Here is a 71,207-nt window from a genome sequence, read left to right as displayed (position 1 = left end):
AAAATATCTATAAAAGGAGTTTTATTGTTTGATTCAAAAATAATAGCATCGTTAAAAGAAGCAACTTCAATACAACATTTGAACAATAAAATAACAATTTAGTAAATACTTACAAGTTACATCATTTGAACAATAAAGTAGTGATTTAGTAACAAACATAGTACACAAACTATTTTATCAGAATTGGTAAGAAAAGGAAAAAAAATAAAAAATAAACAACACTATGCAAGTTTAGTTTTATAAATTACACTAATATATGAAATACAATTTACATAGTTAAAAAAATATAAATAGCAATTTGTCCTCTTAATTTGCAGTTAATAAAAAATAAGCACATAAATTAATTTTATGGACAAATTAGTCTTACTATTAGTGGTTATAGTCAATTAACTGCATTTTTATAATTTGACCACTAAGTTTGTATGCTAATTGACTCTTCTACTTGTAAGTTAGTTTATAAAAATGGAGTTAATTGGTTATAACCATCAATTTTGAGACTCACTTGTCCAGAAAATAAATAAATATGGTAATTGTTTTTATTTACAAGTTGCATGAAAAAATTGCTGCTTAAATCTAGTTTAAAATTATAACATTTAATTATTATTGATAAGTAGAAGATAAAATTGTAGAAAATGTATTTTTTTATTTTTTTTAGCTGGATTGTTTATAAAAATGAAAAATTTCATTTTATTTAATATGAATTGATTTAGCAAATGTATTCTACTGTGGTCCTAATGACAAACAGTATGAAAATTATGGAGATATTTATAATGAATTCAAAAAAATTCCATTTTAGAAGTAAAGTTAAGGTAATGCTATAAGTAGCTAGAGATGTGATGATGATAGATTAGCCCATTTTTATGCAAAAACCCCAATTATTTCAACTCTCAGTATTATTATTACCAGCAGCAGCACCAATTAAGACCATGTACATGCACAAGACGACACACGTGACCGCATTTTATTGGTTCAACTTACATAATTTTCAAATCTTTGGGTCCCACGGGATCACGGCGCTACAGAAACTCCAAGATTTCATTTAATACGACAAAACAAAATACACCACCTAGAGCCGATCTGAGCCGAGCCGACTGAATGCTGAAGCAATTATCCAAAAACTAGACGCAGAACCCAACGTTAACAATTTCGAAAAGAGGAATAATTTCCATTCAGTACCCTAACTTTTATCTATTTCCACCAAAGTCTTTTTTATTACTACAATTTATAACTGTAAGATCCCTAATTTTAACTTATACTCCCTCCGGTCCATAATATTTGTCGCATTTGACTTTGACACAAGAACTAAGAAAACAATTAATATGTCTTAATTTATAAACACTTTTACTAAATTAACCCTACATTGAAACTTGATTACATTTATTACTACCATTTTTATTTGTTTGTTGTATTCTTTCAATAAATTAATGGAGGGCAAACATGGAAAAATAGCAATTAATGCTCTCTTAATATTATAACATGACAAATATTATGAACCAAAAAAATTTATCAAATGCGACAAATATTATGGACCGGAGGGAGTACTATAATGAACAAAATATTTACCGTTTATTTTTAACCTCAATTGGATAAATATAGTCAAAATTGGATTTATACAAATATTTAAAAATATGATTAAATTACTTGAAATTGATTATATTTAATTAACTTTCTGTTCCACCCTTAGTTTAATTATCTTATATATACTCAATATACCATTAACCATTTTTATTGTAATAATACTGATATTATTAGAAGATATAATATACGAAGAAAAAATACAGTGTTGAGAAATAATAATCATTATTAATTTTTAATGCTAAGAATAAAAATATTAAAAAGATGTTTTTTTTTTATGAATTCTAAGTGATTGTTAATTAAAAAAAATTATTTGATTAATCTGGTTGAAATTTCGGTCTATTCTTTTCCAACAAATATTCACTAACAAATTTATTTTATCAAACATTAATAGACTATATAAATAGACGGCAATGAATTTTCGTATTATCCATTTAAAAGAAAAAGGGTTTATAACCTACTATTTTAACATACTTTTTATAATTTTTCTTATGTGGCAGTATTTCATTCGTCCAATTTTTATTCAAAAAATATAAAAGCATTACTCCATGTAAAAACCATGATTTGTATAAAACAAAATAAAAGGACTTGAATGGAGAAGATATATATAAAAGTGAAAGGAGAGTGGGAAAAATATTTCAAAAAGGAGGGAAGAAAATATGTGACCGGTAGAACCAGTGAAGCCGGTGGAAAATCCGTCCGTACGGCACATGGGAAGCCGTTTCAAATGGCAGTTGGTAAGCATTAAGTGTGTGTCTTTCTTCTTCCTCTTTTCTCTCTCTATTTTATCTGCTTTTTTATTTTTCACTTCCAACTTTCAAATTTCTCTCAGTTCTGCACAACAAAAGAAAAAATTCTATCAGATAGATCCCATAAATCTGTTTATCCTCCGAAACTCAATTTATAATTTGATTCAATATCTTCTAATTAGTTGCATTACAGGTATTTTAAGTTTTAAATTTTTTTTTTTTTGTATTGTTTACTCTTCTTCTTCTTCTTCTGGTTCTGTTATTTGGTTCTTGACATGAAATAAGCTGTTTTTATTTTGTGATTGAGTTCAGTTTCAGCTGCTATAGAGTCTGTTTGTTTTACAGTAATGGCTAATTATAACATGCAGCTTAACTCAACTTAATTTTGCCTTTTTCAATTGTATTCTTTGGATTAATTTGTCTAAATTTGATTGTTTTTAATTGTGGCTATTCTGCTTAGAACTGTCAAATTATTAATAAAATGGGGGTTTTTTTGAATTAAAAGATCGCAGTGATTGATCATAGTGGAATTGAATTTTTTTTTTTTTAATTTAAAGGGTATAATTTGATTTGATTGATGAGCAACACTTATTTTGATCTGATACAAATTGTGGTTTCATTTATTGAGCTCAATTTTAGTCCGTGACTCAGAATTTGTATTTTTATTAGCACATTTAAAGCTCCCTTATCATCTCTCTCTCTTTGAATTATAGTAAATTTTTAAAAAATTCTGACCCTGTTTTTTTTTTGGTTTTTATCCAGTTCTGTTCATCAGGAGCTGGAATCTGCTATTCAATTGGTTAATCTGGGCAAAGAAAAACAACATTTTGTCACCGTTTGTACCAAATTCTATGGGTTTTTTTCCCGGAAAATTCTGTGGGTTTGGGGTGGTGGGTGGGTTGGTTTCTTGATCTTGATCAGGGTTAAATATATTCTGGGTTTAAAAGATGCTAGAGACTGAATTATTTTCTTCGAGATTACTGTCACCTTTTAGAGATGAAAGTGGTGATGAAGAGCTCTCTGTTCTTCCTAGACATACCAAAGTTATAGTCACAGGTAATAACAGAACTAAATCTGTATTGGTTGGTCTGCAAGGTGTTGTCAAGAAGGCTGTGGGTCTTGGAGGCTGGCATTGGCTGGTAAATTCTTATTACTTGTACGCTATTTTTGTTTGTTTTTATGTTTTTATGTTTTTTGTGATTGTCTTTTGTTAGATGTAAATCAATAGGTTAGATAAGTACACGGTGCATCCCATTAGAATATAAATGCAGATTTTGTCTGAGAAGAAATAATCTTTGCATGCAAAATCAAAGATCGTAAATTTCTCTAATTTTATAGAAGGTTTTGTTGCCTTTTGTTTCAAGTTCTTTCCTCTTTGATTGTTTGAAGCTGAGAATTTCCTGTTTGGTGGGTGAGAAAATATGTAGTGAATTCCTTATTTATATCACCTTACTTAATTCTCAATTGGAAAAGTTGTATTTAGGCAGGACTTAACATCTATAACTTAGACCAGCTTTTTTCGTATGAAGCTAAATCATAGTCTCTATGTGATAGTATAAATTACCATTGTCTGGAACGATTAAATAAAGGCTGACGTTTTGTGGGAGCTCGAATTAATTCTTTTTCCTATCTGTAATTGGTTTGTTGAATCATGTCTGACAAGGTACTGCAGCTTTTACAAACTGATATGAAATTGTGAATGACCTGAGATTTATACATCCTACTAAATTGTCTGACTTTTCATGTACTAAAGCTGGACACTTTTGTGACTATAGAGAGTTCAGCTTCAAAAATATTGTGAAAGTTGGGGGCATAAGCTGTGGACTGTGTGGAGTATTTATGTGATTTATTACTTAAAGACCACATGGCTTAATATACTATGAAAGTTGGGTGCTTTAGTTATTGATTATGCGAAGTATTTATTAATTCAATTGGGAGTCTTTGATAAATTTATTGACACAAGAACAGTATAATCTTTGCCAATTTGTTCAGGTTTTGGCTAGCTTCGGATGATGGAAAACTTAATATACTAGGAAAGTTGGGTACTTTAGTTATTGGTTATAACCTGTGAGAAGTGTTTATTTGATTAGATTTGGGAGTTTTCAATAAATTAATTTACAGAAGTCTAATAATAATAATCTTTGCCAATTTGTTCAAATTGTAGCATGTTTCCGATGATTGAAGGCTTACTACATTACGAAAGTTGGGTGCTTTAGATGTTGTCTATGACTGGCGAGCAGCATTTTTATTGATTAGTCTTCAATAAATTTATCAACTAAAGATTAATATTTTCTGCACTTTGCTCAAGTTTTAGCATGTTCAGATGCTTGAATCTTTTTCTTTCTACAAAGAACATTAGATTATGACTCTAAAACTTGTTGGACAAAAGATGCTTTTTTTTTACTCGTTTACTTTTGTTATGTAGTGTCATGGAAGCTGTACTTATGGGTGCTTTATACTTTCATATGTAAGGTTTTGAAAAATGGCGTCGAAGTCAAGTTGCAAAGGAATGCGTTGAGTGTGCTAGAACATCCAACGGGGAATGAAGTAGATGAAGATAACGACTTTGATACAAGTAGTGGATCCGACGTGGGTGAAAAGGACCATGAGTTTTGTATGCATACTGCTCACTTAATGTTTAGTTTGACCATGCTTGGCTAGTTTTTTCAAATTTTGTCTTATGCTAATATTAATAAACCTTTCATAGCTAGTGGCGGTGAGTTCCATAAGATAAGCAAGCAAAGAGTTCGGACGATGAGACCATGTATATCGGCAGCAAAGTCAATAAGTCGTAACAGTTTCAGAGATGTTCACTCGATTATTCAGCCTCCAGAACCGGTAAGCTTATGATGTTAAGTTTATAGAGGGTCCTCATTTGAAAATATTTGTTTTATGGAAGTGGAAATTATAGTTACTTTTACGACGGAAAAAGCAGTTACTTTTACGGCAAAAAAAAAGTAGTTACATTTACATTGAAAAGAAGCAGTTATTTTTACAATGCAAAAAAATAGTCTGGGTTTGGGTTTGTATGATTATACTTACAATATAGAGCTTAAACCCCTGAACTGCATTTTGCTAATTTTCTTTACATGATATTTTTCCATGTTAGTCACTGATGCTTCATTTACAGATTACTAAACAGATTATGATATTTTTAGTTTTACAACTAATGACATTAATATGCTCTTTTATTACATTCAGAAGGTTAACTTGGCAATATTAGGAACAGAATCACTACAAAGATACTGCAGGCGATTTAACCTTGTGAGTGTATTACTTAGCCATATTCTCCTGTTTTATTTTTTCAGTATTCACAATTTCTTGAATAATTTCACCAATTCTGTGTTATTGAAAATCGATAGGCGATTCATCCCGGTTCATCAAGGGAACAAATGCTTAATGCGGTGCAGAAACATTTTGTTTCACAGGTATCTCTCTTTCTCATATACATTGTCAATCACTAATTGATCATCGCCTGTTACTGTCCCGTAAACCTGAATTGTGTAATTGTTGCAGCCGCCACTGGATGAGATGCATGTGATCGAAGAATTCGCTCGTGCAGTAAAGAGACGAAAACCAGGGGTCAAAATAGAGCGAGATTGATGATTGTCAAAGACATTGTATGTGTATATTAATGAAATCTAACATCTAGACTAGATTTCTAACAGTTAACAGTTAGTAGCTGAAGATTAGTCGATTTCTAGCTGTCTTTTGTTATAATTAATATCCATTATTTGTAATCGTAGCATCTATTAGATTTAGATTTAGAGTAAAAAAACATACATACTATTTAAATGCTATTTTCTTCATTTTTTTTTTAATAATCTAAATATTAAATCTGAAGGGGAGAAATCTAAGTAGCAAGAAAAGGGAAAATAGAAATGAGACATTAAAAAAATAGTATTTTTTGAAAGCAAAGGACATGAAATGTGGAGAAACAATTTAATAGTAAAGTATTAAATACATTTATAAATATTTAAAATCAGAAAATTATTTAATATATTATATTAAATTGAATTTCTATAAATATTGTTGAAATTTAAATTTAAAAAATATAACATAGTCCAATAAAAATAACAAGATAAAATTTATAATACGTAATTAAAACCGACCAAATTAATTAAATTTTGAAAAAAGAAAAAATTTAAAAGTATACGTGCTTCCTAGAAAGAAACAAATGGAAACAAGTTTGTGTAATATAATGGCGACAGGAAAATGACAAAAGGGAAGGTGTCGCGGAAAGTATTCTAAAACGACATTATAGTGTCGCTAAAAAGGCCAGGCTGGAATTTGGTGTCACGGGAAGAAATTTCTGTCAATGAACAAGTTTTGGTGATGGGAGACCTGTGGAATACGACATTTCTACTCTTTATCTTTTTTACTTGCCGTAGTCAAGTGTCCAAAATTTCAAATCAAACCAAAAGTACATTTGCTAGGATTTTCAGTGTTTTACTAATACTTTAATTATAAAAAAACTTAACCTGATTGAACAGTTTAACTTATTTAGGTCTTTAAAATGTGATTAATTAGTTTAATTTTAATCTTTTTATAGTATATAATTGGAGGAAGAGAGTGCTTGTGCAGAAATTAAACTCACGACTCAATAGTTTATTCTCCGGCAGTTATACAACTTGAACTATAATTCATTGGTAGTTTATTTTTTAATTGCTAAATATGTGTTTAAATTTTTTTATATACATTACATATATATTATTTATTTTATTTATGGAATGGATGACCACACCAATTCTTTACTTTCTTTTTATTATTATTATCAGTACTTGTTTTAGGCAGCTGCTAAAAAGTCAATGCTTTTTGGTCACTTTTTTTGGCTTTTCTTTTTATTGAATTCTATAATTAAGAAGCGTCATTTTAGCTCATTATTTTTTTTTTTCCAAGATAGATTCATAGATGAGATTTAAGTACAAGATGAAAGTTATACACAACCAACCATATAAACTTTCAAAACTCTAATCTACCAACAAAATACATATGGAGCTATAAAAAAACAAGTAAAAGATTAATCGAAAAGGAGTAAATCAAGCCGAATTCCGCAAAACTTAAACACGGCGCTTTGTCCGAGACACGGGGTCTTAATTCATCAAACCCATTCGATTATACCGTGAAACCGCTTGCTCCTTAGCCTCCATCCGCATCTTCAATATGAATCAAACAAGATAGATCTAAAAATAACATTAGAAAGCACCCACACATAATTTAAATCAAAGACAAACAAGAAAAAGACTTCTAATTAAGACCTCAATTTTAGAATTTGAAAAAACCACTAGATAAAATTAGAAAGTTGTTTTCAACCCCAAAAAAACCACTTTCTCTAAGATAATAGTTTTTTCAAAAGATCAAAATTAAAGATTTTATTTTTCTTCCTTTTAAGTTGAAGATCTTAAAACCGCTTAAGGAACCCAACAACCTTAATTGGGTTAAAGATCATTCCAACCATTTAAGAGGAAAGAAACTCATAACTCTAGATATTTGAAGAAAGCACAAGTAAAAACTAGAAGGTGGTTTTCCATCCCCTAAAAAACCACTTTCTTTAAAGAATTGTTCCTTCAAATCACTAGATTATGAAAGATCTACAAATAAGAAGACTTGTTGTAAAATAAACTAACTAAATTTTATTAAGAAGTGAAGGTGAAAAAAGAAAAAGGAGTGGAGGAGGTGGTTTTCCGGCCAAAAGCCAAAACCACCTCCTCAAAACAATGGTTTTTAGTTTTGTGTTTTTAGAGAGAAGGGAGATAATTTTTTTTGAGAGAGAAGGAAACTAATAACTATAACTAATTTTTTGATAATATTTTAGCTCATTATTGGCTACTGCAAGAATATGAATCAAAGGGCCTTCTTTTACCTTTTCCTTTGTTTTGCTTCATTCCATTCCCTTTCCTTTTCTCAAAGTGTTCCATTCCATTTCTTAAAAAAAACAATTTGGCTGAGACCGGAATTTTTTTCCGATATTTTTGTAATTTTAATCGACTTTATATATTTTCAGCTCAATTTTTAAATATTCACATTGATTTTAGTTAGTTTGTCCCGATCGATTTAATAACTTGTGGTAAACCTTAAAATTATCATATACTAATTGGAAAACTAAGCCGAGGTGGCGAGGCCTATTGAACCAGAAAATCCAAACAATTTGAATCTCTTACGATTATAACTAAAATGTTAAAACATTTGCAATTTTAGTTAAATTTCTTATCAACAATTGTCGTGCCGATATAATTTTTAATAGGGTGAAGTCACATGAGATTGGATATACACTATTAAATCAATTTAAGTGAATTTACTAAACTCGATGTAAATGTTTAAATTTTAGGTAAAATATTAAAAAAATTGTTAAAAATACAAAAAGGAAGTTTGAATATTTTAACCACTAACCCCAATTTCATCTTTATCTAAAAAGTAATAATAATTTCACTTTTTAAGCTTTTAATTTTACATACAAAGTATACATTGCATATACATATTAGATACTTTAAAGATGTATCATTGATATAGTATACAAAATGAACTTTTTAAAAATATTAAGTTAAAATATGGAGCATAAGAAAATTTAAAAATTAAAAAAAACTATTTTGAAGAAATTGAACGATTTTAAGTTCTTTTTTATATCTTCTCTAATTTCAAGATCTATCTTGGCCCATTTTTCGCAACCCATTTTTCCTTTGGCCTGGACTGAACGTCTGTCCCATTAGTAGCAGCATGTCTACTGGTCTAGCCTCTGCAGATGCTGGATACTGAATAAGCCCAACAACATTGGATATGGCTGTATCTGATAGAACACAATTTAAATATAAATTTATAAATAACTCATCTATTATGTAAAAGAAAAATTACAGTTTTAGAATAGTACTTAATTTAACAGTACACCCACCGATGAGATATAGCTCAAATGGTAAAAGCGCTGAATATCAAACTGTTAGATCATGTTTTTTCTAAAGGAAAAATGGTAATAATAAATCGGGTGATTACAGTTTTAGAATAGTATTTAATTTAACAGTACACCCATCGATGAGATATAGCTTAAATGGTAGAAGCGCCGAATATCAAACTGTTAGATCGTGTGTTTATATTATTCCACAAACTCTTCCTTCTTTCTAATTATCAAAAAAAAATACACTCAATAATTAGATTAATCAGATTATAAAATTTTAAATATTTTTCTATAGACTCTAATTTAAGCTTGTTATTCTAACATTACCGATTTAAACGACATAATAAAAATCAAATAAGTCAAACTTATTTAGATCATAAATAAATCGATCCATATGAAAAAATACATAAAGGTGGATTAATCAATTTTAACTTGCCGTTTGAAAAGATGTTAAAATCAATTTAATTAATTGTATCAGTGGATTAACTTGTTATATAATATTAACGAGTTATAACTCAAATGCTATATTATTGAACAAAATATTATATAATATTAAAAAAATATTATATAATAAATATATAAAATTAATTAATATTTTAAATTATATGTAAATTTATATCTTAATTTATCATGTAATAGATTTAATAATTCATTATAATATATTTTTACTCTATACAATACATTAAAATATCATATAGAATATAATCTATATGACATGTTTTTTCTGAAAAAAAATTATGACATATTTAATTAGTCAACCAATTTTAAAAAATTATAAAGTGTTAATCCGTTAAATGAACGTGTTGTTTTTAAATTTTAATTTTAATAAAACTATACAACAGTCGTGTTCATATTATTATATTATATTTAAATAGATTAACTAACCTATATTGTCATTTTTTACACTAATTCAAATAATACGAGTTCAGGATGTAATGTAAAAAAAAGATCCTAATGCAATTTTGATTTTGATTTTTAAAACATAAAAAAAGTCTAAACTATTTATTAACAAATCGACACCAGTCGTGTGTTTGTGTTGTATTGTATGTAATGTACAATTTTCAATTTTAGAAATTTGAAAATTAAAAATTGAAAATTAGGTGTACAACTCTAACCAACTTCGTAATTATTTCCTGTATTTTATTATCTTTAGGAATTTCTTCATTTATCCAATGTTTTATTGACGTAAACAACCTATCAAATATATCACATTACTCACAAAAAAACAGTGCATTAACACAAACTTATGCTAAAAATAAATATCATTAACCAAATAAAAATCAATTAAATTTACAAATTTAGCTGAATTTAGAAAGATAATTAGTAGTCATGATTAGTAAAAGATTAAAATTAAGTACTTAAATTAAAAACTGAATAATTAACAAAATAGAGTCTTCCTTTTTCAGTTAAAGTCATTCTCTTTGCACGCAATACAACGCCTCCTCTCTCTTTATTTTGTTCTCTCAAAGAGAATTGAAACGTTTTTTTCAGCTTGAAATTGAAATTATTCATCAATCAATTTTATTTTTATTCATTTGAATTCAGTTTAGTCCAGTTCAAATTCTTCATCATATTTCAATCAAATCAGGTATTGTTGCAGCTTTGATTATTTATTTATGAGCTTAAGCAGATAAGATTTTATGTTAAGTTTTTTTAATCAGTTTTTAGTTTTGATTGATTGCTTGTGATTTTGCACTAGGGTTTGTGTAATCTTTAATGGTTTTTTTATTGGATTATGCTAATTGAGTTGTTTAATTTTGATTGTTTTTAATTGTAATTTACAGGTAGTTGTTTATGATGCAGAGACAAGAATGAGTTACTGGAGATAAAGTAGAAAGAAAATAATGGGAGGTTGCTGTTGCTGTTCTTCTAAGGGAACTGAGATTAATAGTGCACCTGCTTATTATTATGTTAGTATAAACCCTATTGTGTAAATGCTTGTGTTTTTTAGTTTTGTCACGCAGCACGGACACGGATACCGAAAAACGGGACACTCGTGTTAATTTAAGGTCCTGTTGTTAAAATTGAAGTTTGGTGTCCGAAACGGAAGTTTATGACATGTTGTTTGAATGAAGTGTTTGTGCTGCTTAGTTTATAGCATGTGTTTATTATAGAGAAGTATCTTTCTGGGGTTATTTATTGTTTATTTCCTTTGATTATTTGTATTACTGTGTTGAGCTAGTTGGTGGTGATTGGAGAGCTATGATCAAACTAATTGAGCATATATGTTTGTTTAGTCTATTAGATTTAAAGGTAATGTGGCTGATTAAGTTCTATGTAGACAATTAGACTTGGTGAGTTGATGATCAATTTCATGCAAGGAAAGCTATGGCATGCTTGTTAGTCGGTCCGCTGTCTATGTTTTTATTAAATTATTTTGGTTATATGGTTTGTCCATTACGTGTTATGCTCTGTACCATGTGTTCAATTGCTTACAATCGCCCTCCGATGGGTAATTAATTATTATTTTTATTGTAATCGTCACTTATGGAACCCGCTACTCTTTCTGCAGTATCCCAGAGCGGCAGAAGAACATCTCCCGCTATCATCTCGCCAGAGTGCTGTCGGCTTCCTGTCGAGAGGACTCTTGGTTGATACAAATCTCGACACTTCAGTCCCTGATGCATATAGGCCACCACCTCCTCCTATCCCATTTGATGTGGTTATAGGACATCCCCAGATTCCGCAAGGGGATCAGGAAAGTTCCAGTCTAAAAAATGATCGAACAGCGGAAACAACAAATTCTGGTTCTGTTCAAGAAACAGCTGACATCAATACTCGAGTAACTTCAGTTAAGTGTGAGGATATGAAGGAGTCAGACACCAAGGCACAAACTAAGTTAGAACTTTATTCAGAAAAGGAGCTAGGAGTTGAGGTCTCAAAGCCGGTTGAATCTCTTGTTTCTGCAACAGAGGAGGAGGATTGCTGTCCCACCTGTCTGGAAGGTAAGGTTACCATTTTCTTTCCTCCATTGCAATTTGTGCGCATCTTAGGTAAATAATCTCTTCATGTTTGTGCGTCTGCAGAATATGATGCAGAGAATCCAAAAATTACCACATTATGCGAGCACCATTTTCACCTATCATGCATTCTTGAATGGATGGAAAGAAGTGACAATTGTCCCGTTTGTGATAAGGTTTGCCTCATAAAACTCTTTCACGTGTCATCTGTTTTGTTTAAGATCTTCCATTGACATTGACGGTAACAGCATTGTATGCTTTTTGATGATGCAGGAAATGATAATTGACCCTCCCATTTAGCGGTTAAGCAGAAACGTCAACCTTGGTCAAGTTCTTAGCTGTTTGAATTTAAGTATGAGATGCAAAATTTAGAAATCCACCGTCTTTTAAGTTCTTTTGCATACACAGTTCTGTGGTCGCCACAGATTTAGCTGCAGTTTCTTTTACTTTTTGAAGAGTCGGTGCCGTGTCAATGCATGATGTCTATGTGCCTTCAGCCTGCAAATACAAGAAGAAACAAACTAGGAAAAAAAATATCGGAATGGGATTCTTGTCCGCTGGTTCCGATGTTTGTTTCAACATAGTGCAGGTGATATAATACCTATATATTCATGCTAATCACGTTCCTTTGTCTCTCTTAGCGTACTTTTTCTGCAATCTGCAAATCAAATACCTTTGATAGTTTTTCTTTTTTCTTTTATCTTTTTAAGTAGCTGTGTAAATCACATATGCCTGGTGATTGCTGTTTTTATTTGTTAGCTTGGCCGCTTATGCGGTCAATGTAAGCAAGGGTGAAAAGAACGGAATTTTTTGGATGGTTATGTAAATAATACTCGTCGAATTTTTACATTTAAGTTTGTTTTTGTTGATACTCGTTTTGGTTATATGGTCCCTATTCTTTTTCCGATCCTCAACTTTGTGTTTTTCTTCAATCGAGTTCTTTTTTTCAAGGGTTTAGCCTATTTTCTTTTGTTTTTTTTATGTGATTCCCACTTTTTTAGAGGCCTTTGGTTTTGTGTGGCAGTGACTTGATTTCCAATTTATCTTGAAACTCAGACTGTTCGTATCTGAAAAAGTAAATTTTGCTGGAGCTGTCCATGGAATCAGTTAGGCCTGTCTGTTCCTAAGCTTAGCAAGGGTTGTAATTGTAAATGAATTATTGTGAGTTATTTGAAATTCGGTGCAAATGAAGTTCGAGTTATTTTCGTGGCTAAACTTTTAAACTCTGCGAGTAAGAATATGCCCAATATTATTTTGGAGATCATATAATAAAGGCTTAATGGCAAAAAAAACCCAAACCTTTACGACTTGTTGCAATTATATCCAAACCTTTTAATTTTTGCAATAATATCCAAATTGTATTATTTTGTTGCAATAATATCCAAATTGCACTTTTTATGTGATTTTTTTTGAGTTTTTTGCCATTTTTTGGGACTTTTACTATATTATTATACATCAAAACATAATAATAGCCTAATATCTTAATTGAAAACAACAAGTTTAGCCATCAATTTGACTATTATTGCTATAAAAAATGCAATTTGGATATTATTGCAATAAAAAAAATACAATTTGGATAGTATTGCAAAAATTAAAAGGTTTGGATATAATTGCAACAAGTCGTAAAGGTTTGGGTTTTTTTTACCATTAGGCCTATAATAAATCTAAAACTAAAAATTACATATTTGCTTTGTTAGAATTTTACAGTCGATTCAATCCCTTCTATATTTATAAAATAAAATTTTAGGGAGGACAAAATAAATTTATATTAAGAAAGATAAAAATAAAGAATGTAATACTTAATCAATGAACTATTAAAGAAAATAAAGCTAAAGCAAAAAGTTATATTATATATTTTTTTTATCAAATAATTTTATTTTTAATGTTAAAGCATCATATTTAATGTTGAAACGTATAATATTGATATCCTTACTAAAATATGGAGTCTTAATTTTATAATGATTAGTAAAATAAGAAAAAACATTAAACAAAAAGTAATAAAATTGAGGTTGTCTACTGTCAACGGTAGAAATAATAATTAAAAATAATTTATTTACTGTTGATGGTAGCCATAAAAATAAAAAGAAATGGTAAAACTTTAGATGGCTAGGATTATTTTATGAGCAAAAGCACATGTAGGAATCCGTAAAAATCAAACAACCAAGCTGCATTGAACAAGATAGCAAGGAAAATTATATAACACAACCGTTGCGTTATGTTATTCGTGCAACAAACAAATAATGTGTTAGTCATGTTAAAAATTGAATGATAGAAGCAATAAGTAATAATTAAAAATATTTCTATCGCAAATGCTCATTAATTTGTTGTAAAAATGACATGGCGCAACAGTTATATGGGATAAACACTCGAATAACAATAATAGGTCAATCATTAGAAGAAAATAGTTTAGTTCGGTTTGGATATTTTTTAAACTAAAAAACCAAATCAATAATTAAAATATTACTATAAATACTTCGAAAAAAAGAATACTATAAATACATGCATATATACTTTTGTTAATAATATATATATAAAAATAGGTTACCATATAGATAGAGTATCGTTTAATAATAAAAAAATTATAAATAATAATTATAATGTTTTATTCATAACAATCTATAATCTATAACATATATAAAAGTGTATTAGCGGGGGGAACACTTCCATTTATGACAAAAATATCCTCATCCATGGACAAAAATACCGTCTATACATTTTCCTAATCCTAATCGTGGATTGAGTTGTTGATGCACTTTCCATATTTACTACTCTAAGAAGACCTAAACATACAAGAACACTTATACTTAACAAATGCAAAGTTGATATTCCTAATTCTATAAAGATTATATATTAAAAAAAAGTCGAACTAGATAGTATTTCTAATACATATTAGTATTCCTAATCATGATAGGATTGCACAAATACACCATTGTGGCTATAAAAGTATAATGAATTTCATTAAACATTGAGTAATCATGTTATAAATAATATTCATGTCAAAGCTCTGATATTTTCTTTCCTTTGCTGCTTTATTCCAATTCTATTTTCATATTTTGTCTTTTAAACTAAAACTCGAAAACCAATAAATTTTTATATATTTATTAGTTAATTACTTTAAAAAATAATATGGGTTTGCTTCAACAATATCAAAAGAAGTAGTCTATCAACACTGTGATAGCTCGAATCGAGTCGATATTAGTTAATATTAAAGAGCCCATAATACAATCTGTTTTTTTTATTAAAAAATGCAAAGATTAGTTTGAAAGAGGCAAAACTTAAACGATTACTAATGGATGGCTAAAGCAAAATTTACATATGTAAATAGAACAATTATAACCACCAAATATTACATTTCGGAAATAATGCATGTTAATAAATGAGAAATCTAATAACATCAAATCACAAAAAAAAAATATAACATGATAGCTTATTAGCTATAATAGGGTGTTTTTATATAGGCGTAATGACCTAATAGGGCCAAACGTTTAGCGAAAGTTTCCATTATATCCAAACGTTTTAATCGTCTCGATAATGTACAAACCTATATGATAACGTTTTAAAACTGTCTAACCCTCAAAATTGATGATATGTTGCTTAGGTGGCAATGTCGTGCGTGCCACGTCATAATATAATTTTGGACATTATGGAGATTTTTACAAAACGTTTAGACATTATGGAGATTTTTACTAAACGTTTAGTCTTGCTAAGGTTTAATTTTTATCAATTTGGCAACCATCGACACGTTACCTAAGTGACACATCAGCACAAGCACACTCCATTTAGGAGTTAGACATTTTTAAAACGTTATCATATATGTTTCGATATTATCGAGACGATTTAAACGTTTGAACTTAATGGAGATTTTTCCTAAACGTTTGTAAATAGAACAATTGAAATCATCAAATATTTACATTTCGGAAACAATGCATGTTAATAGATGAGAGATTTAATAACATCAAAATCACAATAAAAATAAAAATAACATGATAGCTTATTAGCTAATAGGGCATTTTTTTATATATTAGCTTATTTATATTTAAATATTAATATAAAATAAAAATATATAATTAAGTGATGTTTAATGTAAAATTTAAAAACCACGTACAGCGCACGTGTTGAAAAAAACTAGTTTTTTAAAAAATGTAATAACCTTCATATTTAATGTAGGCTAAATCATTGAAACACGATTTATTTTTTTATTTTTTTTATTTATGGCCGAAACTTTAAAAATTGTCAATTTCAGCCAATTACTCAATTTGCAGTTTCAATAACTATTTGTTTTAATTGGAGCGAAAAATATTCAAATATGCTTTCCATGTTTGAGATTTTTGATGGTAAAAGAGCATATTGGAATAATATAAAGGGTATATTAAAATTTTTTCTCCACTCTAATATGAACGAATGACTATAATTGAAACTTTTGGCTCAAATTGACGATTTTTTCAATACTCTTTCTTTTAAAAAATACGAGTAGATAGATATACAATAATTATTGTGTTAATTATAAATTAATTCACGAATTTTAGTGTGATTTGCAGTATAATATAAATTTTAAAATTTGGTAATGTCGTTCATCAACTTTCATTTTTTGGAAAATCAGAACACTAGGCTAAAAAAATGCATCCATGTCAATATTTTTATTGTTGTATGATTGGTCGGTGTTCCAATTTATCAAAACATGAAAGCTGGTAATTAATATTGTGAATTTCAAAGTTCATGATGTAATTATAAATCACATTAAAAATTGTAATCTAATTTGCAATTAATCCATAATGATTAGTAATTCAGGTAGAGAGGACATTCGTACTAAAAATAAAGAGTAGAATATGAAATGGATGCCTTAACAAATGAGCAATTAAACTTGTTAATCTAAAAGGAACACAATAATGTATTAATATGAATATCTGACCTGTGAGTTATAGTTTAAACAGAATTAGTGCTGAATATCATTCACTCAAGATTATAAGTTTAATAAACGTTTCCTGATAATCAAAAACTATAATATCTAATACTAAGAGATTGCATGAATTAAATTTAATAGGAGAAGAACAAAAGATCATTTTACCTCCTCATGTTGCTCAAAGTATCAAAAGAAGTCAATATTAGCAAAGCCACGTCTTGACAAAACCAGATCAAAAACCCCCTTCTGACAAAAACCAGTGAGCGAGTTTCATAGTAAATCATAATTTACTATAATTAATCATAATTAAATACTAATTAATCATAAGTAAACCAAATTAATTAAGGACGACCTTTTCTAAATTAAACATATACTAAATTCTATTTTTTTTCTCCGTCTCAACTGTCACTATCTCCAACCAAAACGACTGCCCTAAACCAAAAAACCCATTGTTTTTGTTCTTTTGCACGGTCACCACCCAACACTTTTCGCCGCCGCCCGCCGCCGGCAGATATGCTCCTCGGGCGAGGAGCAGATTTGCTACTCCTCCTCGCCCGAGGAGCAAATCTGCTGCTTTTCCTCGCCCGAGGGGCTGTTGCTCCTGAAAATTGAAAACAAAATACAAAAACGTTGCCGAAATTGTTGTCGGAGTAGAGGTTGATATTTAAACTGTAAAAATTATGAGGATATAATTAAATTTAAACAATATCAAATATCAATTTATTAAATGAAAAAAAAAATATCAAAGACCATTATATACTTTTTTCTATGCAAAAGTGGAGAGCGTGTTACGTTTTATTAGTTATATATTTTTTGCTAATTTTAACTTTTTTTATATTTCAATGCACATTGAGGGATTGGGGTGGTAAAATGATCCTTGTTTCAATAGAAGATAAAGGGAAGGTAACACGACGGAAGTTGATTTTTTTTGTTTAGATAATATAATTAATAAGAAGAAAAATAAAAAAACAAGGTGAATCATTTACATGAGTTGAAATTAATTACACGCTATATTTTATAATGTAGATATATTCAACTCCAATTAAATAAATATTTTTTATTCTTATTAAATTTTAATAATGTCAAAACATACCCTTAAAAATGTGATATGATGTTTTTTTTTATGAACAAATTATTTAGAGATCCCTGAGGTATATTATAATTAACAGATTGGTACCACTTGTTTCAAAGTCTATTTAATGATCCTTCTGTTTTAATTCTGTTAACTGAGAGATCCTTCTGTTAATTTGAGGGATCAAATCGTTTAAGGGATTGAAACTCGGGTATTAAATTGTTTAAAAGTGAGGGACCAAATCGTTTAAAAGTAAGTATCGAAATTAATGGAGGGATCCAATAATTAATAAAATTAAAATTAAAAAACTATTAAATAGACTTTTAAAATAAGAGGTACCAAATTATTAGTTATGATATACTTCACAAATGTTAGTGTAATTTGTTCTTTCTTTATTGAGGAAATCTTCTCTCCACGTAAGGGCACCAAGTAGCAATAGTTGCCTCGCTTGTTGATAAGTATGAATCTAAATAATTGGAGTTAAGTTCAATCTCGGAGTAGTCGAGTTGTCCCTCTTTTATTTTTTTAAATTCTTCAATTCAACCTTAAATCAAATTCGAAACAGTTGCATTTATAAAAAATATAAAAATTAAAAAATTAAACCCGATGATCTAACATACAACAGACTATTATATTAATATACATTATCTGATTTGCAAATCTATCTAAAAAACAAAAATTAAATTATAATTTTTTTTTCTAATCAAGTTCCGCCTTTGATCAAATTTCTTCAACACCCGCTATCTGATTTTTGAAAATAAAAACTACCGCCATAACGAGTTGTCTCTCATGCTTGAGCTTATTTGAATCATTTTAAAAATATTGAAAATACCGATTATTATGTTTTTGTACATTAGAATATCTCTAACCCAAAAATTCAAGATAGTGTAAAATTCACACTATCTTAGATTTTCTACAGTATACTTCCTATAACCCATTATCTCATCTGTCACACAAAAAAATATTTTTTATATATTTTTTTTATTCGTTAGACTGTTTTTTTAAGTTTGAGGAGTATATAACACATCAACTTTTCATTAAACTCATCTTTATTATACAATTTCTATTAATGGTTGGATTTTAAAAAGTAAACTAACAAGAGATGCACTTACATACTAGTACTTTTATTCATAAAAAATAACATACTAGTACTTTTGTTTTTATAAAAAACATATTATATTCATATTTGATTCTTTTTAAATTACATATAAATAATTACATATTAATTATAAATTATTTTAAAAAATATATTATAAATTATTCAAAATATGACATTAAAAATATTAAATTATATATATTTTTATTTTTAAAATCATAATATATTACAATAATAAAAAGAATTAATAATAAAAAAAATATTTATAAAAGAAACACATAAAATCATAATTTTTTAATGAAACTTCTACATGGATGAATTCATTGTCAGACAAAAACACTAAATTTTGAAGAAAAAAAAAACTACTACAAATTTTCATTTTTCTGAAATGGTGCCAAATATGTTCGACCAAGTCTGATCGGAGACAATTGTGTACTTTGCGATCACGTAGTTTCGCATTTCTCTGATGTTGAAAGTCTTGGATAGATCCTTGGCCTACGAGTATTAGCATTTCTACTTCGTCGTCATTCCAATTTCTTATTGCATCTTTTTCATCCTCCACAATCATATTAGGCATGTATATATTATATTTTTCAGTTTGTCTATATACCAAAAACGAACATGACCACGTACTATTTTCCATCGAGATTGGAGTACATCGAAAGCTCTCTCGACATCCTTTCTTGCAGACTCTTACATTTGTTTAAATTTAATCCTTTTTAAATCTGTTGGATATGCAAAACTCTTAATAAATATTACCCATTGTAAATAGATTTCATCAGCCATATAATACGCCTTTGAATATTGTGTTCAATTTACTGTGAATAATTTTTTTTTATGTGACAAAAAAAGTAGGACGAGAGACTATTATATGAGTGTGAACATCGTTCGGTTTAATTAGTTGGAAACCTAGCAAAACCAACCAACCAAAGTTTGGAATTTTGTTAACCCAAACCGCACCTTTTGGGTTATGCGGTTAGCTAGGTTCGCAAGTAATTCCGTGACACGACCCATTTATTTTGTATCATAAACAGATTGACACGGTTCTGACACGAACCTGCTAATCTTCAACTCGAATTCGCTAAATTTATGTGTTAGGCGAATCATGTTATCGTGCTTCCAAAATGCCTAAACCGCACCACAAACCGAACACCAAATTTTACCTAAATAAACGGAGCCAAAAAACAAACTCTTGTTCAGTGTAGTTTAATATTTTAATACGATTTTGTTTCCGCTCACCCCTGGTATTATATAAAGACTCAAGGTATATTCACAAACTTAACCAATTCAATATATATTCAAAAGCTCTCAAATCGCACAATTCTAATTTAGGCATCAGATCACCACCATCGACTAATAATTCTATATTTTTTCTGATTTACAAGGTTTCTTTCAAAAAACTTCCGGATATAATAATACTAATTTAAGTATCAGAGTGCTCATCGAATCATCAGCGTCTTACAAGTAATCAATCTTATTTTAATTTATAGGTATCCCCAAAAAGGTCAAGTTCTATATAAAAAAAAATCAAAATCAATTAGATTTGAATTGAGAAAATAGGTTAATTACCATCCATAATCCCCAATCTTCCTTTCACCCTTTGAGACCCTAATCATAAAAATTCCATTTTTATTGCCTAAAGGTATAGTTCAATTAGATCCCTTTCAATATTTCTTTTCAATTTCTGCTCCTAATTATTTTTTTTAAGAATCCAAAATTTCTCTATTCTTAATTTTTTAGGGTTTATCCTTAATTTAGGGTTATTCTTCCTCTTTTTATTTTTAGCTTTATTTTCATGAATTTGGTGAATTTTCAGGTAAAGGAACATAACCCAGAAGACCAAATTCATTTTAAGACACAAAGAATGAGGTAAGAATCTCTTTTTTTTTTAAAAAAAAAAGCTGCCAACTTTGTTAAGCTTTTTATAGTAGCATGCAATATTAACTCGATTTCAAGCTTCATATCAATTCATTTTTATGTGGTACTTTCTTATTCTTATTTTTTTAAATATAACAGCTTGTTGAAACAGCTTCAAAAATTATAATTTTCTGATATTTTTTCTGGTTTTTTTATGTGTGATTGCAAAGGACATTGAGCTGAGATGAAAATAATATTACAATAGAGGTTCATGGCAGGATGGTCAATGCTGAGAAATGGTTCTTTAGATTGTATCGATGTAATTAACGAAAATAAGGATAGTATTTGTCGTCCTGATGTGAATTCTTCTGTGAAGGATCATAAAGCTCTAGACGAGTCTAATGATGATAACGAAGCGATATTAAGTTGCCTGTTTGATCAGGTTCTTTCAGTTTTAGCTGATGAGGCTGCTTCTAGGGGATGCTATAGGCCTATTCCAGCTATGCTTGGTGATGGGAAATCACTGGACTTGTTAGAACTTTTTCGGGTGGTGAAAAAGAGAGGCGGGTTTGATTTGGTGAATGGATTTTGGAGCTTTGTGGTTAAAGAGCTAGGTTTGGATGTTCAAGCTTCAGCTTCAATTAAATTAGTTTACTTTCAGTACTTGTATGAGTTGGAAAGATGGTTGAGGAAGAGAAGCAGCAGCAATGGAAAATCAGGAAATAGGCAGGGCCGGCCTGGTGGAAATCTAGAGGCGGAGTTTAAAAGATTGTTGTTATATGGATTTAGAATGGGTAAAGATAAAAAAAATAAGAAAAAGAAGATACATATGGTTACGGATGTTGTGAAGAGTAAATTAAGTCCGGTAGATACTATAGATGTGGATAGAAAATGCAACGGTATTGGTAGTAAGCATACTGATGATGACGAAAAATTTCATGATTATAACGACAAATGCAAGGGGAAGGCTCTGGATATACATGTGCATCCTCCCTGTATCCGAGCATTAGGGGACGAGAACCGCTGTCTTGAGAAATGTTCTAATAACAATGCTATTAATGATGACGATGTTGTAATCTTGGACACGATAATTGGTAAGAAATTGTTCAGTTCACGGAAAAGAAAACGAGAGTCAGTATCAAGAATGCTGAACTGGGTGAACCAAATTGCAAAATGTCCTGATCACCCTTCGATTGGGGAAATACCGTCATTGTCAGAGTTGAAAGATCACAAAGGCGACGAATTGTGGGCCCTAGCCATTGGAGCAAGGGATGCTCTTTTGAAAAAAAGGCAGGTTCATATAAGCTCCAAACAGTCTCTGCTGCAGGTAAATCTCATATAATGTCTTATTTTTGTTTCCTTCTTTACTAAAAGTAACCTGAATTAGTATGACTAATGGATTCAAATCTTCCAAATGGGCATACAATTTTGACATGCTACTGTAGATGGTTGATTTGATGTATTACGATAAAACACATACTTCATCGTTGATAATGATTATAGGCTAACTTGCTAGCAGATTCATTAAATGTAGAGGCTAGAGCACGGTGATGGCCATTGCTAAACATGCATGTTAAACACATTTTAGAAATGTGTGGCAATACATTAATTTTCCGCACGTCTTACGGATTTTTTTAATTTCCACACCGTTGAATCCTACATTCTCATATAAAATTGAACTTATATTGGATTTAAATAAATGAAATTTATGAAGAAACAATGCCTCGTTTAAGTTTGATATTTTGTAGGCTTATTGCCAATACGGTTAGATGGATGATTATGCAATCACCTCTACTCAACCTAGTTTTAGTTCTCATCTACTCCGAGTTAGCTAATAGAGATTTTCCTCTATTTAAATTAGTGTAGGTTTAAATACAAAGTGGGATCTAATTGTTTTAGACTTGCATGGATTGGGTTTAATACAAGGGGAAGGGAAGGTAATATGAGGGGAATTATATATTTTTTTGTTTGGACAAACTATTTAATTAGAAAGGGAAGGGAAAGGAAGATGAATCATTCCCCTTCATTCACCTTCCAGGAGTTGAAATCAATTACTACCCATTTTGGGTGTAGACAAATTCAACTCCAATTAAAAACATAAAATTTATATGATAAATGTATTTTTCGTCTTTATAAAATTTCAATAATTTTTAATTTATTCTTATACATATTCACATCATATTAAAAAAATTAGTATTGATTTTTTTTATCTTTTATATTATATCTGTTTAAACATTTTAATAATTATTTTTTATATCTTAATAATTTTTTTATTTTCAATAATTATTAAAATAATTTTTTTTTTCATATTTTTTTTATTAATTAATAGGATTTTTTTTTTGAGATAATGTAATAAAAATTCACCAACTTTAAACATTTTGCCATTTTAATCACATTGTTTAAAAATCGTCATTTTCATACGCTAACTATCAATTTTTTCAAATTCATACACCGTTTTAAAATTTGGTGAAGATCCCTGGCGTGTCGCTATCTGATTCGTTTTACATGTCACATCTAGATGCCATCTCAGCGATTTTCACCGGATTTTCACTCGGTGTATTGATTTGAAAAAGAATTGATAGTTGACGCTCATTGTTATGAACTTAATTTTATTAAATTTATCAATGGTTGGTTAGTTTTCTATAGAACTATTAAAGAAAATTAAAAAATATATGATAAATCTTGAAAAATATATTTACCAATTAAAAATTATTATTTCTTTCTTTTTATTTGTTCAAATAAAAATTATATACATTCTCCTCCTTCACCATTCCAATTATGTTAGCTATCCAGACACTATTAAATTTTGATTTTAACTTCCCTTTCCTTCCCCTCCATTCCCTTCTCTTTATATTATCTTCCTCTTTCTACCCCCTATCCATGCATAGCGTTAGGGTGGTTTGGATAAGGGTGGATTTGGATTTGATCCAAATCCTTTATTTGGATTGTAGAATTTGTTGGATTTGTATTTGAGTATCCATGCAAAGCGTTAGTGTGGTTTGGATAAGGGTGTATTTGGATTTGATCCAAATCCTTTATTTGGATTGTAGAATTTGTTGGATTTGGATTTGAGTCAAATCCAACTCAATTTTCATTTTTACACATTCAAAATTGAGGATTTGAAATGACTTCTACGTTGTATGTATTTCAAATTCTAATTCATTACCTTTATTGTTTCCAAAACCACTCGATTCAACTAGTTCGATTGAAAATCGACATATGATCCGACTCGGGAGGAGAAAAAATTGAAATTTTCAATAATATCAATTTGCAAAGAAAAATGATTTTTTATATTCACAACTTTGACTATTTTGTCAAATATATCCCTAAAGTATAATTTGGACATTGTGGTTCATCAATTTTACAAATCGGAACAAATATATCCCAACTCTCAATTTAAACCTATTTTCGGGCACATAATTCTCATTTTAAACCTAAATTTCTCCTCATGAACTGAAATTAAAGATCAAAATAATTATTTATAGAATCAAAAACTTACAAAAATAAATTTTAAAGATAGTTATAATTTATATTTCCCAATTTACAAAATTGACGGATAAAAATGTCAAAATTGTGTTTTAGGGATATATTTGACAAAATGAACAATGTTGTGGATGTAAAGAATCATTGTACCTATTTGTAAATAAAAGCCTAATCTTTCGCCTTTTTAGCATTTTAAGCACAACATATAAAAGTTGGCACCCCACAGCCACACCAAAAGCATTTTTCCTTCACCAAATGACGTTTTTTTGGCAGTTATATAATGAACAAACCGATGCCGGGTTATGGCTTCGAGCCAAAAATGTCAAAAAAATGAAAGGTTGGGCGATCGGTTGCCGAAGTTTAAAAGACACGCTTAATCGCTAAAAAGGTGAAAGTGGGCTTTTATTTGCAAATAATCCTTCTTTTTAAATCACTGTTTTCATAGCTGAAGACTGGTCATATTGGATCCAGCTCTCTTGCCAATCTCCTCTTGCTTAAATGTGTTTGATTTTTTGATACATCCGTTGGTGTGCTTATGAATTGCTTTTCACATAACTTAACTTTATCAGTGCTTTTTCCATTTCTTTACAAGTAATCCATTTATTGCTTCATGTGTTCGTCTTCTTTTTGAGCATGTTGTTCCATCACCGCCTAAAATTTTCTGCTGTTTCAGGTTAAATTTTGGTCTTATAGAACCTATTTGGCAACTTATATCTTAAATTCAGATTTCGTGTAAGGTTTCTCAGTTTTGTCTATCCGGTTTTACGCCTGTGATGGACACTATTCTCATTTTAGTGCATAGCCTAGTAACTGTAAACCTATAACCATGGATTTTTTTTTGGTATCATCCTTTAGTTTGCACATTAGTAATCCATACATGTCCTAACACATTTATATCTATGAGTTTGGATATTTTTAGTAAGTAACATAATAAGCTATTGCTACTATGCTTATTCTTTATTAAACAATTTAAACCCTACAGAACAATCACAAGATGCATCCATCCATGTATGAGGATGTTATTCCTCTCAATGAACCTTCTGCGGAGATGTTAAGAAGCAGTGAGCGGCTCCCTGCTTTAATAAAATCCCGTACCTGCTCTTGTTGCAATTCATCACGTTCAGCCCCTAAAACTCAATTGACAAGTCCTCCCAAGACTCGGATTAATGATGCATTCAAGGAGTCAACGGTTCTGGCTGATGATTTATCTGCTGTGACTACAACACTCGGGCCACTTTCGGATGAACACGTCCATAGGCATGTTTTTGTGGGTCGCCGTTTTCAAGCTGAAGTCCCTGAATGGACTGGCTCGGTTTGCGAGAGCGATTCTAAATGGTTAGGCACGAAGGTATGGCCTTTGGAATATGGAGAGCACAATGTCCACATTGAAGCAGATTCTATAGGAAAGGGAAGACCCGATATCTGTGATTGTGACCTTCCTGGTTCGGTTGAATGTGTGAGATTTCACATTGCTGAAAACAGGGTAAAGTTGAAAATTGAACTAGGCTCTATGTTCTATCATTGGAAATTTGATCGCATGGGCGAAGAAATCTCACTTAGATGGACTGTTGAGGAAGAGAAGAGGTTTAAGGATGTGGTGAGGTGTAATCTCCCATCTCTGGATAGGTCATTCTGGGATAACTCACGTAAGTATTTTCATAGAAAGACAAAGGAAGATTTGGTGAGTTATTACTTCAATGTATTTCTTGTTCAGCGCAGAAGTTATCAGAACCGCGTAACACCAAAACACATTGATAGTGATGATGATGAATCAGAATTTGGATCTTTAAGTGACACTTACGGTCATAGAGCACTCAAGGTTGTTCATGGCACAAATATGCTGACATGTGTAGAGAATAAACAGTGCAGTGATTTCGAGTAGTCGGAAATTCACATCGAGTATTAGTCACACTTTTATTTAAAACTCGACTTTTTGACGGTTTTCCATCTCTTTTTGCCGAAGTTCAAAACTGTTCTTTTCTTACATGTTCAGCATCCTTAATGCTGCTGAAAGTTTTGATGGGATGAGTCGATGACCTTTGAGATGATGCAGTTTTAAAAAGATGAAGCGTGGTGGTGGACGCAGCCCGTGGGGGGTTTATGTAGCTCGGATAGGAATAGAGTTTGCAGTGTCCCGAAATTCTCTCCTTTCTTATCAATGGGGCGATCTTCTTGTTCAGCGTCAGGCTGAGATGTAGAGTGTTGTACAATGTGCTGCACCTTGCCTGAAGGGGGAAGAACGAATTAAATATCAATTTGCCTCCTTAACTTATACGTGATGAGCAATCAGCGCTAAAATTTATTTTATCAATTAGACCAAATTATGATCAATTAATCCAATTTTTTTGGTTAATTAGCCCTTACAGTTGGTTTTCAAAATTGATATATTTGGTCTAATTGATAAGTAATGAATAGTTGATAAAAAGGATAATTTTGATGTTATTTGTTCATCCTATGCAAGTTCAGAGGCAAATTGACACTGAAGTTGGAAAAAAATGGTAGAGATGAGACGGTATTGTTGGAGCTAAAGCTTTTGTAGTTCTTTTGTTTCAAGAATTTCTGTTATGTGTTGCATGCTGCCATTGCCATTTTATTACAGCACATTTCGAGGTCTTGATTTTGGGATTTGGCAATGGCGATTTTGCTTCCCTCGTTCAATATTTGTGTATCAGTTTTTTGTTTTGCTGAAGGATCTGGATGAAGATCAGTATTCATAAGAACAGTTATGTTTGTTTGTAATGAACTCTCAATCTGAAAGCAATCCATATTCTTTAGCAAAACTATGCAGGTCACTCTCTATAAGGTAACAAACCAGGAACTGATTTTACAGTTAGCAGCAAGTCTGATAGCTCCAGCTTGTTGGTTGGATCCGGTCTGTTGACCCTGGTTAGAAGGTTTGCTTTCTTTGCCTTATAAGGTCTGTCTACGCTCCACTAAGCGACCAACGTAAGTGGAAAGATCCTCTTGAAAAGCATATGGGATGCAGTCGAAATAGAATTATCTTCAAGAATTAAGTGTTTGTTAAGCTTAATATATTTAGTTTTCCGGAAATATTCTCAGATGCTCTTAGATCGAGAGGTTGAGGTGGCATATCATAAGGAGTAGTTAGTTTCGAGAAAAAAGCCGAAGTTAAGAAGAGAGAGAATTACTCGATTAAGAAGTTTAGTGACATTCTATCGCTTGATTTTCCTACTTTAAAGCATGCTATAATTTAAAATTGTACTCTTAACGTTTTTGCATCTCGCTCTCGCGTGTTTTACTAAAAAAAACAGTTCCAACGATATCTTAAACATAGTTTGTGATCGTTGTCAAAATAATTTCAAGCAGTTTTTATAATAAATCGATGGTTTTCTAAAAATAACTTTTAAAAGAAGAAGTTTGATCGAATACTGATTGAAAACTGCTTCTAATTGGCGAAACAGTTAATAATGTATTTTTACTTTCTAAGATAGTTCTGCGAATCAGGTAGCATGTTACTTGTTCCATGTCAGGTCATCAGGTTTAGTTTTTGAATTATCTCTAATTTCTTACAAATGTAAATGTGTCATATTCGATTTAATGAGATTTGATAAACTCAAAAAAAAAAAATCTATATAGAATTAAATAAAAATTCAAATTCAAATTCAAATTTATATATAAAAATATGAATTTAACACTAGTTAGGGTTTGAACCGAATTCAAAATTTTATCAAGTCGGGATTAACAAATATTCAGTGGATTGATCAAGCATAGTTAGCATCATTTTTGAAGGGAGGAAACATCAAAAGTATAGACAATGCTCCATCAAATTAACGCCTAATTCAAGTTCGTCAATTAAAGTTTGTCAATTAGCGAATTAAAAATATATTTCAATAATAATGAGTTATAACTCAAATGATATTAGCGCTAGTCAGCTTTCTGCTAGGTCGTGGATTTATTTTTTGTGAGATAATAGTCAAGTAGTAACTCTCCCCCAAAAACATTAAAAAGTGCACAGTTTGATTTTTGATACAAGAAAACTACCAAAAAAAAATGTCTCAACTTATAGATGAATAAAAGTTACTTCCTGCATCTAAAAGAAGGATAAGTAAATATTAGACTCCAAATACTTATACTATTCTGATTGGAAAATAAAAGTCCGACAGCAAAATAAACAATTATTGCAATGAATTAATTTCAATTAATAATATGTCAAATCATTAAATTATTGTGTTATCACTAAAAAAATATAACAAAGAATCGTTAGATTGAGATAATTAAATTATAAAAAGAATAATAATAATTATAGAACCATTACAAATTAGTAACCTATTTTACGGTGTATTAGTAATTTTGAATCTAAATATAATTTGCTCAAGTATATTGAAATGTAAACAAAGTTTTCCTATAAAGAATAATATATCACATAGCATCGTGAGAAGAACATATAAAGTAATTATACCAACATATGATTAACAACCTTCACTAACTTTGTGTTAATATAGTTCATAATTGTAGATAAATATTAATAGAAATTCCATAAAAATATATATTGATGTTTTATTGAATTTATAAAATAAAAAATGTTTTATGTATCTCAGTGCAAACACCACATGTATATGTGTATAAGAGTGAAAATTCTGTATTGGTAAGAGATGAATTCTTTATTAAGTTTATATTGATGACCCAATATTTTAAATTTTGGCCCCTAGACTTATCTAGTTTTATTAGAGTAAAAGGAGATAAATCCTTCCCGAACCATCACATGATCGCGTCATTCGCCGTCGGCCGGCTGAACTTTTATAATTGCGTGTTATCTTTTGAACGTTAAAAGAATTTTGTAACGTTTTTGTAAAACAAAATCTCTTGGTTTGCTCAATTAGCAATACAATACAATAGCAATATAATTAGCAAACTGGATAATCAATGAATTATGACTCAAATAGTATAAGCATTATGCACCAAACTGTTAGGTTGTGAATTCAAATTCTCCCATAAACACTCTCCCTTCTCAATTATCAAAAAAATAAATTTGATTAGCAATACAAAATAATATAATACAATATAATAAAATGGCACCATAATTAAAAATACAATATAATCTAACCTAATTAACAATATCGGGTGCAATGCCTTTTCTCTCTGAATTCTCATAAAGAATATCAAGCTGAATTTTTAAAAAAATATTGAGGGTGTTATTTGAACAATTATTCACATTGCAATGTTCGTCGTATTGAGAGTGATTATTTTATCCAAGGAACGACGTGATTTATAGGATATCTTGCACCTATGGATAAACCGCAAAATATTTTAAAGAGAGCGACTTAATCCGCGACTCAACCAATTTTTTTATTAATTCATCATTTTTTTTACAATGTTTTAACAAATTAGCAAATTATTTCGTTGTTTGTTTCAGCAGTTCAAGAATATTCAACACAATTACATTAACATGGGAAAAAATGAGTAAAAGATCATCTAATCGATAAATTTGTAGAAACACTTCATATATATCAAATTTGATATAGCTTTGATAGGTTACTTACTAGAGTACATCCAAAATAGTTCTACTCTTCATTTTTAAATATTTGACAATAAATTAAAGATCTAATAACCTTTTAATTAATTATAAGATTGATTGCATATAAAATTCAAATCTTTCGTGTTTTTAGCGATTTTAAGCACAACATTTGAAATTTGACATAAAAAAATCCAATTTTTTATTTTGTTGGCATTTCAAAATCATTATCCGATATCGTTCCAGTCATTAAAAATCACCAAAATGACATTGTTTGGTGAAGAACAAATGTCCCGGTGCTAGAAAATGCCAAAAAAATAAAAAAAATGGACTTTTTATGTCAAATTTTAAAAGTTGCGCTTAAATCGCTACAAACACGAATGGTTCCAATTTTATATATAAATAACTCTTAGTATCACTAGTATTATGGATTAAATTGTGAAATTGGAAGTCGAGTTTCACTTATATAAGCTAAGTTCATAAATTGAAGGACGACTTTTTACTAAAAAAAAAAATAATTACTGTGATCATTGACGCCCAAGTTTGGGATTTACTGGAAATATAAATAGTGCCTAATTTTACTCACTGTTGTCTGAACTACTTTTCATTTCTTTATCTTTTACTTCTCATCTTACTAACCTTTTCTCTAAATTCAACAAAATGTCTTCCCCAAGCAAACGTAGGGAGATGGATTTGATGAAACTGTAAATTTTTATCTTTTTTTTCTTGTTTTTTAAAGATTTGATTGTTTTTTTAATCTTGTTTTTAATTTTTGTTTCTGGGTTTTTTCATTTCAGGATGATGAGTGATTATAAGGTGGAGATGGTCAATGATGGCATGCAAGAATTCTATGTTGAGTTCAATGGACCCAAAGAAAGTATAATCTTTAATACCCATGATCTAATTTCTTTAATTTATTTTTTTCTTGATCATTTTTTTGTTGGTTCTTGGTAATTAATTTATAAGTTCTTGAAGTTTATATGAAGTTTATTTGTTATTTTGCTTATCTTCTTGTTGTTTTTAATGAGGTGTTTAGTTTGGTTTTAGTGAATGTGATTTTGATCAATGGTGATGCTATTGTATGGATTGTTTGTTCATTTGAGCTGCAACTATGTTGTTTATTTGAAACATAACAGGTCCTTATCAGGGAGGGGTATGGAGGATAAGAGTAGAGCTGCCGGATGCTTATCCTTATAAATCTCCGTCGATCGGATTCATTAATAGGATATACCATCCAAATGTCGATGAAATGTGAGTTTTTGCACATTGAAATCCTTAAAATTTGTTTTGTGTTGCCTTTTTGTGATGAATTCTTGAACATAAGGGATTTGAAAAAAGAGTTTTCTGTTTTTGATTTTCAGGTCGGGTTCAGTATGTTTAGATGTTATCAACCAAACTTGGAGCCCTATGTTCGGTAAACCTACAGAATCTTTGCTTATTCTTCTTTTCTGAACAATTTAAGTGCGATTTGGGAAGATTCTGATTCTTTTTAGTTTGTGGTGTTATCATCTGAAGGTGGCATTTTGAGTTTGATTTTGTTACCTTTTTTCTATAAATCCTTTCAGATCTGGTGAATGTATTTGAAGTGTTTCTTCCTCAGCTTCTTTTGTATCCTAATCCATCTGATCCGTTGAATGGAGAAGCTGCTGCTCTTATGATGCGTGATAGGGCTACTTATGATCTCAGAGTCAAAGGTAGAAACTCTACACTTTACACTTGAATTATGAATTCTGATAATGTGTTATTTGTATACTGATAATTTTATATGAAAAAAGAAAATAGTCAATGGAGTTCATGAATCTAAGGGTTAGAGATAAATTTATCGCGATTAATAACTAATCCTATTTTAAGTATGGGAACTGAACCAAATTGGGAGGTTTGTATGCCTAGTATAATGGCGTAGAAACTTACAATTTCAACATTGAACCTGATTAGTAGTGAAAAGTGACGACAATCACAGCTAAGAGTATTTGCATCCCAACTTTGTGTCGGTGATTTCTTTATCCAATCAAATGCAAGTGAGAAGTAGCTAATTAGCTGGTGAGTATTTTCCAGTTCTATAGCTGGTTGTTTGTTGTCATCATATCTTATCATGTATCTACATCTATTTGAAGTTGTCTGATAGGATAAGCCACAGCTATTTAGTACACCATGAACCATTTCGATCATCACTTTTTTTATTGTACTGTATGGGAACTGTTGCAAGAATTATTTCCTGTTGTCTTGAATAGTTAGGATTGAGAAAGTTCATCTTGTACATTTAAGATCAAGCAGAAAGGTAACAAATCTGAGATATCAAAGTTTGCATCAATGTCACTACTCCTGATAATTAAGAGGATTTGAATTTTTGTATGTACACTTTTTTAACCTTGAAGCTATTATTTTGAATAAAGGAAAATTTTCTTTGTTGAAGTGTGTGCTGCTGATGTCAATTCAAGACCTATTTATTTAATAAAAAGTGTTTTAGTCCAAAGAAAAACAATATTTCTTTAAGTGCATGGTGCCTGAAGCTATGAAGAGCATGGACTTCTTTAAGCGTTGGAGATTTTTTTACAGATTGTTGAATGTCAAAGAAGTGTTTTTATTTTATGTTATGACATTCCGTCATATTGTTGCCTTTGAATCCATCCTTATGCGTTTCAAACTCATCTTATTTTGTTTAGTGATTGAATGGTAGTAGATGATACCAGTTATTCTAGACATTGGAATTGCTCCACATAAATAATCAGGTCAGGGGTCTTTAAGTATTCATGATCATGTTTCCCCAACATTGCTGGTCAACTTTTTGGTTTCACCTTGGCCACTAATTTGTTTTTGGAAACGCATGTCTCTCGAAGAGATTTCAAGGTGTGGTTGCAATTTTTCATGGTGTGGTCTGATATAGAAGAAAATGATATTTGATAAATTGTTGCTTACACGGGATTCATTTTCAAATTTGAGTTTGTAGTAAATCAAGTTAAAGATGATACGGAAGTCTTTAAATCTTTTTAGTGCATGGATTACCAGCCAATTTAATGCAAAATTGTTTAGTGAAACTGACAGAGTTGGCAATAGACTAAAATTTCGACCTAAATCTTCACCCATGCCAAGGCTGCGTTCTTCTTGTGTTAGTCCACATTTAATACACAAGTACAAAAGCCGTTTATTTGTTGCTTCACATCATGTTATTGATGCACTCAAACAATAAAAAGCACCAATGCAGCTCTATGCTTAACCTTGAAGGGTCACCTTTTCCGTTAGTTATTTATTCTATTTCTTGTATATTCTTCATCATTCCGTTAGGTGGTATTTACTGTTACTTATAAACATTTTGCTATCCAGAATATTGTGAGAAGTATGCTAAGCCGGAGGACGTTGGGGCAAAGATGGAGGAAAAAACAAGTGATGAGGAGCTGAGTGGTGATGATGATGATTATGGGTCTGACGATGAGCAAGTTGCTGGTAAAGCCGACCCTTAATTGCATGCATTCGATGTAATATAAATTGCCAGTGTGTCTGTACATGATTTGCAGCTCTTGCAAAATGGAAACTCATAGACTGAAGGATTATGGAAAAATTTCCTGGCCTTTGTAATCTTTTATGTTATTATGCAATAGATGTTTCTGTAAATTGTTGAGCTATGCATAATGGTTTCCATTCTCATTTGCTGTCTGATGATAATAATTTGCCAACATGCTTACATCCGATTGTATTTCGGCAAATGATTATGCAGTTCCGGCGCATGCTTTATTTGTGGATTCGACAAATTGAACTGTACTCGTATTATTTCAGTTATGAATATGAGCAATTTGAAGTGCAAGTTCAAAAGTAAAAATAATTTTGGATAAATATTACTAGTATTTATCAAAATAAGTAGCAAACATCTAAAGGTGTGATTCTTTTAGATTCTTTTAAAGAAGCAAGCATTAATTTGCATCAACAGCTAAATGTACAAACCCAATTTAAAACATAAAACATATCTTAGTTCAAGTTAATTGATCCGAAAATAGAAAATAAAAAATATTATCCTTAATTGATCAAAAATTCTGAAAAAGAGTGATTTAATCCTGAATCATAACTTAAAGGACTGCATTGACCCTTTGCTCGCTTTAATTACGAAAAAAAAGGTATAAATAACCCCTTACTATTTATACTGAAGAATAAATCGGCTCCCATATAGATCAGATTGTATCATATTCTTAAATTGATTAAACATATCAGAATATCTTTTATGTTATTATGCAACAGATGTTTCTAATGATGATCATTTGGCTGCATGCTTACATCTTATTTTAATTTTAGGAAGTATACAATTCAATTGATAACACATCGGGGTGGAACCAGTTAGGCATGTTATACACTTTTTACTTTTCAGTACATAATCTGAATAATTATTAACCAACAACTTAAAACAGCTAAACATACAAATACTAACAAAGCTCAATTTTAAACGTAATAACTAATTATCCGAATAAAAATACAAAAGAGATTAATTAAAAAAAAAACATCAAAAAACGACAGTATGCATATTAGTATTTAAGCAGAGTGTTACCAATATAAAACATTATCCAGTATAAGTTATCATCAAAATACTATCAAAATACATGAAAAAACAGTTAATTATCAAAACTAAAACGCCCGGTAAGTTAAAAAACGCCCGAAAACAACATAACTTCAAAACTCAAATTCTAGGTCCATCTCTTCCACCTAAACATAAAATTTAGATTAGATTAGTGTTGAACTACATGAATAATTCATTCAAATATACATAAATAGATGATTAATCCTCGATATAACAAGGTATAGCACGACAAGATATCGTTTAAGTAAAAGAAACAAGCTGCAATAATAAGCAACATACTTGGTAAGTATTTCATGTTTTTGCCCATCTAAGTATTTCATTCAGACCAACTAAACTGTGATAATAAGTAATATTAATTAAAAAAACATCAAAAAGACAATCATAATCCGTTTTCTGAAAACAATTGATGTTGCCTAACTGGAAATCTGACTAACCGGTATCTAATGTGTTATTTGTTTTCCAATGTTAGCCGATTCTCCCAGCAACTAGTGGCAAAAGTCACTGTATGTGCATGTGACATGAGGGCAATGTTATATTCTAGCCTACACAATAAAAAATAACAATTGTTAGTATAAAATACAAAATTACAAAAAGAACATAAAAATAAGAAATACATACCTTATAGAAAAGGAATTAATCCCAAAAAATGCCTCATTTGCTCGGGGAGTGTGTACTGTACTGAGTAAAAATTTGGTTTAATAAAAACTTTTTCAAGCTAACATAGTAGTTTCTTACAACCAGTGTTTTAAAAACCGGACCGGACCGGCCGGTCGGACCGGTTGAACCGCGAACCGGTCAGTGGTCCGGTCTGAAAAGGTGAAAAACCGGATCTTTTGATTGGACCGGGTTGGACCGGGCTGAACCGGATTGGACCGGATTTAACCGGTAAAAAACCGGGTGTTGGACCGGTTGAACCGGTAAAAAACCGGTTAACCAGAAATTTTTTTCAATTTTTTTAAATTTATTAAACCGGTTGAACCGGTCATTGAACCGGTTAAACCGGTTGAACCGGAAACCGGTGTCCTCACCGGTTCGGCCACCGGTTCGGTTTTTAAAACACTGCTTACAACCCTTCTATTTTCTGAATATTAAACAAGCAACAATTAAATGTACAAACTCAATTTAAAACATATGTGAGTTCAAGTTAATTGATCCGAAAATAGAAATGTTATCCTGAATTGATCAAAATATATGAAAAAGAGTTGTTTGATCCTGAATTATAACTTAAAGGGCTAGATTGATCCATTGCCCGCTTTAATTACAAAGAAAAGGTATAAAATAACCCCTCAATATTTATACTGAAGAATAAATAGGCTCCAATATAGATCAGATTGTATCAAACGAAATAAAAAAGGGGGTAAAAAAATGCCCTCACGCAGGATCGAACTGCGGACCTTCAGTTTACAAGACTGACGCTCTACCACTGAGCTATAAAGGCAATTGTTTACACTTTTGTAAAATAGTTAATGTATTTCGGTTTATCGTGGTAATGGATTTATTTTGAAAATTTATTTTTTAAACATTAACTATTGTGTAAAAAACTTTATATATAATTATTAGCTTATTTATACATGTACAAAGTAATTTATATATATATATATATACATATTACATTTCTTAAGAATCTGTAATTATTTATTCAGTTTTTCGTTTATTTTGGTTTCAGTCCCCAAATCATTCTTAAAACTTCAGTTTAATTCCATCTTCCAATCCTTTTTGATTTTGGGCACCCCAAATTTTCACTAAATTTAAGAGAATTATAATATTTCATCCAGAAAGAGGAAATAATATTCATAAAAAAGAAATTGAGGAAAAGTATGACAAAATCAAAGAATTTCGACCTAGTGGTATTCAAAAAATTTCTCTAGAATGTTTACATAAGTTTTATTTTTAAAATTCTGTATAATCCTAATGCAACTTTTAGTTTACATAAGAATATAATCTATGGTGAAGAATAGATTTGAACATTGGCAACAAGTCTAGTGAGTTTGCTCAGAGTTTCACGAGCAGATACAGTTTCTGGATGATCATCACCGCATATTGAAGTTCTAATAAAAATAACTTTCCTTATTAAATCATCACCAATGTCAAATTGTCCCCCTCTTAGCATCAGCTTTGCTCTGGTTTCGAGAACCGTGGCTCTCGACAAGGCTAGCTCCTGCCATAGGTACGGATTTAGCTGCGCATTCGTCTGGATCGGCTTCCAACATAGTGATTTGTCCAACCACTTGTCGACTGGGGTAACAAACGCTTGGTCCGCTGCTTCTAAAGCATTCGTGCAGAGGCGCAGCAGCTCTAATGCAGCGTTGCATCGAGAGAACGAAATGAAAGTCCGGATTGCAAGCGGCAATACCATTTCTCGGACGACCGACAACAGTTCTGTCACCTTAAGCTCGACAGTCTTGGAGTCGTTACCGAATCCGAAAATCAAGAAAAATGCGGACCATATATGTTCAGAATGATGAGATATAGAACCGCGAGCAATGACAGCTTGAACCATAGCCTGTGAAACTACTGATATTCCTCTTTTACGCATATACAGCTTAACGAGCTCATTCACATGGATATACCCAAGTTTTGTACTATTTCTCGCAATATTAAACCGCAACAACATTGAAGATGCTTCAGTTTCTGATCGTTTGGAGTACGAAGAAGAAAGAGTACAGCTCAAGGAACGTAATAGCTTTCTCCATAGCCGAGTTCCTCGATGTTTCTGGGGGATCTTGTTTGCAGCTAAGGCTAATAGAGGAACGGGAATAGCAGCTGGTGCAAACCAACCACTAGCCTGGACCATCCGGGTTGCCAAGCTTCTCGGTCCGTCAGCATGATCGAATATAGAGAAACATACCTCAAAGAGTTGCAAGAGAAAATTGTTTTTTGTTAATGAATTAACATCTCTACCACTCCATGAGATTTCCCTTAAAGGCATTCTATTTACGGTGTCCAATAGCCTGCTCGGATTTATAGGAAGCTCCGACAAAATTGCTCCAACTATCGCAAGTCCCAAAGTAAGCCTTCCGAGTTTCTCCTCAATAACCCTGAGGGCATCAGTTTCCGCAATCGGGTAATCTTTCACATTGCCTTGCATCAAGCACATTGCCTCCACACCCGACAAGTAAGAAAGCTTCAACGGTTCGAGGTTCATGACACGAGGGAGCTGTGTAGAAATGACGACATGGGTCTCTCCACCGAACCGGGGAAGAAGATCCATAACGAGTTTTTGATCCCACCAATCCTTTTCACTATCCAAGTTATCTATTACCACCAAAAATGGTATGTTTCTCATGAGTTCTTTGCGAACTCTAGAAACGGCTTCCTCTTCTTGTTCCTCAAAGTTTCTTATCCTGCTTTTTCCGAGACTATTCTGAACTCCCACATCAACTTCTAAGAATGAACAGAGATTCAAATAATTCTGTCGAATATACTTGCTTTCCCCTCCAATCCACAGAACCATCTTGTACCGCTGGTGATATCTGTAGGCAAATTCCAGGAGAAGCTCGGTCTTTCCGATTCCTGACTCTCCCGACACACAAGCAATCCCCTTCCCGTATACGATTTTTGTTGATCTTTTTCTCTTCACATAACGTCCGATACCTTTCGGCTTTACTTGCTGCTGCTTATTAGAAATTTCGGCACTTTGCATCTCAATCTCCTTTTCAGATTCCTTCCATACAACTGGTTCTTTCCCCTTCTTGGCTCTATTCTCTGATTTCCGTTCCCTCCGTTTTTCCTCTGTTGAACAACTCTTACTCCATCCAATCGTCAAATTCTTTCTCCTCGGTCTTGCCTTAAGTTCAAAATAATCTCGTTCTGTGTCTCCGCTGACGTCGCCAAAAAGTATAAACTCTAGTTCAGACAATTCTTTCTTCCTGCCAATGAAGTTTTCATTTCGAGGAAATGGGAACTCTTCTTTATCGACTTTTTCTCTCCACTTAGTCACCCGTTCTACAATACTTCTCCTTCCCAATCTCATCGCCAGAAGTGTGACGGCCCTCAGTATGCAATCTCTCCAGTTACCATCCTGAGCTTCCAATTTCCATTCATCAACCCGAGAAAGGCTGTTAACAGCTTCCTTCCACTCATTTTCTAACCCGCCATACAAAAGCCATAGTTCGCCTCCGTGTTTTTCCCATAACTCTCCCCGATTCTCAACTATGTCTCTGACTAGACAGTCATCTGGACTCAAATCAAAGAATACCGGGACCAAATTCTTCTTGCTCGCAAAATATCGCAGTTCCTCAATAGTATATGGGTCCCTAAAGGATTTCTTCGTTAGAATAACAATGCCAAAAGACGAAACATCCATTGCCCTCTCAACTATGCCATGTTTCCGTGAACTCCTACATCTTGATCTGTCTGATATAAAACAACTCATTCCTTGAACCTCTAATTCAGCACGAAGCCAATTAGCAAACCTCAGCAAAGAAGGTTTTCGCCCATGCAAGCCTATGAAGACATCGCAGCTCCTCAGTCTGTAAGACGGTAGGGAAACTGACACCGGTGTAGATGACGCACCGTGGCTTCTTCCGTGTTTTCTTTGCTTCTCTTTGAACCCAGAATAACCGATATCATGAGAATCATTGTAACTATATGGCGAGCTGTTTGAAATTCCAGTTGGGGAAAACATTCTATCAAAGTTCTGGAAATCTATACCGGTTTCAGCAACTGGATCTCTCGGCGTGTCTGGCAAGACATTTCTCACATTTGCTGAAGATGTAAGTTCTGTATTTCCTGAACTGCACAAATGAATACTGTCACATTGCGCATCCGACCTTGTTGATTCAGAAATCTGACAGGTTGATGATCTCGGGGAGAAGAAAGGCGACTGATTTGCTGAAAAGAATGCTGAAGATGACGACGACATATTCCTAAGAGTTGTTATCGCCGCAGAACCAAACCTAGAGCTATCTTCTCGGAGATCCATATTTACAAAGCCTCTATTTTCTAAGGCTGCCAAGCATTATGCATTGCTCTAAGTAAGAAATGCATCCTGAAATGGAGAAAATATAAATCATTTAACATAAATAACCCGAATATCGAATAAGAACATCTCAAAGTATACACAAACATAAGATTAAATGCTTTTATCTACATTATCAATTACAACAGCTAATCAAAATCAGCATTAACAAATTCTTAAGCTCAATTAAAATTAATTAGCAATAAAAGGAAATTCACAGAATTGGCACTTAAGGACAGATAAGATCTAACAAGCAAGTTCAGACACAAAGCAGCATTGAAATAAAATACTCCAACTTCAGATTTAAGCGAAATAAAATACTCCAACTTCAGATTTAAGCAAAATAAAATAACATTTTAATGATAATCCAGATCTGAATTACTTACCTTGACTTCAAATCTTGAACTTGGTTTCAAAGATTGAAACTTTTTCAGAACCCAGATAATCTCTCGAGAGTTGGTTATTACAAGTACTTTTTCTTTACGTAAAATTTGGAGTCGACAAATTAGAAAACGCACCCGAACATCTCCCCTTATTACAAGTACAATGAACTGAAACAAAAAAAAAACAAATGATTATGCAATCACATAAACACATTGAGTTGAAAGTAATTGTATTTTACTACAAATTTGAAGATAGATTTCATCTTGATGATAGTGACCCATTTTCACAAACAAATAACAGACCAGACAAACTGTAAATAAGGTAATAATCTCTGTAAAAACCCCATTTTAGTGAAAACAAAGGATCAGAGAAATATCATGTAAATTATGCACTACGCACCCAACAAGAAGACCCAAAATTCACTGTCTGAAAAAGATTTCAACTGTCTGAAGAAAGATTTAAAGTGTGTCTGAAAATTTGGAAAAATTTAACGAACAAAAAGTGAATATATAGTTTAGTTTTGAATGTCAAAGTTCGGGAAGGAACAGAACAAAACAGAAACCACCGTTGAAGTAGGAAATTGGGTCCCAATTGAGTTGAATGGATCTGCTGATAGATGAGGTATGGCTTTTGTCTTGTAGGCTCCACTTCACCACCAAAAAAATCAAAATATAAATATTATTTCCGTGTTCACATCAGTATTTTTTACGGAAAATTATTCGGTATTTCAAATTATAAATATTTAAAAGTTGATGTCTGACAATGTAAAATTTTAAATTGAAATCACAAACACGCTAAATTTCATAATATTTAAAATAATTGAATGAGAATATATATTTATAAATAAAAGCCGATCATATGGTGAAATAATACTAATTATATTTATGGATGAGTGGTAGATAAAGTTTATGTAACTTTTTTTGATTGATGAGTTATTATGGTGAAAAAAGATTTTTCCTTATTTTTGAACAAGAAAGGACAATTGTTAGGACATATAGTTGAAAAATAGTTCAATATTGTCTTAGTTAAAGTTTGGCAATGATAGTGGACAGATTGTAGCCAATTTATTGGTGAAGGCTAATAATGTGGTCCTAAAGAGAGATGACAATATTAATTTTTAGTAAGGTGGTAATAAATAAAGCAATTTATTTTATTATGACTTTACAAAAATAAATAATATAAACTTTCAAAAATAAAGAAATTTGTATAATTATTTTATATAATTTAAAATTTATTAAATGTATAATTATTTATTATACGTATTATGCAGATTTATTTGTACGTAAGTGAGTCGTAACTAAAGATCAAAAGAAAATCCATGCTTTATTTGATCAACATTAAACCAAATCTCATTATTCTCTTTAATCATAATTGCCACCTTTTTCTGCTATAAATTGTACTTCACTTTCTTTTTTCTTCACCTCATTAAGTACCTATTATATATGGGAATATGGTTATTAACATGTGAAGGTTCTAACTAAACCCATTTCTATTTTGCTCATAAATATGTTAAATTTGTAATATTCTACCATTTATGGTTAGGGTTAATACCTAACTATAATTATGGAAAATAAAAAATCTTCCATTAATTATCAATCTCTTAGGTCAATATGAGACAAAATTAGGAAATTATTGTGATCTAAGGCACACCATTGGTTATGCATATGAAACCCACACACAAATTTTGCTCTTACCCAAAAATAACAATAAAAAAATTGAATTTTCAATAAATAAATTTATCTCTCAAAAGGAAAAAAAAGGACTGAAAGGTTGACTTAAAAGGCTAATTGGATTTGGGTGTTTCAACATCAGTCCAAAATACTCTTTTGAAACCACTTGGATGCACATGCTTACATGTGAGGTCACTTGGGAATGGATGGCTCAGATCTGTTCACATTCATACCGTTAATACATTGAATCTAATAGATGGCTTAGATTGCAACACTTGTACCAGCAAGGTACCTTTTGAAAAGAAAAGAAATACATAGTTGGCCCTTGTACTTTTATTAATTTTAAATTTGTATATTCCATATGTAAAAATCCAATTTTTTTAACGTGACAACAAATGAGTGGATATTTTAAAAGTTGATTTTTAAAATATACAAATTTAGAGGAAAATTGGACGAATGAAATACCGTCACATAAGAAGAGTTAAATAAAATGAATTAAAATGGTAGATTATAAAGTTTTTTTTTTTTGACAAATAAAAGATAGCGAACCAAATTAGTAGAATTTTTGATTCAGCCAAACTAACAGACTACAAAAGTCGGAGTAAAATCTGCAATATATTATTAATGTAGTAATTAAATAAAATACGAATAATATCAATTATAATATAATTTAAACTTTATAACCTCTACATAAAATTATAAAACTATCTGATTTTTTTAATTTCAAAACAATATATTTTAGATTCAAAAAGTTCGTCCTTATTTTGAAATAAAAATATTCTTTTATTTTCTATATTTTTGTTTGTACCTATAAAAACTACACTTGTATGTATTTTATATAGATAATGCATTCATGATATATACCTGATACAGAGCGTATAAAGTATATTTTTCTAGATATAAAGTGATAATATCGAGTGTATAAAATTAGAAAAAATATATTTTAAAAAATGGTCGCTTTTAAATGAATTTTTCTTTTCTCTTTTATCTTTTTTACATATATATTATTATAATTCATTAAATTAATTAAAATCATTTTTAAATCTGAAATTAGCCAACTAAAATTATTTAAAAATTAAATATATAATAATACTTATCAAGGTACCAATCATGCAAAGAGTCTTTCTTAAAAAGAAAAGTTAGAAGCTGAAATGAAGACACCCCACAAGTTGTGGACAAGTTGAAGGTGCAAAGCAGAAAACTATGTTTTGTGTTGTTTGGTAGCTGTTCATACTTCAAAAGCTTCAAATTACTATTTATTTTTATATTATAATAAAGTTTTGATTTGAGTCACAATAATTAGGGCAAATTGAGTGGGCCATGGAGGAAGAAAATTGTCACCATCCTAAGTTTTGAGCTATCAATTCAATTCCATACATACATTTATTGATTATTGTCTACTTTTTAGCAACATATCCAACCAATAACTAAATATCTACTTCCATTCTACATTTTACATGTTGCCCTATAACCTACCAAAAACTAAGCCATATGTTTTTTTTGATGTAACCCCCTAAAGTGCATTTTTAGTGATTTAGACTTCCATTTTAACCTTAAACCAAATATTAGACTGAAATTGCATAAGAGCATGTAAAAATGAAACCAAAAAATTAAAATAACAGATAAATTTAGTTCAACTCAAATTGACATTATAAAAAATAGCTTAATCATTTAAAAATATTTTTTATGGTCTAAATTTTCAAATAGTCTATTTTCAATTTTAATTGTAGTTATTTATCCAAATTAGACTAAAAAAATCAAATATGTTTTCCAGATTAATTTATATTGTTCCAATTTGCTATTTACCATCAAGAATTACAAACATGAAATGTATATTTGAAGTTTTTCCATTTCAATTAAAATGGACTAAAATTGACGATTTAAATTTTTTTACACAAAACAAAAAAAAGTAAAAAATGATTAATGATTAAGCCGTTAAAAGATAATTTTTTTAATTAGTTCAAGTTTATACAAAAATTCTTGCTAAATTTTAATACAAATGGAACTAAAATATCAACTAAACATACTAGTTCATTTTGATTCAATTTGAATGTTTAAATTTTTTTTATACATTTAAGTCTAAAATTGTTGAAGTTTCAGTTTAGTTTAATTTGGTTTGAACCGAATGTCTACGACTAAAAAATGTCTATCACGAAAAAGAGAAAATATATATTTGAACAAATAATTATAGTAAAGGAAAAAAAAGTTAAAAGTCCAACTGGAAAATGATTGTGCAAGGCAGTCCCTAATCTTTCCTATCAAGACACTAATGATGAGGCCCATAATCAGGAAGCTGCCTATTGTTATTTTTAAATCTTGATTACTGACATTATTTAATCAAATAAAACACAGATTAGGTTAGATTATTAAACAAAATCATCGAGCCACATGCCCACTGCAAAGTGTTCAATGGCTTTGATTCTATAAAAATTTCAGCAATGAGTATTAATTTACTAATTAGTTTATTAGTGCAAAAATTTGCTAATTAGTGATGTTTAGAAGTTTGATAGGGTCTTCTAATACATGTTCAAGACCTACTCCTTTAATTAAAGTTAAATTTGCTGAATTCGACAGATAGACTTCAAATCTGAAAAATGAAAAATGTTGTTCTCAACACTATTTTTTTTTTAATTTAGGCTGAACAACCTTAGATATAAGTTTATCTTAAGTACAAAATAAAGTGACCTTATAAGATTGTAGAGATCAGTTCGGATGGAGTAAAGACGTCAAAATATCAAATTATATTAAATAACATAATCAAACTTATTTAAAATATAATTCTTTTGTGCAATTTAATTTTAAAAAAGCAAGAAACTATTTAATTTGGTACAAATTGAATCAAACGAATTGTCTGAAATGAAATATCAACCAAAATTTCTAATTTAAATTTGATTTAAAATGTTTAAAATTATTATAAATTTGATTTTGAAAAAAATATATTTTGGGATCGAATTCCTCCATCCAACCCTCCGAGATTTAACAATGATAAGAAAAAGGTTAAAAGCACAATGGTATTATCTCCAAAGACAAACTGTTAATCATAAATGTCTCAATTATTTGACTGTAAATTATGGTTATTTATTGAATTAGAAAAAAGTGTCCCTCAAAAGGAACACCTAATACTATCTTTAGGCACAATTTGATCAAATTCAATAAATGATTAGACAATGTAATGTAACCTATGCAAATCCATGATGCAACCAATTTAGCTCTAAAATTGTGAACTGTATGGCCTTTGTTGAGCTATAAAGTAGGTAATATTGAATGATGCAGGTCCAAATAATGGCACTAAATTATTAAGAAACCAAATACAAATTACTCAACAAAGATACTATAATGTGTGGTTCCCAAAAGTCAATATGGAATATGAACCTCACGCTAACAAATGAGTAATCATATTCGCTGATCTTTCAAAAAATACTAAACTATCATAAAAATGGTAAAGTATACGATCTTATAATATATGACCGATATAAGAGTTATCAATATTAACCCTCAACAATAAGATGAAAATCTGATCCAAACTCGACATGTTGAACTTGTTGATTGCCAAACTATGATAATGCTTCTTCGAAGATAAGGACTTCTGCCCGAAACGGATCAAAATGCATAGCAACTTCTACAATTTATCCCCTCGAGTTTTCCACAATGCAACATGTACCAAGTTTGCAAGCCTGTACAAAAATTGCATTGTCAAAGTTGCATATCATGAAGCCTTGTTGCGATGGCTTCCAGAAAATAGAAGTCTCAGTCCACTTTTCAAAAGAGGGAGGATGGCCTTGAGCAGTCTGCCACAAAAGAATATTAGAAATAGAGTTGTGCACATGTAATTAGAAATTGAGTAGATTATCTTATATATATATATATATAAATATTTTGCAAAAAAGAACACAGGGTAGCCGGGAAATTTAATCACGAGGGGAAAACTGCGAGGGACAAAATTTTGATCGACAATTTTTTACACTAACCAAGTCGAAGCTCAAAATTTGTACTATTTCTCTGAAATTTTTTTGTCTCCGATCAATCGTGCACAAGTCCGCCCACTAGTGGCTCTGCCACTGAATGTAGGATGTGTTTTCATATCGAAAAGGACCGAGCTAATGTTTTTTTTATTAAATTAACTCAAAATTATAAGGAAATAATTTTTTTTAAACTTAATCAAATCAAACCAATTAGTTTGATTAATTGATACTGTGTAGTTTGGTTTTCCATTCGATTTTATTAAAATTTAACTAAAATTTTTAATGTTCAAAATTGAACTGAAAATCTGAATTTTCATATTAACAAACTAAATCGAACCGAATCTGTCGGTTCTGTTTGATATTTTGGGTTGGCTCATTTGCATATATCCTAAGATAAAGTGACTCTATTAGAGTGTAAATCAAGCTCTAAGATGCTAATGTCCCTATCTAAGATTTGAGGTTTATGGGATTTGGCACCCTTAAGCTGGATGTAATGGGAACATTTTGACTAAATTTGGCTTCATTCCAAATTTTGAAGGCAGTTAAGAGAGGCCAACCAACCAAAAGACATATATCCCTTCAACAATCAAATCAATGAATAATGCATTTAACCACTGATTGTTTTTAATTAAAAAACCCTATGAATTTAAAGACACAAATACATGAGCCTTAAGTTAAAAATTTATTATTTTGTACATAATTTATTTTTGTAAACACTCTAAACTGAAGTTGGACTAAGTGACTGTTAGGACACATCTAATTAGGTTTTAAACCTAAACTCAGTAAGTGTACAACCAAGAGTAATGTTACTTGATCCAATTTATTGCATCACTTGACGTGCAAACAAAAATATAGATAAATTTAAAAATAAAAGTTGAATCATATACTTTAAAAAAGAAATTGAAGAAATAAAATACTGTCATATCATGTGGTACAATAATATGAGTTAAAATATGTAGATTAAATAGTATTTTTTGTACAACAAATATTTGTAGTGTTAAGATATTTAATAAATAAAAAAATAATAAATATTTTATTATCATAAATATTTATTAATTTATTGCACAATGATGTGACACAATTATTACGCGGAGTATATGATAGACAAAAACTAGCTTCTAGATTCATGAAGTTTAATGAAGCTATGAATGTTTTGTTAAACACGATGTTTTTTAACCATATAAAGTACACTAAATATTAGTACAATAGTATTTAATTTTTTTGTTAGTGGATAATACCAAATTCAATTACAAAATGAAATAGTAATATTAAACAATCTACTTACAAATTACACAACAAATATTACCAACTCAAATCAAGTCAGTAGTGTCAAGTGAATTCATCACATTTCCTAACTGAGGCCTCACTTATAACCATTAGGCCTACATATGTTAATGGATCATACTTGGACGGATCCAGATAGAGTTTGATCTAGCTTGAAATACGAGTATAAACTTACTTTGTTTGATTTATTAATTTATCATTCAAATCTGACCCACGTATTGAACAATTTTAAGAACTTAACTAAAAATAAAAGTCCAAACACGTACTTAAAAAATATTTTTTTTTATTACGTTCTCAAACTCGGACTGGGTTAATTAGAAAACAAGTATCCAATTTTGGTTAAGCGGGCTGAACGGACCAGGATGTATCGTATCCAACTCGATGAATACCTATAATCAGACCAAGAGCTAATGGGCAATAGAAGGAACAGTCAACAGCTGAAGTAGTACTTGTTGGTACTCAAGAATGAAGATGGTGTTAGTGGTAAAATTTGACTCATGCATTTTAAGCACAGTTTATACTGCGACGACCTTGGACTGAAACCAACTAGTTCTGATCGAGCTCGAGTCCGAATCCGAGTCCGCAATAAGTTTGTTTTTTCACGAGCAGGCTTGATTATATAATTTCTTACATATCGTAAAAATAAGATCCAGACCATATAAATTTAATATGCGGACTGATATCGAATAATAAATATGAAATGCGAACCAAATTTGGACTGAACTCGGACTTACAATAAAAACAATAAAGTCTGGTAAGGTTCGGACCGAACCGTCCAATCCCGACACATGAACAAGTCTAAAACATTCCAACTCAAAGTTTGGAACCACTAAGCCTAGTTCTAGTTTGGGCCAAAACTATACCATCATCTTCATTGGTTAATATATAAAAGTTTAATGGACCTATCACAAGTTTTTGGATTGAGCTCACCAAATTCTCTCTAACAAATTATCTTCATCATTATTGGCTAGCAAAGAGGCCATAAATAGTTAAATACAATTTAATAAAATAAATAAATTATTTTCTGTTATTAAAAAAATATAAATTATAATTATCTTTAGCATTGGTTATCTAAAAAATAAAAAATAATTAAATCCTTTCTTCTTGTTCTACTACTTAAAGATTTAGTTTTCTGAAAACAATACACTGTTTTTGGATCAAACTGATCATCACAACTAGGTAAAATTCCAACCTCTCCCTTCACATTCATCTGTCAAATTTTTATCTGTTTTCTTTTTACTTTTTGTATTTTGTTTTGGAAATATCTTGTCCAGTATTTAAATTATCCATATCTTTTTTATTTATAAGAACCCATTGGGTCCCTGTTTATTTTTTCTATTTTGTTTTTCTTCTTCTGGGTTTCTCTGATTTTGGTGTTTTAGAGGTTTTGTCTGGATTTTAAACATCTGGGTATTTTAGTTTTCATATAAAGTTTCAACCTTTATTGGTATTTATGGATATTAATTTTTGAGTTTTAAGTGATAGGTCATATTAGCTTTATATAGGGTATACTTTTTATCATCTTACAAATGGCCCGGTTGATTCTTCCATGCAAAAATCCGTGCTTCACAAAATTTAGTCTCTTGGGCTTGATCTCCTCAGCTCCTGTGATTACTCTTATCCTTCAAATTCTATTTATTTATGTGCAATTTTAAGTGATGCTTTATATTGTTTCATGCGACATTTAGTTCGCTTTATATGTTCTTTATATCAGCTAAAATAATATCATATCTGTGTGTAGGACAGTGGTGTAATGGTGTTTGGATTATTGACTTTGAGCTGACTTAGCTAAATTTTAGTTTGTTGTGACTGCGGCATTCTTAAATTGTTGTTGTTGGTGTTAATTTTGGAATGTGACCACTGTGTTTTACAATTATTTATAGACAAATGCTTATATTTTGACTCTCATTTTGCAGTTTCAGTCTAAAAGCAGAGTTGGGTGCTTTCAGAATTCAGTGAGAGTATTCTCCAAGCATAGGCAGTTCCTCAAGTCGGAGGTTCGAGTAATTTTCTGATAATATAGGATTTTGTTTGTTTGTTTCATTGTTTGTCTGTTGTTTTTACTTCTACATTATACTGCATATCAAATTTATACCAGTGAAAGATTCCATATTCTGATTGTAAAATGTTTGGATAATAGGTCACAGTTAGACGGAATTTTCGGTTTGCGTATCCTCCATTACATGTAAGTAGTTGTAATTTGGACTAATTTCTTCATGTATGTGTGAGCTACTCTCATGCTCATGCATGCTTGTTTTTCACAGTCGAACTCAGCTACAGTCCTACAATAGATGTGCTCCTGAAATAAACTGTTTTTATGATCTTCCTGGCGCTAGTTGAATTGAATATGCACATTTTATATGTTATTACAGAGTTCTAGGCAAGGTAGTAGCAGGGTTATTTGTTCAGTTGCCACAGAACCTTTGCCAAAGGAAGTTGAAGAATCCAAAATGGATGCACCAAAAGAAATATTTTTGAAGGATTACAAGTTGCCAGATCACTATTTCGACACGGTACAGATAAATGCACTTTGTAATTAACTATTTGTAGTCTGAAGCTTTAGCTTATTTCCTTGTGTGCATATGTCTTAATTATTTCAGGTGGATTTGAATTTTGCTTTGGGTGAAGAAAAAACAATTGTCAGTTCAAAGATAACTGTTTCCCCCAGGGTCGAAGGTACTTCATAAGTAACGTTATTGGATTGGTGATAAGAAGCATTATAATTTTTGTTTTTCTTTTTCTTACAAAAAGTGAAAACAATAGTAAGTGATGAATATCTTGTGCTGCTGGACAGGTTCCTCTTCCCCACTGGTTTTGAATGGGCATGATCTGAAGTTAATTTCAATTAAGGTCAATGACAAGGTTCTGAAGGTATGCAGTTTCTTTCACTCTTCCGAAAGATGGCTTCAACATATTGTCGAAGTCTTTACAAAAATGAGTTTTGAACGGCCTTTTGCCTTATTTGTACTTTCCCCTTCAGGATGGAGATTATCATGTGGATTCACGCCATTTAACAATCAAATCACCACCTGCAAGTACATTTGTATTGGCCATTGTTACTGAGATATACCCTCAGAAGAACACATCTTTGGAGGTGATCTATTTATTCTTTGTCCGAACAAAGCCTTGTTGTATTCTGTGACATTTCTTACTTCCCCCAACGGAGCGACTCTTTTGCCTTACAATATTTTTTTAACTTCTCTCTGCAGGGGCTTTACCAGTCCTCTGGGAATTTCTGCACTCAATGTGAAGCAGAGGGTTTCCGCAAAATTACGTTCTATCAGGTTAGTTAATTGCAAGATCATTTAGTTCTATCATTAAGTTAATGTAATTTCTAAAAACCAGATGACTTCACTTTCAATCTAATTTGTTAACAGGATCGCCCTGATATAATGGCAAAATACACATGCCGTATTGAAGGTGATAAATCATTATACCCAGTTCTGCTGTCTAATGGAAACCTAATAGAGCAAGGAGACCTGGAGGTGAATTTTTGTTATGAAGAATTGTTTAACCTCTCCCTTCTCTAAATAGTGGTTGCTGTTCGATTGCTTATTTGGCTATCTGGTAATGTTGCAGGGTGGAAAGCATTATGCTATCTGGGAGGATCCATTCAAGAAGCCTTGCTACTTATTTGCCTTAGTTGCTGGACAGTTGGAGAGCAGAGATGATACATTTGTTACGAGGTCTGGTCGGAAGGTCTCGCTAAGAATTTGGACCCCAGCCCAAGATGTACCCATGACAGCACATGCTATGTATTCACTTAAAGCGGCAATGAAATGGGATGAGGATGTCAGTATCTTTTGTCTTAAACTGTTTCCCAGTTAGAATTTCAAAGTTATTTTATTAGTTATGGTTTTATAAAGTGTTTTCTGTCATGTCATCTGCAAACAGGTTTTTGGTCTTGAATATGATTTGGATCTCTTCAATATTGTTGCTGTTCCGGATTTTAACATGTAAGTTACCTTTTTATCAATCCTATCTTTCAGTCCTGCACTGACTATGGTATGATGTTGCCGAGTATCTTTGGCTCTTACTTACTTTGCTAAGCGGTGTTGCTATATCTTGATAAATTTTCAGGGGAGCTATGGAGAACAAGAGTTTGAATGTATGCCGTCTAACTTTCTTGATTTTGTTCTAGTTGACAACTGATTAGATCTCTGTAATCTTTATTAATTATGTATCTGGATTGTTTGTGAACAGATTTTCAATTCCAAACTTGTTCTGGCATCTCCAGAAACTGCTTCAGACGCAGATTATGCTGCAATCTTGGGAGTCATCGGTCATGAGGTTGATTACTTATTTTGTATCATGAAGAACCACATATGTCATTATTTTAAAGTTGATTTGAATAAATCTGTGATTTTGACTTAATTTCTTTTTCATTTTTTTCATGCAGTATTTCCACAACTGGACTGGCAACAGGTTGGCTTAACTCCTTCATGCAGTTATTTTGAACAATAGGCATTAAATACTGCTTATGCTTTCCATACCTTTTAGTTTCCTGTCATCGCATTCTAATTTAACATGTTGAGATATAAGATGTATATTTCCACATCTCGGTGCTGCTTTCTTATTCGTATGTTTATAAATGGAAGTTCTTTGTTACGGTCCCGCATCACAGATCGAGTTATAGGATGACTAAGAGAGAAATCACCTTGTAATTCAGAGAACAAGGTTTTCTTAGGCTGTTTTCTTCCTTTACCACCTATTTTGATTGAACAGAACTAAATGAATTAAGGGCTTGTTGAGAGAGAACCCTAGGATCTCTTTCAGAAAAGTTTTGATGAAATATATCTTGCCTTTATCATTTCATCTTGAAGTTTACATACAAACATGTCAATAACTGACAATACATAACTGACATATAACTTCCTAATAAAATCCAAGATAACTGCCTTAAGAAATAAATACAACAACTGAACAAATTACTGAAAATACATAATAATTAAATAACATATTCTGAATCAGCACTTGACTTCTTGTTCCTTCCATGAGTAAACCTCTTATAAGCTTGAGCATATAAACGTGGCTGTGTTAACTCTGAGTTTGAGCCCCTGACATTCTTTTTTATTAATTTTAGAATGTATTTGAGTTGTTCTTGGCATTGTTTTTTGTTTTGCTCAAACCTGTGTTGAAAAACTTGATCTAAGCGCTAGGCAAAAATTCGCAGAGTGACTTGTCGTGATTGGTTCCAACTCAGCTTAAAGGAAGGTCTCACCGTATTCCGGGATCAGGTTTGTCTCTCCTTTTTCCTTTCTTCTCTTCCAATGACCATTATTGTATCCTGATAACTAAGTCTTTGCTATACTTCGACAACTGATAGGAATTTTCATCAGACATGGGGAGCCGTACTGTCAAGAGGATTGCTGATGTTTCGAAGCTTAGAACTTATCAATTCCCACAGGTATCAAAATTCTTAGAGCTCTTTTCTAAAGTATTCTGCTGCGTGCTCTGAAATTTCGATTAAATTGGAATGTGGTATGGTATGTTATGTGCCTTGCTGTATGTCAGCTCTGACATATTTGTTTTGCAATATTCTAGGATTCTGGTCCCATGGCTCATCCCGTACGACCACATTCTTACATCAAGGTATGAAATCATTTGTCAGATGATACCTACTTGTAAAACTCGTCATCTTTATAAAAGCTCATCGGCTGTAGCCTTTATGCTGATTAATCTTACCGCTTTGTTATGTTCTTTTGCAGATGGATAACTTCTACACAGGTAAGTTGATGTTTTCTTAGGCCCACTCAGTGAATGCTTGTATTAAACACTTAGACTTGAAGGTCTTCTTTCTCTCTGATGTTTGGATTGTGTTTTTCCATCTCCGGAATGGGGCTATGTACCGACTTCAAATTGCAGTCACGGTATTTTTCATCAAATTATTTTTGTATGTTTAATTTCATTTCAGCTTTCTTTTGCGAATCAGATATCTAACTATTGTTTTATGTTCTTGCTTCATTTTACTTGACAGGTGTATGAGAAGGTTTGGCTTCTTTGAAGCTCTTATTCTGTGTGTATGTAGTTTCTTTTGGTGGAGGTGATACATTATTCGAACTTTTATACCTGTTTTTTAGGGAGCTGAAGTTGTCAGGATGTACAAAACCTTGCTAGGCAGTCAAGGTTTCAGAAAGGTATAGCACAATTATTGCTCCGAGCCGTCAACGAATACTTATGGTCATTTTTTAGAAATCAGCTAAAGGCATTTTATTTGTGTTTTAGGGAATGGATCTTTATTTTGAGAGGCATGACGGTCAAGCTGTAACCTGTGAAGATTTTTATGCTGCCATGAGAGATGCTAATAATGCAGATTTCGCAAATTTCTTACAATGGTATTGATTATTTGTTTTAGAAAATTATACTTATCTTTACTTCTAAATTTGAAGTATTTTGAAATTGATTCCTTAATCTACAATAAAATTATTGCAGGTATTCCCAAGCTGGTACTCCAGTTGTGAAGGTTACGTCATCTTATGATGCCGAAGCTCGTACTTTCTCCTTGAAGTTTAGGTATAACATACTACAAGCTTCATTTATAAGAATTTTCATTTCCTTTTTTTGTGAGTAATAGCTATATCACTAATCTACCACTAATGCAGCCAAGAGGTGCCACCTACTCCAGGCCAACCTATTAAAGAGCCCATGTTCATTCCTGTGGCTTTTGGCCTGCTCGATTCAAGTGGCAAAGACATGCCTCTCTCTTCTGTTTATCAAGATGGAACACTAAAATCTCTTGCGAGCAACAATCAACCAGTAAATACAACAGTTCTTAGAGTAACCAAGGTCAGTGGGGAACACATGCTTGTCCATCCTCACATGTTCAATCTGTTTGTCCTTGATCGCTTAGACAGCTATATTGGCAGCCTAAGTTTGTTATTTTAAGCGGAATTTACTCAAATGCAATTTTTTTGTTTGTTTGTTACAAACATTATTGCCAAGTAATATGTCACCAGTACATCATATACCAAGCAACATAAAAGCTTATGAATTTTGCTCATTTAGTATGTTTTGAGAACCGAGACTAAACTGTTCGGCTGGACAAATTTTAATGATAATATAATACATGCTCTGCTTAGATGCCCTTTAGGGTGTGTACACTCTTTCAATGTTATTCTTTGGGTTAATTCCATAAAAAATCATGACCTTTAAAAATTGGCATTTAAAGGCACGACCTTTAAAAATTGGCATTTAAAGGCACGACTTTCATTTTATTTCATATCTATCACTAAAACCAATTGTTTAATGAAGAACTTAGTTAACAAAAATACACTAAAATGATAGATTTGAAAAAAAATGAAAGGTCATGATTTTATATGACAATTTTTAAAGGTCGTGATTAAATGAAATTCATGTAAAGGTCGTGATTTTTTTATGGAATTAACCCTTATTCTTTTACAATAACATTTTCATAGTATTTTGAGTTAAACAACAAAAGCACTTGTCCTATGAAATGGCCAACTATTGCTGTCTGCTAATTTGAGTTACTGTTTGTGTTCAAGAAGCTTTTATTTCTGACTACTAAATACAACTTTTTGTTGGCTCTAAGCAGAAAGAGGAAGAATTTGTCTTTCCTGACATAGTTGAGCGACCAGTTCCTTCCATATTGCGGGGTTATAGTGCTCCTATCCGTCTTCAATCCGATATCTCTGACACTGATTTGTTTTTCCTTCTTGCTCATGACTCGGATGGATTCAACCGGTTTGTATTTTTATATCTTTTGTTCCTTTTATTTTACTGTCAGACCGGATAACAATTGATTCACTTCATGACTTTGTGTTTTAGTTGGGAGGCTGGACAGGTTTTGGCAAGGAAGCTGATGCTCAGCTTGGTGAGCGATTTCCAACAAAGCAAACCATTGGCTCTGAATCCAAAGTTTATGCATGGGCTCAGGAGCATACTCTGTGATACCAGCTTAGATCAAGTATGACTAATGTCTTCTTTTTTTGTCATCTTGTTCCTTAATTGTGGAGGGACAGGGAGGAAAACTAGACCTGATGAACAATGGAGAAGTATGAAGATTATTGCGCTAATCAAACGTAAATTCCTTTTTCTGTTCAGGAATTTGTTGCGAAGGCAATAACTCTGCCAGGTGAAGGAGAAATAATGGATCTGATGGAAATTGCAGATCCTGATGCTGTTCATGCTGTTCGATCTTTCCTTAGAAAACAGCTTGCCACTGAGCTTAAAGCAGAGTTTCTGAACATAGTATGATATTCCACAAAGTTACAGTTTAATATGTTTTCAGTCTCTCATGCTGTCAATTCTTGATTGAACACTTCGACTAAGAGCGTAAATTTTGGTATTTTCAGGTCGAGAATAACAGGAGCTCAGAACCTTATGTGTTTGACCATCCTAACATGGCTAGGCGGGCTCTGAAAAATATTTCCCTGGGTCTGTTTTTCTTGATACCAAGTTTTGCATCTTTCAAGATGTTGCATTAATACTATCCTTCCCTAACTTTTCTGCATTTTGTAACAATCTGTAGCCTATCTTGCATCCCTGGAAGATGAAGGGTTAACAAAACTTGCATTACAAGAGTATAACACTGCTACGAATATGACGGATCAATTTGCAGCTTTGGCAGCCATAGCCCAAAGCCCTGGTAAAGGCCGTGATGAAGCCCTGGCTGACTTTTATAATAAGTGGCAAAACAACTATTTGGTGATTCTCTAGCTCCATATCTTTTTGATTGCTTAATCATCTTATTTTATCTGTTTGCAACTTTGTGCTTTGTCCTATATCATCAAAATATTGGTGTTTATGTAGTATTCCAAAGCAATGTTCATTGATTCCGAGTAGTCAAAGGTCACTTTTTATTTATTTACAACCTCTAATTTTCAACAACATAAGTTTAAAGAACACTTTGGTTGATAATCTGGTTTTCTGAAAATGGTCGACTCTGATCGCTGCATCAGAGCTCTTTTAGTGTTTCTCTGAATATTTTATTTTCTCTTTTCTGCTAGGTTGTGAATAAATGGTTTGCCCTCCAAGCCATGTCTGATGTTTCTGGTAATGTTGAGAATGTGAGAAGGCTCTTAAATCATCCAGCATTTGATATGCGGAATCCAAACAAGGTAAGTCGTCAGCTATGTTTTGGCAGACTTTTTTTTCACAATCATGTGCCTCCAGTGTTTTTATTGAATATGTTTGTTTTGTGAAATAGGTGTACTCGCTCATTGGAGGATTTTGTGGTTCTCCTGTGAATTTCCATGCAAAGGATGGATCAGGCTACAAATTCTTAGGGGAGATGGTGGTGCAACTTGACAAAATTAATCCTCAGGTCTGTTCCAAAAATCATCATTGGTTCATGAGTCAGTTGCCATTATTTGCATGTAGCAGTGTGCATTCTGTTGGAACTGAACCAATTTTTTTGTTTTTTCAAAACCAGACCAAACCAAAATTTTAAAGATGTAAGAATTTTAAACTGAACTGAATCAGTCGGTTTGGTTGAATTTTTTGGTTCGGTTTGCACCAACACCTAACTGGAATTTTATTAGATCTGAAACCAAACGAAATCAAAAAAACCAAATTTTCTTATAGTTTCAAATCTAACAGACCAAATGTATCTGTTAGGTTCAGGTTTCTCACACCCCTATCTGTATGTATCGATATGTTCATAGGATCCTTTTGGTATTCAGTTACTTCATCGATAATTGTGCATTGCAGGTGGCGTCTCGCATGGTATCAGCCTTCTCAAGATGGAGACGCTATGATGAAGCTCGACAAACGCTTGCCAAGGTAACTAGCTGTTGTAGTTTTCAATGCTCAACAGTCAAATGTTTATAATTTTTGTATACAAGAGGCAATCTTTCGTGAAGCAACTGTAAAAAAACCATCAAACCCAATTCGATAATTCCTCTTTTTCGTTATCAGCAAATTCATAATATGAAAATCTGCATTGCCTTTTGCAGGCACAGTTAGAGATGATCATGTCTGCCAATGGTCTGTCAGAGAATGTGTTTGAGATTGCCTCAAAAAGCTTGGCTGCTTAAACCCCAGCAAAGTGATTTTTAGAGAAATAATTAGAAGTTGGCTCATAATATAGACCACAGGAATAAGTATGATTTTTACTCTTTCTCAATTGTCAAGTAAACATTAGAATTGTTTCACCTAAATTGTGTGTTAAGTTATTTATTATTATCTTAAAAAAATATTTTATTTATTTTCTTCTTCTTTGTTGGATATACAAGAATGTTTCTACAATTTGATAAAGTTTGATTGTGTTTTTTTTTTACCTAATTTAAGCATCTCAGCTTTTGAACTTTTTCTTTCAAATTCACTGTTCTTCTTTAGAACAAAACTAAAAATTAATAGTAAAATTCATTGAACACAAATTTAGGTATTGAATTTAAGAGAAATCTTTCAATACTTTGCTATTTACCAGAAACATAATGCTGCCTAATTAGTTGACTATTTAATTAAGGATGCAAAATTAAGCGAGTATAAAAAAAATTGAGATTGTGGCTTTCAGCAGATACCTTTCTCTAATTTAAGGTCAATTAACCCCTAAATTATTTTAAAAATGAACATATTTACAAGCTGCAATGACCCTACTTGGAGGTTGATTAATGTTTTTAATTAATTAAAATTAAGTGTGAGTTAATTGATTTTGATTTATAATTTCAGGAACTACAAGGACCTTTTATTCAATAACTCTTCTTGATGCATCTTTTTAGGAAATATATAAAGCTAAAATAGGGAAACAAAGAGATTATGAAGAATGATTACTACCATCTTTTTGACTGGTATAGGTATCATATATCAAAAATGGAAATCTTTAGGTAGTAGCCCACCATTTTGCCATGTAGAACCCTAATGAAAAAAATATAACTTTCCATGTTATTATTACTTGCCAAAATGGTTAAAGCTATGCTTGTTTGAATAGACATTAACATTTTCCCTCCAACATCAACCCTTTATAACAAAAAAACTATTATGAGTTTGATTTTTTTCTTATACTAATTAATCATTTAAACACTTATTGGGTAACTACATTTTTTGACCGTGATGGTGTATAGTAATAACTTTTTAGGTCCTTCAAAACAAAGATTAAAAGTAATGTGCTAGCTAATCATGTAAATTCTTTTTATGTATAAAAACCCAAAAATTCACCATTAAGAATAGGTAAATTCCATTTATAATCCTTGAAATTCCCCCTCTTTCCATTAAAATCATTTTTTTATTTAAAACCACATATGACTTATTTTTAAATGATAATAAAAAACATCACATTAGCGTCACGCCAACGTCAAATCATGGATAATTATAAAACATTAGTTTCTTATTAAAGTTAGCTAAGATATTTTATTTTTATCCCCTTCATTATCTAACTCCCTCCTTAATAAAAAAAAATATGAATATAGATGGTAAGAATAATTTTTATAATATCATTTAAAACGGGTTTCCTGACAAAATCAAAGAGTCTCTCTATAGTCTGAAGAGCTTGACCCCCCCCCCCCCCCCGCTATAGATCTAGCATAGCGTAAAATTATGCGATGAATATTTTGGATTGAGATATATGACTACAAATTAAAATAAAATGATTTGATGATAAATATGAAAGTTTAGGGACTATGTATGAAAAAATCCTTAAGAATATAAAGTCAAAAAAATAGCAAAAAGAAAGGAGAAGATGTAAAGGCTCTTTTGGCATGTGGGTTTTGTTTAGATAAAGCAGTTGGCTTTTTGGAGGCATCAATTTCACAAAGCACTGCCAAATGATGAGTAAAGGCTTTTCTTTTAGATGTTGTTGAACAAACTCGTATTTTCAAAATATGATTATAAAACAAATTATGAATTTCAATATATTTTCTAGTTTTAATAGTTCAAATATGAACTATTAATTTTTCTATTATTTAGAATTTTCAAATAATCTTTAATAAAAAATATTATTGTGGATCGTTATTGTTCAAACATCCACATTAATATTTGTATTGAAATTACTCGGTGTTTTATATTATAAAAAGAATATTTCAGATCTTAAAAAACTAAAGTTAATGATTTATTTGCAACTAATCTAAAAAAATATAGTTTTAAATTATAGTAATAACTTAAATATTTGATATATATTTTTCAGATACAATATTCTGTAAACAATTAAATTCTAGTAACAAATAACATGGCAAGATAAATACTACTAGAAAGTATCATTATAGTTCAATTCTTGAGGCAAAAAGGTGGAAAAGACAAATGTAATGGCATAACCAAGAACAAGTCAATAGAAAGGTTAGTCAAAACCAATAATAAGAAAAGTAAGTATTGGTTCCAAAATTAAATAATGAAAGGTAAGAATTAAGAATTTGAGTCTTTTGATAGGTGGGGTTTGGTATATTTTATTGATTAAAAAAACTTTAACCAATTTAAATAATAGCAGTAATAATTTTTGATTTCAGCAAATAATATTTAGTAAATTTTTTGTTTAATTTTTATTTTAATAAAAAGAATCATATATTTTAATTTAAAAATGTTTATCTCTCATTCTTACAATAAATTAATAAGTATTAATGCTTAATTTAAAATATCCATGCAAAAGCAAAGTTGGTTTAAATTGGCGGGTAAAGGGGAAGAAGTTTGGAAGGTGAGAGTGGGACCACCATTTCTTTCTCTGTAAGTGGGTGATATGCGCACGAAACCTATTTTATTAAATGTGGATCAATACACACACACGTGTACACTATTTACAACTACTTAATACTACTATTATTTTAAATTTTTTAGTACTTCATAGTTGATATTAAAAATTTAATAATTATATATAAATGTTAAGTATCTTAATATAAAAATTTGGATCTCTACTTAAAATATATATTGCATCTTCTGTGCAATACATTTTTTATTTAAAAGTTTTATCATTAAAACAAATAATGACATTATTTTTTATTTAATATTTGCATATTATAAAGATATACCACCATTCCGGTTATATAAATCGCTTTGGTTTAATCAGACTAATTTATTAATTTCCACTCTACCTTTTTAATTGATTTAAATTTCGATCATACCAACTAATTATTTAATTAAAGCGTAAGATTATTTTATTCGTTTCGGACAGAATCAACTCTTGATTTACGATTAAACCATTAGAACCCGACAATCTAAACAAAATTAATTTTACTATAAACATATACTCATAGAATTTGTAATATATATTTACATTTCCTAGTACTAATACACTCATAAATTTAATTATTACTAGCATATTAGTTAAACAAACAGAATAAAAACATGAACCTGGTCGAACTAAGATAGAGAGAGAACTAAGTCATTGCCGTGTTTGACCTTAAAAGCGTTACTATTTTATTTTTTCTTATAAAAAAAAAATTGTAATTAACATTTAGTTTATAAACTCAGATTTGGATTAAGATTTCCCGAGAAAATCCAATTCAAAAGATTTTCCTGCAATACAAACAAACAAAAAATGTGGAGAACAAGCGAGTCCGCCACCACTACCAGAGTTTCAAATGATACCAACGCTTTAAATACTATCAACGCTGCTGCTTCCGCCATCGCTGCTTCTCAGAATCGTGTTCCTCAAGCTTCCATTCGGGTAAACTAACTCTACTTACTTCACTTAGTTTTTTATTAATATTGTAATTTGCGATCATGCATAGAAATTAATCTCAATTTTCAGTTTTTAAATTTACAGAATCATCATGATTTTTAAGTTATTGATCGATTTTCAATTAAGTCATGAAGTTTTGGGGATTAAATTGTATTTTGTTGATTAGTTTTGGGTGCTTTTAGTAAAGAAACTTGTCTCCAGAGTTTGAGTGAAAAATATTTGTGCTTTAAAGCTAAAGTTTTGTGCTTTTTGTACTGTATATTATTCAACAAAATTTTGTTGATTTGCAAAATTTCAATCACAAAGTATATGATTTTTTTAAGCATAAGGGAAAAAATATTGCTGGTATAGTTTAATTTTGTTATCTTATAATTAAGAAGTTAATTTTAGTAATTATATTAATATATATGGTTTACACAAGATGGGGGAATGAGTTTGTTATAGTTGTGTGCTGATTTTGGAAATAACAGAATATAATGATTTGGGTGTAACAGAATAGTTCGCATCAGGTTTCTCTTAGTCTAAATTAGTTAGCTGCTTTAATAATGAATACTGTATAGAGCGTGTGAAATTCCGACTGAAATGGGATTATGCGATTGTTTATAATCGTGTTTGATCGTTAAATATGCAATAGACACTTCTATATTAGTTGCGTTATAGTTCATCGATTGTGGTTGAATACTACTTTGTGTCTAACTTGCTTGTGGAGTTAAGGACTAGAAGGTTTTATGTCTGGCTAATTGATGTTTTGTAGTTTAGGTGTTGTGTTAGAAGGGCACTTAAGTGCTTGGAATGTGTTTCTATTGTAATTTCTGTTTTTCATACTTTTTCGGGTGTATGCAGAAGAGAAGATGGGGAAGTTGTTGGAGCGTGTACTGGTGTTTTGGATCTCACAGACATAGAAAAAGAATAGGGCATGCGGTACTTGTTCCGGAATCTTCTGCTACCGGGAATGATTCTTCTGTTGCTGAAAATCCAACTACCCAAGGATCGACGATCACATTTCTTCCGTTTGTTGCACCTCCCTCGTCTCCTGCATCTTTCCTTCAATCGGAACCTCCTTCTGCTTCACAATCTCCAGCTGTTATGCTGTCACGCACCTCTGCCAGTATGTACTCTCCAAGTGGGCCTTCCTCCATTTTTGCTATCGGCCCTTATGCCCATGAAACCCAGTTAGTCTCTCCACCGGTATTCTCGACTTTCACTACTGAACCATCAACCGCTCCTTTCACTCCTCCTCCGGAGTCTGTACATTTGACTACACCATCATCGCCCGAGGTACCTTTTGCTCACTTACTTGACCCCGGGATCAGGAATGTTGAGGCCGGGCTTCGATTCCCATTGTCGAACTATGAATTTCAGTCTTACCAGCTTTATCCTGGAAGTCCAATTGGTCAGCTTATTTCACCTAGCTCGGGAATTTCTGGATCAGGCGCATCTTCTCCTTTTGCCGATGGAGAATTTTCTGCTGCTGGTTCGCGCTTTCTCGAGTTCCAAATGGCTATTCCTCCCAAGCTATTGAATCTTGATAAGCTCTCTACCCGTGAGTGGGGATCACGTCAAGGTTCAGGATCTTTGACCCCAGAGGGTGCAAGGGCCACATCATGCAGCTTTCCATTGAATCGTCAGTTCTCTGATGTATCATCGAAATCACTTTCAGACAACGGAAATCAGAATGATCAAGTTGGTGATCATAGAATTACTTTTTTTCTACCTGTCGAAGGTGCATCAAGATGTGTTGGACGGAAGCTAACTTCTCCTGCTAAAGTCACGCCAGACTCCAAGGAAAATGGAGCAATGGCCGAGACAGAACAAAGCTTTAGTGAAATAGGACATAATTCTGGGTGCCGCATTGATGAAACATCATCAAATGGCACACAGGAGCAATCTTCAACAGATGGGGAGAAGGTATCACGACATCAAAAGCATCGGTCCTTAACTCTTGGATCGCTTAAAGAATTTGACTTTGACAATGCTGATGGAGTAGAATCCCATAAGCCTAATGCTGGTCCAGACTGGTGGGCTAATGAAAGTGATGTCGGAAAAGACGATCTAGCAGCCAAGAACTGGTCGTTTTTCCCGGTGCTTCAGCCAAGTGTAGGGTAGATGGTATAGGAATGCATCTCCGCCCGGCCAGTTCGAAGCACCATAATCGTTGAAGGCAATTGCAGTGAATTTTTGGGGGTTCTGTACAAAAATTAAAACCGACCCTGAAATGAAGGCTGTTTTTGAGTCCTTCCTACCCGAGAAAACAGGGGCAGGTAGCGATGTATTAGAATTTTTTTTAACTAGCTAGCACAGATAGCGTATTGTAGTTACCTAATTAGGCAGAAAGATAAATTAACAGCATTTGCTAGATAATTTTTGTATTCTCAAGATTTTCGCTATGTGATATATACGATAAATCGGGGAGTTTTACACTAATAATTTCCAATGTAGATAGAGATCGACTCTTAACATGCTAATGAATTTGCAGATTCTGCAAACTGTATTAAGCTCTTATAGTTGCAGTTTAAATTTGGTCCCATGCTGCGTTCTCAACTGTCGAACAGAAATTTACTATGGTTTAACATTTTACTTTTATTTAAAATTTTGTTTTATCATTTTTCATTTTGGCTTTTTCCATTTCATCGTTTCCGAGCAGCATAAGCTTCTAGGCCCTATTTTATGTGAAGAAAACAAAAAGTAGGCTGAAAATGTTTTAATTACAAATCAAAAAAAAGGAAAAACTTTTAAAAATTATAGAAAAGGAGAAAAATACTGGGTCAAACATCTGCTATTGCATATAGATATTTGAGAATCTTCCAATCTAATGGCTTGGTCTTCAAAATTTGTTTATAAAATGAAAATCTTCCAAGGTATTTCTTTTGATGATTTGTTTGACCAAACTTCATTCATTTTAGAAAATTAAAAACAATTTTTTAATATGGTTTTCAATTTAATGGTCAATCTAATAATTACCAATTGCCCCATACAACTTCTATATTTCCAACTAATCAGTTCCTTGATTTGGAGCTATATTCAATCTGGACAACCTATTTTTGTTCATTAAATAATTGAATTAATAGTGTTTTAACTCTGTTTAATTAACCAATTTAGTATCTGAATTATAAATTTGGCCAACTCGGTTCCTGAACTTTAAAACAATAAAGCAAACATAATGTTTCTGATAGACTTAATCCCACAAAATATTTATCATACAAAATTGAGCCGTAAATTTTTTATCATACTATATTTCCAAATTGACATAAGTAAAACGTCAATTAAGTTATTTTGAGGCATGGTATTCCACCTAAATCCTTCGAAAACACCTTATTTGTATTAATCATTTAAACTTAAAGTAACTGATTTGGATTAAAAATAAACTCAAGCACTGAGTCGATAAACCTAAAATGTTAAGGCACCATTTTAGGCTTTTAAACAAACGAGTCAGATACAGAAATTTCACTTATTTTATAGCTGTCAGAAATGGAGGGCTCTGTAATTAAATTCAACTAAAACTGAACTTCCAAACTGTCCGAATCTAAAAACAAAAGATTCTCACCACTTTACCACGAAACTTCCAACACTTTTTCCACGTTTTACAATATTTGACCGTTACCACAGCCTTATTTTCAACTCTTCTAGAACCCTTTAATCTCCTTCATTATATAACCACACAAACCAACCCACCACCACCACCACTGTTAAACTAAACCCGCCGCCGCCGCCAAAAATGCCACCGTTTGGTTCGCCGATCGTCTCCCAGCCCTATCATATCAACCACCCAGATAAGATCAGCCCTCAGTCGGAAATAATCACTGTCGACGTGGGTGGCCAAATATTTCAGACCACCAAGCAAACTCTATCATTACCGGGACCTAAGTCACTATTTTATCAACTCGCTGAGTCGACTCAGCTCGGTGCTCGGTTTATTGACAGAGATCCAGAATTGTTCTCTGTTTTGCTGTCTCTGTTAAGAACTGGTAATTTACCGTCTAAAGCTAAAGCTTTTGATATTGAAGATTTGATCGCCGAGTCTAAATTTTATAACATTGAGTCTCTTTTAATTAATTCTTTATCAAACCCGTCTCATTTTGACGCTTTTAACCTCGAAAAGTCTCTCACTTTACCGTTAAACGGCCGTGACTTCGCTTCCACGGTTGCCACAACTCCGTTTGGGACTCTCCACGTTGCTCACGGCAGCAAGATCACGTCGTTTGATTGGTCATTGAGGAGAAAGTCAACGATTTTGACTCAGTTTACAGCCGTTGATTCACTTTTAGCAATCTCTCCGACTCTGGCTGCTGCCGGAGCTACTGATTTTTCCGGTATGCAAATACTCGATCTCGACAAGGGTTTCGTTCGAGACACTCTGTGTTGGGAAAATGTGACTCGGTCTAGCTCAACGGTTCAGGCCATTGGCTCGAACCGGGAGCATTTGTTTACAAGCTTTGAGTCTGGTAGAAGAAACTCGAATTCAATTATGGTATACGATTTGAATAGTTTTACTCCGGTTTCGGAGATTGCTCATTGCGAGATTTACGGGGCGGATCTTGATTCGGCTATTCCCGCAACGAAATTGGAGTGGGTAGATAGTTATAATTTGTTAATGGCGTCCGGGTCTCATAGCGGACCTTCTGGTATGTTAGGAAATGTTAGATTATGGGATATAAGATCAGGAAATGTTGCTTGGGAATTGAAGGAAAAAGTTGATTGTTTTTCTGATATTACTGTTTCTGATAATTTGTCAGCTATTTTTAAAGTTGGTGTGAATTCAGGAGAGGTTTTCTTTACCGATTTGAGAAAGTTAAGTTCCGGGGAGAGTAATCCTTGGATTTGCTTAGGTGATAGTCGGAAGGTTTTGAATGTGAAGAAGGGAGGATTCGGATGTAAAATTGAGGCTCATGGGAGTCAAGTGTTTTGTAGTAAAGGTGGAGATGTTGAGATTTTGTCTGAAGTGGCAATGAACTCTTCGAAGAAAGGCGAGGATGAGTTGCCTGAACGAGTGTTTAGGAGGAACTCGATTGGTAGAGTGAAGGATATGGGAGGATCGCGGGTAACTAAGTTGGCCTTTGGAGGGAGCAAAATGTTTGTGACTCGGAAGGATCAGCAGTCTGTTGAGGTTTGGCAAAGTTCTGTAAGGTGTTTTTAGATTTTGATAACTTAGTTAGTGCTTGTTAAGTAGTTTTCAGAGATACATTTTATTAATTTATTTATTTTGAGAGTCATTTCATAGTGTGATTCTTACAATTGTAAATGTCCATGTATCATACCCATATGTATAATATGATTTCTTGTTCCCGAGTGTTATGCTCCATTTTTCGTAGCTTGCGGCTTGTATGTTTGAGAATGAGATGTCAAACATTTATCTCTCAGTTAAAATGGTTTCATCATTGCTATGACCTGTGATATAATATAATTTGAAATGTCGAAGTTGAATGATTAGGATTTTGCTATAAAATTATCTTAATAGACTAGTTTTTAGATTTTGATCAAATTGACACTGAGATTTCCGTACTATGTACACTCTTTATACTGCATTATGGTCTGTTAAAGGATTTCTTCACGCTTTGACCTTTGCTATTTATATGTCCATGAATTTGGATACAAACTGACTAATCCCTTTCTTTTGCAAATATTGCTTCATTTGCTTGAGCTCTCAACAATTAAGAAAAATCTATTACGGGTCGATTTTTCATTCATGTGGAAGTTTGATATGGGGACTCTTTACTGTTTCGGGTAACTTTGTTGTTTATAGTGGTAAACTATGTTGCACAATAATGTTAGGTGTCCTTAATTTTGGCATTCTGTTTCCTTTTTTTTGGAGAAGTGTTTGTGACTATATTTATAACTTGTTCTTGTAAAAAGTATAGCTTTGGCGTTTTCTGTGTTTCTCGTTTCAATATTTTAGTTCCGTGCTATATAGATGGTAGAATTGTGATACGGAGATGCTGTTCACTGCTCAGGGCAATTCTCTGTTATTACTAGTCTTAGTAGTCTATAATGCCAATGGTATCATTACTCAGGGCAGTTGCTGTAGCACGGAACTGAAATACAGCATTTGATGTTCAGTTTAGATATTATCAGTTTTGACATACAGAGCCCTAAAATTTATGCTTTTATAGAAACTATTCAATTGAGTTGCGTCATTTTTAATAAGACTGTCTTATAATTGCAAATTCTCGCGTAATTTTGACATATGAGGACTTAACAGATCTACTTGGTAGCTTCCAAAATTAGTTTCTCATCATCCTAAAAAAGTAGGAAAGAGTGATCAATCAAGAATTTGGTTGCACTACCTAACTGTGAGTTGATTATTGGAGCCTTGATTTAAAGGTATATTTGGGACTTTAATGTGCCTAAATGAAATTGTGATTTATATAGTTTATACTGTATTGTCTGAGAACAATGAGTTGCGGATCTAAGCGACGCAAATTTAGCTGCATGTTGACAGAGTCCTCAGCCGGTTTCTTTACTGTTATATATCAAAATGTTTTGAGTTCTTGTTTTTGCAGTGTTCTGTTCACATATTAAAGATGACAAGAAGATTATTGCTTGCACAGATCCATGTTTTTAGTTGTCTGGCGCATTTTGTTGGAAAATGTACAGAAGTGTAGAAGATCTCTCTTTTGATCGTCCGGAAGCTCAAACTAACCTCATCCTGAAAACCGGGAAGACGGCCAAGTTTGACAGTGGCGGTAAATGCAGGTAAATTTGAGGTTATAAGGCGTGGTTAATAACTTGATGTTTACGCAAGAAGGATAGATGTTGTTGTTAGCCAATGGCAGGATCAGGTATGTCGGAATCATCCCTCTCTGCGCTATTATTCTTGTCATTCTTGTGATCCAATCATGCATTGACGATCATAATTTTTCGATTTCTTCAATTTTGTAGAGTTAATGTTTTGTTGATGAGCCCCTTTTTGACATATCACAAATAAGTGTTATTTAGTTCTTGTCTGCAGTCAGTGATGCAGAGAGGGGTCCAGTTATTATAAGTTCAGCTTTCAGTTTCGTCTTCTGCTGCTGGAGCCCATTCCAGTTATGGGGTTAGCTGAGAAGAACACCGACACGACAGGACAGCTTTCTGTAAACAAGAATAATCTAAGTTTCGTTGAGACAGATGCGGAGCTTTTGATGCCAGTTAAGTTGTGTTACCGAACTGTTATAGCTGGACCCCATGCGAATTAAGAACTCACATAGTGTCGAGCTCCTTAATTCGCCTACACAACAGACTGCGTAGACAACAAGTTTCCTACTATACCGAAAAGGAGGCTACTTATAATTGCAACACTATCTGTGCAATTTACGCTGAATGTAGACTAGCACTGCAGAATAACAGATAAATAGCAATGCAAAACAATCAGAAAATGGTAGTACAATTCTAAAACGAAAGCAATTTCTTATATAAATAAAATTCTGACTTAATCTGAACGGTTTGCTTTAATCTTGTTCTGCCTAAAGTAACTCTTAATACGAATAAAAGAAACTTTGTTATAGTCATTTTTGTACCCCGTAATTAACATCACAGATTAAGGATACATTTGGTATGTTTAAATGGCCGAAACACAAAAAAGTTTATTTCCTATGAAACTTTGCCGTTTGTGTGTAAAATGATTAATGTGAATATTTGAGGAACGTAATCGACAATTTCACTCTATTAAATAGTGGCAAAATTAGCTAGCTTAAGGCATTGAATTTTATTACTATTTTCTCATCTATGAAAAACAAAAAACAGAATGCATGTAACTTAAACTTAATGCAAAAGCAAATAATGAAGTTAATTACATCTTCGTATTTTTGGATATTTTCAACAAGCAGCTTTGTTATATTGGGTTTTAATGTGAAAATGGTATCTATATTGATCAACTTATCATTCTACCAAACAAAAAAGCAGAGCATTATAAAAGTAAAATTTAAAATAAAAATTACTGTACTTAATTATTTTAATTAAGAGTTTTAAATTGGGTAACAAGTAAGATATTTTGTTTATGTAGTTTTCAGCATTTAAAAACGACACCGTTAAATCAGGTGATCAGCCAGCATCAAATTAAATGGTGGAGTTGGGGGATAAAGTGTGTCACATGTATAATTTGACAATTTCTACACTTAATTGTCCCAAATAATAATTCATAGTAACATTTAAAATTCTATATAGTATATAATTAATTTAATTAACATCCACCTCGCACCTAGTATACTCCAGTTTCCTAACATCAGCTATTCTTCTTTTTAGCTTCTCTATTATTATTATTATTATTATTATTAGTTTTATTATGTCTAACTATTTTTAAATTTAAATATTTGCATATTTTATTAAGTATGATTAAATATTTCAAATTTTAGAATTGTATACAATTTGAAAGCTTTTTTACAATCATGATCAAAATTTTAAATTTCTTTCTTTATATCTAAACTTTTACATTTTTTGTCAATTGCGATTAAGTGTTTATATCAAAGATTTTTAAAAATTAACCAACAAATTTAAAATTTTGTTGTAATTGACACTCCCTCTGGTCAATTATGTTTTTTTTTTGCATTTGGTTTTGACACGAAAACTAAAATAATAATTAATATGTCTTTATTTGTAAATATTTTTACTAAATTAATCCTACATTGAAACTTGTCTATATTTATGACTATCATTTTTATTTGTTTATTGTATTTTTTCAATAAATTAATGGAGGAAAAACATAAAAATAAAACTAGCAATTAATACTCGTTTAATATTGTTAAGTGACTAATATTATAGACAAAAAAAAATTCAAATACGACAAATATTGTGGACCGGAGGGAGCAAAAGATATGAAGTTTTAAATTTAAAAACCAAACTCATAATTTTTTATCATAATTACAGAATTTTTTAAAAAAAATTATATGATTATAAAAATGAAAAAAAAACTAATCGTAATTGATAAAAAATACAATAATTTAAATTTAAAAAATAATCAAACCTTACTATTACTATGTTGATAATAGTACATTTCTTTCGTTCCATTATTTTTGTATTTAAAACAAAAGAGCTTTATAGAATCAAACTCAACAGCCATATTAAAGGCCAATATAGGTAATAGGTTTTAATTTTAATTATCCCGTTCTCTTCTCCATTTAATGCAAAGGAAGGCGGCACCTTCCAGCAAAATTAGGTGAACATTTTGTTCGATTAATTAGACTCTAATTATAATATATTTAACATAATTTACACGTCAATATCTATTTTTAAATATAAAAATGATAACTAATAATTAAACATTGAATTAACTAAACAAAATGAAACACTAAGCCTATTTACAATTTTTTAATGCCATATCAAATACCTATTATAATTTGAGTATCCATAACATTGTTTTAAAAATTGTATCAATAGCCGAGTTAGTAAGATCATGAGTTTTTTTTTTCCAAGTTAGAATCATTGATGAAGATTAAATTACAACAAGTGAAAGTCATATAACAAAAGTCATATATATGATCTTTCTAATTTTGAGATAATAAATAATAAGCAACAATTCAAATACAAGCTATAAAAAATCGAAAAAATAGAGAAAAATCTAAACTTGAGTCCCGAAACTTAAACACAACGATTCGTTGAGCGGGTGTTAGATGATTCCTTTTTCCGATTTGCCCGTCGATCCGCTTGATCCGTTGAAACCTACTATTTCCGATCTCCATCTTCATTTAGATCCTAAAGAGATAAATCCAGAAACTCACCATTTTTTAGATCTACAAGAATTTGGATCTAAAGCTCAAACAAACACTAAATATTCTTGAGGATCTAAAAAATATAAACAAAGGAGGGTATAAAAGACCTTATTATTTCTTCAAAGATGAACAAAATAAAGACTCAAACCAAAACTAAAATTTTAACAAGGATTTATTGAAAGCAATAGAAGATCTATAATAATAAGTATTATGGGCGGAGAAAACCCTTAAACAAGTGAAGAAGATGAGAGTTTTTTTTAGAGAGAAAGGAGAGAAAGATTTTAGAGAGAGAAGTCTTTTTTCGTACACCACTATATTGAAGCTCTGCTCAGTAAGATCATGAGTTCACTATTGATTCAACTAATGAAATAAAAATAAATATATTAATACATAATACATTTATTTTAGAACAAGTTCATATAAAAATTAAAGACATATGAAAAAAAAAATTAGGAAGTATATGGAAAAAATAGTTAATTTTTCAAACTATAATTAAAAAAATAAAGAACCAATGTATTTTACAATTTCCCCATTTTTTTAGTTTTAAAAATAATCAAACTAGATTAATATCAAATTTTCAATCAAAATTGTATTGGTCGATCTGATTTAATTTTTTAAAGTATTGGTCTATAATACCTCCATTGAACCTTTATAGAGATGAAAAAGAGAGATTTCTTTTAATAAAATACTTCTTATTAAAGTATCCGCCCTCTACAGCTATGCCGAGACTCCGACCACTTCCCCGAACCAAAAAACGCCCATACCAACCGTTATACCGCGTAACCACCTCTATTAAAATTGTGTCACACCTAAGTTAAATACTTCGTTAGCCCATAACCAATAGATTTATTTAACTTATATATTAAGAAATTTTAATCTGGTTTTGGATCAAATTATAGTTACTACATATAGAGTCCTTATTACATAATGATTTCGTTAGTGCATATTTGTTAAAAGTCAACAACTCCTCCCTATATTTTCTAGAATTATTAAGCATCTCTGGCTTCTAGAGTTTAGATTTATTAATCGATGAAACACCTAGAAAATAGATTACCAAATTAGGAAAAATCTGGAAGCTTATTCCACCGCCT

The 71,207-nt window shown here is 31.5% G+C and overlaps 8 protein-coding genes and 1 non-coding gene across 10 annotated transcripts; 7 read left to right on the top strand and 2 right to left on the bottom strand.

Annotated features, from left to right (window-relative positions):
* Positions 1 to 2,355: 2,355 nt before the first annotated feature.
* LOC126679071 (uncharacterized) lies at positions 2,356 to 6,064 on the top strand. The gene is made up of 7 exons (XM_050374008.2): positions 2,356 to 2,517; positions 3,087 to 3,463; positions 4,797 to 4,938; positions 5,032 to 5,162; positions 5,526 to 5,588; positions 5,687 to 5,752; positions 5,841 to 6,064. Exons 2-7 carry the CDS (start codon positions 3,272 to 3,274, stop codon positions 5,925 to 5,927), a joined length of 681 nt encoding a protein of 226 aa, XP_050229965.1. The 5' UTR covers positions 2,356 to 2,517; positions 3,087 to 3,271; the 3' UTR covers positions 5,928 to 6,064.
* A 4,547-nt stretch (positions 6,065 to 10,611) lies between these two features.
* Positions 10,612 to 13,054, top strand: LOC126679369 (probable E3 ubiquitin-protein ligase RHB1A). Of its 2 annotated transcripts, none has more exons than XM_050374385.2 (5): positions 10,612 to 10,798; positions 11,014 to 11,120; positions 11,723 to 12,155; positions 12,237 to 12,346; positions 12,444 to 13,054. In XM_050374385.2, exons 2-5 carry the CDS (start codon positions 11,055 to 11,057, stop codon positions 12,468 to 12,470), a joined length of 636 nt encoding a protein of 211 aa, XP_050230342.1. In that variant the 5' UTR covers positions 10,612 to 10,798; positions 11,014 to 11,054; the 3' UTR covers positions 12,471 to 13,054. The 2 variants fall into 2 exon arrangements, with proteins under 2 accessions (XP_050230342.1, XP_050230341.1); XM_050374384.2 differs by having other exon boundaries at positions 10,613 to 10,798; positions 10,995 to 11,120.
* Positions 13,055 to 20,731: 7,677 nt separating this feature from the next.
* Positions 20,732 to 27,609, top strand: LOC126677541 (AT-rich interactive domain-containing protein 2-like). Its single transcript, XM_050372215.2, has 4 exons — positions 20,732 to 20,880; positions 21,055 to 21,107; positions 21,326 to 22,422; positions 25,561 to 27,609. The coding sequence occupies exons 3-4, from the start codon at positions 21,367 to 21,369 to the stop codon at positions 26,458 to 26,460; spliced, it is 1,956 nt and encodes a 651-aa protein (XP_050228172.1). The 5' UTR covers positions 20,732 to 20,880; positions 21,055 to 21,107; positions 21,326 to 21,366; the 3' UTR covers positions 26,461 to 27,609.
* A 3,027-nt stretch (positions 27,610 to 30,636) lies between these two features.
* Positions 30,637 to 33,693, top strand: LOC126679322 (ubiquitin-conjugating enzyme E2 4-like). The gene is made up of 6 exons (XM_050374320.2): positions 30,637 to 30,755; positions 30,849 to 30,928; positions 31,188 to 31,302; positions 31,413 to 31,465; positions 31,617 to 31,745; positions 33,373 to 33,693. The coding sequence occupies exons 1-6, from the start codon at positions 30,712 to 30,714 to the stop codon at positions 33,507 to 33,509; spliced, it is 558 nt and encodes a 185-aa protein (XP_050230277.1). The 5' UTR covers positions 30,637 to 30,711; the 3' UTR covers positions 33,510 to 33,693.
* A 2,285-nt stretch (positions 33,694 to 35,978) lies between these two features.
* On the bottom strand, positions 35,979 to 36,050 carry TRNAT-UGU (transfer RNA threonine (anticodon UGU)). Its single transcript has one exon. It is a non-coding gene; the product is annotated as a tRNA-Thr (tRNA).
* A 380-nt stretch (positions 36,051 to 36,430) lies between these two features.
* On the bottom strand, positions 36,431 to 40,548 carry LOC126678817 (uncharacterized). Its single transcript, XM_050373722.2, has 3 exons — positions 40,356 to 40,548; positions 39,959 to 40,123; positions 36,431 to 39,602 (listed from the first exon to the last, which is right to left on the bottom strand). The coding sequence occupies exon 3, from the start codon at positions 39,534 to 39,536 to the stop codon at positions 36,555 to 36,557; it is 2,982 nt and encodes a 993-aa protein (XP_050229679.1). The 5' UTR covers positions 39,537 to 39,602; positions 39,959 to 40,123; positions 40,356 to 40,548; the 3' UTR covers positions 36,431 to 36,554.
* Positions 40,549 to 48,210: 7,662 nt separating this feature from the next.
* On the top strand, positions 48,211 to 57,037 carry LOC126676887 (puromycin-sensitive aminopeptidase). Its single transcript, XM_050371210.2, is given in 32 exon segments — positions 48,211 to 48,479; positions 48,789 to 48,875; positions 49,013 to 49,057; positions 49,245 to 49,385; positions 49,473 to 49,548; positions 49,667 to 49,743; positions 49,853 to 49,966; positions 50,082 to 50,156; positions 50,250 to 50,357; positions 50,452 to 50,664; positions 50,767 to 50,828; positions 50,953 to 50,980; positions 51,076 to 51,162; positions 51,272 to 51,297; positions 52,046 to 52,109; positions 52,199 to 52,279; positions 52,417 to 52,464; positions 52,581 to 52,742; positions 52,850 to 52,861; positions 52,953 to 53,009; positions 53,098 to 53,207; positions 53,305 to 53,385; positions 53,475 to 53,658; positions 54,425 to 54,573; positions 54,658 to 54,796; positions 54,934 to 55,080; positions 55,185 to 55,266; positions 55,361 to 55,536; positions 55,839 to 55,949; positions 56,039 to 56,155; positions 56,542 to 56,613; positions 56,787 to 57,037. Coding segments are annotated over 32 exon segments (3,090 nt in total). The 5' UTR covers positions 48,211 to 48,401; the 3' UTR covers positions 56,868 to 57,037.
* A 3,130-nt stretch (positions 57,038 to 60,167) lies between these two features.
* Positions 60,168 to 62,961, top strand: LOC126679367 (uncharacterized). The gene is made up of 2 exons (XM_050374381.2): positions 60,168 to 60,421; positions 61,280 to 62,961. Exons 1-2 carry the CDS (start codon positions 60,293 to 60,295, stop codon positions 62,540 to 62,542), a joined length of 1,392 nt encoding a protein of 463 aa, XP_050230338.1. The 5' UTR covers positions 60,168 to 60,292; the 3' UTR covers positions 62,543 to 62,961.
* Positions 62,962 to 64,003: 1,042 nt separating this feature from the next.
* LOC126678798 (BTB/POZ domain-containing protein At5g41330) lies at positions 64,004 to 65,735 on the top strand. The gene has a single exon (XM_050373705.2). The coding sequence runs from the start codon at positions 64,152 to 64,154 to the stop codon at positions 65,568 to 65,570; it is 1,419 nt and encodes a 472-aa protein (XP_050229662.1). The 5' UTR covers positions 64,004 to 64,151; the 3' UTR covers positions 65,571 to 65,735.
* The last annotated feature ends 5,472 nt before the right edge of the window (positions 65,736 to 71,207 follow it).

This window comes from Mercurialis annua, linkage group LG4 (genome assembly GCF_937616625.2).
Source record: "Mercurialis annua linkage group LG4, ddMerAnnu1.2, whole genome shotgun sequence".
Lineage (NCBI taxonomy): Eukaryota > Viridiplantae > Streptophyta > Magnoliopsida > Malpighiales > Euphorbiaceae > Mercurialis > Mercurialis annua.
Note: the sequence above shows the minus strand (reverse complement) of the source record. Positions and strands in the feature narration are given on the sequence as shown.

Bases quoted from the DNA above. Each gene is read 5' to 3' on its own strand.
- LOC126679071 (XM_050374008.2), top strand. From the start codon at position 3,272: ATGCTAGAGACTGAATTATTTTCTTCGAGATTACTGTCACCTTTTAGA. The intron at 3,464-4,796 runs GTAAATTCTTAT...TTCATATGTAAG, and splicing joins TTGGAGGCTGGCATTGGCTG to GTTTTGAAAAATGGCGTCGA. The intron at 5,163-5,525 runs GTAAGCTTATGA...TATTACATTCAG, and splicing joins TTATTCAGCCTCCAGAACCG to AAGGTTAACTTGGCAATATT.
- LOC126679369 (XM_050374385.2), top strand. From the start codon at position 11,055: ATGGGAGGTTGCTGTTGCTGTTCTTCTAAGGGAACTGAGATTAATAGT. The intron at 11,121-11,722 runs GTTAGTATAAAC...CTCTTTCTGCAG, and splicing joins GTGCACCTGCTTATTATTAT to TATCCCAGAGCGGCAGAAGA. The intron at 12,347-12,443 runs GTTTGCCTCATA...TTGATGATGCAG, and splicing joins ATTGTCCCGTTTGTGATAAG to GAAATGATAATTGACCCTCC.
- LOC126677541 (XM_050372215.2), top strand. From the start codon at position 21,367: ATGGCAGGATGGTCAATGCTGAGAAATGGTTCTTTAGATTGTATCGAT. The intron at 22,423-25,560 runs GTAAATCTCATA...TAAACCCTACAG, and splicing joins CCAAACAGTCTCTGCTGCAG to AACAATCACAAGATGCATCC.
- LOC126679322 (XM_050374320.2), top strand. From the start codon at position 30,712: ATGTCTTCCCCAAGCAAACGTAGGGAGATGGATTTGATGAAACT. The intron at 30,929-31,187 runs GTATAATCTTTA...GAAACATAACAG, and splicing joins GTTCAATGGACCCAAAGAAA to GTCCTTATCAGGGAGGGGTA. The intron at 31,303-31,412 runs GTGAGTTTTTGC...TTTGATTTTCAG, and splicing joins CATCCAAATGTCGATGAAAT to GTCGGGTTCAGTATGTTTAG.
- LOC126678817 (XM_050373722.2), bottom strand. From the start codon at position 39,536: ATGGATCTCCGAGAAGATAGCTCTAGGTTTGGTTCTGCGGCGATAACA.
- LOC126679367 (XM_050374381.2), top strand. From the start codon at position 60,293: ATGTGGAGAACAAGCGAGTCCGCCACCACTACCAGAGTTTCAAATGAT. The intron at 60,422-61,279 runs GTAAACTAACTC...GGGTGTATGCAG, and splicing joins TTCCTCAAGCTTCCATTCGG to AAGAGAAGATGGGGAAGTTG.
- LOC126678798 (XM_050373705.2), top strand. From the start codon at position 64,152: ATGCCACCGTTTGGTTCGCCGATCGTCTCCCAGCCCTATCATATCAAC.